This window comes from Dama dama, chromosome 32 (assembly GCF_033118175.1).
Source record: "Dama dama isolate Ldn47 chromosome 32, ASM3311817v1, whole genome shotgun sequence".
In the NCBI taxonomy this organism is placed as follows: Eukaryota; Metazoa; Chordata; class Mammalia; order Artiodactyla; family Cervidae; genus Dama; species Dama dama.
The window spans coordinates 4,675,515-4,743,317 of record NC_083712.1 but is presented as its reverse complement, the minus strand read 5'-3'; positions in this window follow the sequence as shown (position 1 = coordinate 4,743,317).

The window sequence follows — 67,803 nt, the reverse complement described above, 5'->3', positions numbered from 1 at the left end:
CAGCGGGGATGAGCCTGGGGAGGCGCCCGGGCATGTCTGGACCCAGTCCCCGCAGCCTGCCCCTTGGTGGGGCAGTACCCCCGGAGGCCAGGAAGGTCTGGGCAAGGCTGGCCAGGGGCAGGGGCCCTGCTGGGTCCTGCCCCTGGCCTGTGGGACCTCTGAGCACAACCGGCCCTCTCCCGCTGGAAGACCTCCCCAGCTACCTCCAAGGCCGGTTTGCCAACACTCCCGTCCACTGTTCCCGCCAGGCACGCACAATGCTCCCAAGCCCGAGAGAAAAGCGCTTCGGGGTGGTGCTCTCACCGGGCCCTTGCCCCTGAGCCTGGGGGCAATGCAGGGGGAACACACTCCCAGGCCAAGGCAGAACGACATGCACACGTCTGTTCCTGCCCCCTGCACCGGCAGAGAGCTCGGGGGAGCCAGAGTCTGCCAGGCAGCTGCTGGGCTGGCCGCCTGTGTGGGAAGGGGCAGCGCCGACCTAGGGGCAAGTTGGGCCTCTTGCTCTCCCTGCTGCCCTGAGGTTCTGGGCCAAAGACGTCTTGGGCATCCAGCCCCTTGCTGGTCCCTTCCCTCTGACGAGGCCCTCTGAGCTCCAGCACCTTGCAGTGTGGAGAAAGCCCCTGCCAGCAACCTCCTCTCCAAGGAGGCCTCAACCGAGGCCTAGGCCCAGGGGAAAGGCACCAGCGGGGTTGAGCCTGGGGAGGCGCCCGGGCATGTCTGGACCCAGTCCCCGCAGCCTGCCCCTTGGTGGGGCAGTACCCCCGGAGGCCAGGAAGGTCTGGGCAAGGCTGGCCAGGGGCAAGGGACCTGCTGGGTCCTGTCCCTGGCCTGTGGGGCCTCTGAGCACATCCGGCCATCTCCCGCTGGAAGACCTCCCCGGCTGCCTCCAAAGGCCGGTTTGCCAACACTCCCGCTCACTGTTCCCACCAGGCGCGCACAATGCTCCCAAGCCAGGGAGAAAAGCGCTTCGGGGTGGTGCTGTCTCCGGGCCCTTTCCCCTGAGCCTATGGGCAAGGCAGGGGTTCCACACTCCCAGGCCAACTCAGAACCACATGCACACGTCTGTTCCTGCCCCCTGCACCGGCAGAGAGCTCGGGGGAGCCAGAGTCTGTCAGGCAGCTGCTGGGCTGGCCGCTTGTGTGGGAAGGGGCAGAGCCGACCTAGGGGCAAGTTGGGCCTCTTGCTCTCCCTGCTGCCCTGAGGTTGCTGGGCCAAAGAGGTCTTGGGCATCCAGCTCCTTGCTGGTCCCTTCCCTCTGACGAGGCCCTCTGAGCTCCAGCACCTTGCAGTGTGGAGACAGCCCCTGCCAGCAACCTCCTCTCCAAGGAGGCCTCAACCGAGGCCTAGGCCCAGGGGAAAGGCACCAGCGGGGATGAGACTGGGGAGGCGCCCGGGCATGTCTGGACCCAGACCCCGCAGCCTGCCCCTTGGTGGGGCAGTACCCCCGGAGGCCAGGAAGGGCTGGGCAAGCCTGGCCAGGGGCAGGGGCCCTGCTGGGTCCTGCCCCTGGCCTGTGGGGCCTCTGAGCACAACCGGCCCTCTCCCACTGGAAGACCTCCCCAGCTGCCTCCAAAGGCCGGTTTGCAAACACTCCCTCCCACTGTTCACGCCAGGAACGAACAATGCTCACAAGCCCGGGAGAAGAGCGCTTCGGGGTGGTGCTCTCTCCGGGCCCTTGCCCCTGAGCCTGGGTGACAGGCAGGGGGAACACACTCCCAGGCCAAGGCAGAACCATATGCACACGTCTGTTCCTGCCCCCTGCACCGGCAGAGAGCTCGGGGGAGCCAGAGTCTGTCAGGCAGCTGCTGGGCTGGCGGCCTGTGTGGGTTAGGGCAGAGCCGACCTAGGGGCAAGTTGGGCCTCTTGCTCTCCCTGCTGCCCTGAGGCTGCTGGGCCAAAGAGGTCTTGGGCATCCAGCCCCTTGCTGGTCCCTTCCCTCTGACGAGGCCCTCTGAGCTCCAGCACCTTGCAGTGTGGAGACAGCCCCTGCCAGCAACCTCCTCTCCAAGGAGGCCTCAACCGAGCCCTAGGTCCAGGGGAAAGGCACCAGCGGGGATGAGCCTGGGAAGGCGCCCGGGCATGTCTGGACCCAGTCCCCGCAGCCTGCCCCTTGGTGGGGCAGTACCCCCGGAGGCCAGGAAGGTCTGGGCAAGGCTGGCCAGGGGCAGGGGCCCTGCTGGGTCCTGCCCCTGGCCTGTGGGGCCTCTGAGCACAACCGGCCCTCTCCCGCTGGAAGACCTCCCCGGCTGCCTCCAAAGGCCGATTTGCCAACACTCCCGCCCGCTGTTCCTGCCAGGCGCGCACAATGCTCCCAAGCCCGGGAGAAAAGCGCTTCGGGCTGGTGCTCTCTCCGGGCCCTTGCCCCTGAGCCTGGGGGACAGGCAGGGGGAACACACTCCCAGGCCAAGGCAGAACCACATGCACACGTCTGTTCCTGCCCCCTGCACCGGCAGAGAGCTCGGGGGAGCCAGAGTCTGTCAGGCAGCTGCTGGGCTGGCCGCCTGTGTGGGAAGGGGCAGAGCCGACCTAGGGGCAAGTTGGGCCTCTTGTTCTCCATGCTGCCCTGAGGCTGCTGGGCCAAAGAGGTCTTGCGCATCCAGCGCCTTGCTGGTCCCTTCCCTCTGACGAGGCCCTCTGAGCTCCAGCACCTTGCAGTGTGGAGACAGCCCCTGCCAGCAACCTTCTCTCCAAGGAGGCCTCAACCGAGGCCTAGGCCCAGGGGAAAGGCACCAGCGGGGATGAGCCTGGGGAGGCGCCCGGGCATGTCTGGACCCAGTCCCCGCAGCCTGCCCCTTGGTGGGGCAGTATCCCCGGAAGCCAGGAATGTCTGGGCAAGGCTGGCCAGGGGCAGGGGCCCTGCTGGGTCCTGCCCCTGGCCTGTGGGGCCTCTGAGCACAACCGGCCCTCTCCCGCTGGAAGACCTCCCCGGCTGCCTCCAAAGGCCGATTTGCCAACACTCCCGCCCGCTGTTCCTGCCAGGCGCGCACAATGCTCCCAAGCCCGGGAGAAAAGCGCTTCGGGCTGGTGCTCTCTCCGGGCCCTTGCCCCTGAGCCTGGGGGACAGGCAGGGGGAACACACTCCCAGGCCAAGGCAGAACCACATGCACACGTCTGTTCCTGCCCCCTGCACCGGCAGAGAGCTCGGGGGAGCCAGAGTCTGTCAGGCAGCTGCTGGGCTGGCCCCCTGTGTGGGAAGGGGCAGAGCCGACCGAGGGGCAAGTTGGGCCTCTTGCTCTCCCTGCTGCCCTGAGGCTGCTGGGCCAAAGAGGTCTTGGGCATCCAGCCCCTTGCTGGTACCTTCCCTCTGACGAGGCCCTCTGAGCTCCAGCACCTTGCAGTGTGGAGACAGCCCCTGCCAGCAACCTCCTCTCCAAGGAGGCCTAAACCGAGGCCTAGGCCCAGGGGAAAGGCACCAGCAGGAATGAGCCAGTGGAGGCGCCCGGGCATGTCTGGACCCAGTCCCCGCAGCCTGCCCCTTGGTGGGGCAGTACCCCCGGAGGCCAGGAAGGTCTGGGCAAGGCTGGCCAGGGGCAGGGGCCCTGCTGGGTCCTGCCCCTGGCCTGTGGGGCCTCTGAGCACAACCGGCCCTTTCCCACGTGAAGACCTCCCCGGCTGCCTCCAAAGGCCCGTTTGCCAACACTCCCGCCCGCTGTTCCCGCCAGGCACGCACAATGCTCCCAAGCCCGGGAGAGAAGCGCTTCGGGATGGTGCTCTCTCCGGGCCCTTGCCCCTGAGCCTTAGGGCAATGCAGGGAGAACACACTCCTAGGCCAAGGCAGAACCACATGCACACGTCTGTTCCTGCCCCCTGAATCGGCAGAGAGCTCGGGGGAGCCAGAGTCTGTCAGGAAGCTGCTGGGCTGCCGGCCTGTGTGGGAAGGGGCAGAGCCGACCTAGGGGCAAGTTGGGCCTCTTGCTCTCCCTGCTGCCCTGAGGCTGCTGGGCCAAAGAGGTCTTGGGCATCCAGCCCCTTGCTGGTCCCTTCCCTCTGACGAGGCCCTCTGAGTTCCAGCACCTCGCAGTGTGGAGACATCCCCTGCCAGCAACCTCCTCTCCAAGGAGGCCTCATCCGAGCCCTAGGCCCAGGGGAAGGGCACCAGCGGGGATGAGCCTGGGAAGGCGCCCGGGCATGTCTGGACCCAGTCCCCGCAGCCTGCCCCTTGGTGGGGCAGTACCCCCGGAGGCCAGGAAGGTCTGGGCAAAGCTGGCCAGGGGCAGGGGCCCTGCTGGGTCCTGCCCCTGGCCTGTGGGGCCTCTGAGCACAACCGGCCCTCTCCCGCTGGAAGACCTCCCCGGCTGCCTCCAAAGGCCGATTTGCCAACACTCCCGCCCGCTGTTCCCGCCAGGCACGCACAATGCTCCCAAGCCCGGGAGAAAAGCGCTTCGGGCTGGTGCTCTCTCCGGGCCCTTGCCCCTGTGCCTGGGGGACAGGCAGGGGGAACACACTCCCAGGCCAAGGCAGAACCACATGCACACGTCTGTTCCTGCCCCCTGCACCGGCAGAGAGCTCGGGGGAGCCAGAGTCTGTCAGGCAGCTGCTGGGCTGGCCGCCTGTGTGGGAAGGGGCAGAGCCGACCTAGGGGCAAGTTGGGCCTCTTGTTCTCCCTGCTGCCCTGAGGCTGCTGGGCCAAAGAGGTCTTGCGCATCCAGCGTCTTTCTGGTCCCTTCCCTCTGACGAGGCCCTCTGAGCTCCAGCACCTTGCAGTGTGGAGACAGCCCCTGCCAGCAACCTTCTCTCCAAGGAGGCCTCAACCGAGGCCTAGGCCCAGGGGAAAGGCACCAGCGGGGATGAGCCTGGGGAGGCGCCCGGGCATGTCTGGACCCAGTCCCCGCAGCCTGCCCCTTGGTGGGGCAGTACCCCCGGAGGCCAGGAAGGTCTGGGCAAGGCTGGCCAGGGGCAGGGGCCCTGATGGCTTCTGCCCCTGGCCTCTGGGGCCTCTGAGCACAAGCTACCCTCTCCCACTGGAAACCTCCCCGGCTGCCTCCAAAGGCCGGTTTGCCAACACTCCCGCCCGCTATTCCCGCCAGGCACACACAATGCTCCCAAGCCGGGGAGAAAAGCGCTTCGGGGTGGTGCTCTCTCCGGTCCCTTGCCCCTGAACCTGGGGGCCAGGCAGGGGATCCACACTTCCAGGCCAAGGCAGAACCACATGCACACGTCTGTTCCTGCCCCCTGCACCGGCAGAGAGCTCAGGGGAGCCAGAGTCTGTCTGGCAGCTGCTGGGCTGGCCCCCTGTGTGGGAAGGGGCAGAGCCGACCTAGGGGCAAGTTGGGCCTCTTGCTCTCCCTGCTGCCCTGAGGCTGCAGGGTCAAAGAGGTCTTGGGCATCCAGCCCCTTACTGGTCCCTTCCCTCTGACGAGGCCCTCTGAGCTCCAGCACCTTGCAGTGTGGAGACAGCCCCTGCCAGCAACCTCCTCTCCAAGGAGGCCTCAACCGAGGCCTAGGCCCAGGGGAAAGGCACCAGCGGGGATGAGACTGGGGAGGCGCCCGAGCATGTCTGGACCCAGTCCCCGCAGCCTGCCCCTTGGTGGGGCAGTACCCCCGGAGGCCAGGAAGGTCTGGGCAAGGCTGGCCAGGGGCAGGGGCCCTGCTGGGTCCTGCCCCTGGCCTGTGGGGCCTCTGAGCACAACCGGCCCACTCCCAGTGGAAGACCTCCCCGGCTGACTCCAAAGGCCGGTTTGCAAGCGCTCCCGCCCACTGTTCCCAGCAGGCGTGCACAATGCTCCCAAGCACGGGAGAAAAGCACTTCGGGGTGGTGCTCTCTCCGGGCCCTTGCCCCTGAGCCTGGGGGCAATGCAGGGGGAACACACTCCCTGGCCAAGGCAGAACCACATGCACACGTCTGTTCCTACCCCCTGCACCGGCAGAGAGCTCAGGGGAGCCAGAGTCTGTCAGGCAGCTGCTGGGCTGGCCGCCTGTGTGGGAAGGGGCAGAGCCGACCTAGGGGCAAGTTGGGCCTCTTGCTCTCCCTGCTGCCCTGAGGCTGCTGGGCCAAAGAGGTCTTGGGCATCCAGCCCCTTGCTGGTCCCTTCCCTCTGACGAGGCCCTCTGAGCTCCAGCACCTTGCAGTGTGGAGACAGACCCTGCCAGCAACCTCCTCTCCAAGGAGGCCTCAACCGAGGCCTAGGCCCAGGGGAAAGGCACCAGCGGGGATGAGACTGGGGAGGCGCCCGGGCATGTCTGGACCCAGTCCCCGCAGCCTGCCCCTTGGTGGGGCTGTAACCCCGGAGGCAGGAAGGTCTGTGCAAGGCTGGCCAGGGGCAGGGGCCCTTCTGGGTCTGCCCCTGGCCTGTGGGGCCTCTGAGCACAACCGGCCCTCTCCCACTGGAGGACCTTCCCGGCTGCCTCCAAAGGCCGGTTTGCAAGCACTCCCGCCCACTGTTCCCACCAAGCACGCAAAATGCTCCCAAGCCCGGGAGAAAAGCGCTTCGGGGTGGTGCTCTCTCCGGGCCCTTGCCCCTGAGCCTGGGGGCCAGGCAGGGGGAACACACTCCCAGGCCAAGGCAGAACGACATGCACACGTCTGTTCCTACCCCCTACACCGGCAGAGAGCTCGGGGGAGCCAGAGACTGCTAGGCTGCTGCTGGGCTGGCTGCCTGTGTGGGACGGGGCAGAGCCGACCTAGGGGCAAGTTGGGCCTCTTGCTCTCCCTGCTGCCCTGAGGCTGCTGGGCCAAAGAGGTCTTGGGCATCCAGCCCTTTGCTGGTCCCTTCCCTCTGACGAGGCCCTCTGAGCTCCAGCACCTTGCAGTGTGGAGACAGCCCCTGCCAGCAACGTCCTCTCCAAGGAGGCCTCAACCGAGGCCTAGGCCCAGGGGAAAGGCACCAGCGGGGATGAGCCTGGGGAGGCGCCCGGGCATGTCTGGACCCAGTCCCCGCAGCCTGCCCCTTGGTGGGGCAGTACCCCCGGAGGCCAGGAAGGTCTGGGAAAGGCTGGCCAGGGGCAGGGGACCTGCTGGGTCCTGCCCCTGGCCTGTGGGGCCTCTGAGCACATCCGGCCCTCTCCCGCTGGAAGACCTCCCCGGCTGCCTCCAAAGGCCGGTTTGCCAACACTCACGCCCACTGTTCCCACCAGGCGCGCACAATGCTCCCAAGCCCGGGAGAAAAGCGCTTCGGGGTGGTGCTCTCACCGGGCCCTTGCCCCTGAGCCTGGGGGCAATGCAGGGGGAACACACTCCCAGGCCAAGGCAGAACCACATGCACACGTCTGTTCCTGCCCCCTGCACCGGCAGAGAGCTCAGGGGAGCCAGAGTCTGTCAGGCAGCTGCTGGGCTGGCCGCCTGTGTGGGAAGGGGCAGAGCCGACCTAGGGGCAAGTTGGGCCTCTTGCTCTCCCTGCTGCCCTGATGCTGCTGGGCCAAAGAGGTCTTGGGCATCCAGCCCCTTGCTGGTCCCTTCCCTCTGACGAGGCCCTCTGAGCTCCAGCACCTTGCAGTGTGGAGACAGCTCCTGCCAGCAACCTCCTCTCCAAGGAGGCCTCAACCGAGGCCTAGGCCCAGGGGAAAGGCACCAGTGGGGATGAGACTGGGGAGGCGCCCGGGCATGTCTGGACCCAGTCCCCGCAGCCTGCCCCTTGGTGGGGCTGTAACCCCGGAGGCAGGAAGGTCTGGGCAAGGCTGGCCAGGGGCAGGGGCCCTTCTGGGTCCTGCCCCTGGCCTGTGGGGCCTCTGAGCACAACCGGCCCTCTCCCACTGGAAGACCTCCCCGGCTGCCTCCAAAGGCCGCTTTGCAAGCACTCCCGCCCACTGTTCCCACCAAGCACGCAAAATGCTCCCAAGCGCGGGAGAAAAGCGCTTCGGGGTGGTGCTCTCTCCGGGCCCTTGCCCCTGAGCCTGGGGGCCAGGCAGGGGGAACACACTCCCAGGCCAAGGCAGAACGACATGCACACGTCTGTTCCTGCCCCCTACACCGGCAGAGATCTCGGGGGAGCCAGAGACTGCCAGGCTGCTGCTGGGCTGGCTGCCTGTGTGGGACGGGGCAGAGCCGACCTAGGGGCAAGTTGGGCCTCTTGCTCTCCCTGCTGCCCTGAGGCTGCTGGGCCAAAGAGGTCTTGGGCATCCAGCCCTTTGCTGGTCCCTTCCCTCTGACGAGGCCCTCTGAGCTCCAGCACCTTGCAGTGTGGAGACAGCCCCTGCCAGCAACCTCCTCTCCAAGGAGGCCTCAACCGAGGCCTAGGCCCAGGGGAAAGGCACCAGCGGGGATGAGCCTGGGGAGGCGCCCGGGCATGTCTGGACCCAGTCCCCGCAGCCTGCCCCTTGCTGGGGCAGTACCCCCGGAGGCCAGGAAGGTCTGGGAAAGGCTGGCCAGGGGCAGGGGACCTGCTGGGTCCTGCCCCTGGCCTGTGGGGCCTCTGAGCACATCCGGCCCTCTCCCGCTGGAAGACCTCCCCGGCTGCCTCCAAAGGCCGGTTTGCCAACACTCACGCCCACTGTTCCCAGCAGGCGCGCACAATGCTCCCAAGCCCGGGAGAAAAGCGCTTCGGGGTGGTGCTCTCACCGGGCCCTTGCCCCTGAGCCTGGGGGCAATGCAGGGGGAACACACTCCCAGGCCAAGGCAGAACCACATGCACACGTCTGTTCCTGCCCCCTGCACCGGCAGAGAGCTCAGGGGAGCCAGAGTCTGTCTGGCAGCTGCTGGGCTGGCCGCCTGTGTGGGAAGGGGCAGAGCCGACCTAGGGGCAAGTTGGGCCTCTTGCTCTCCCTGCTGCCCTGAGGCTGCTGGGCCAAAGAGGTCTTGGGCATCCAGCCCCTTGCTGGTCCCTTCCCTCTGACGAGGCCCTCTGAGCTCCAGCACCTTGCAGTGTGGAGAGAGCCCCTGCCAACAACCTCCTCTCCAAGGAGGCCTCAACCGAGGCCTAGGCCCAGGGGAAAGGCACCAGCGGGGATGAGCCTGGGGAGTCGCCCGGGCATGTCTGGACCCATTCCCCGCAGCCTGCCCCTTGGTGGGGCAGTACCCCCGGAGGCCAGGAAGGTCTGGGCAAGGCTGGCCAGGGGCAGGCTCCCTGCTGGGTCCTGTCCCTGGCCTCTGGGGCCTCTGAGCACAACCGGCCCTCTCCCACTGGAAGACCTCCCCGGCTGCCTCCAAAGGCCGGTTTGCAACACTCCCGCCCGCTGTTCCCGCCAGGCACGCACAATGCTCCCAAGCCCGGGAGAAAAGCACTTCGGGGTGTTGCTCTCTCCGGGCCCTTTCCCCTGAGCCTGGGGGCCAGGCAGTGGGTCCACACTCCCAGACCAAGGCAGAACCACATGCACACGTCTGTTCCAGACCCCTGCACCGGCAGAGAGCTCGGGGGAGCCAGAGTCTGTCAGGCAGCTGCTGGGCTGGCCGCCTGTGTGGGAAGGGGCAGAGCCGACCTAGGGGCAAGTTGGGCCTCTTGCTCTCCCTGCTGCCCTGTGGCTGCTGGGCCAAAGAGGTCTTGGGCATCCAGCCCCTTGCTGGTCCCTTCCCGCTGACGAGGCCCTCTGAGCTCCAGCACCTTGCAGTGTGGAGACAGCCCCTGCCAGCAACCTCCTCTCCAAGGAGGCCTCAACCGAGGCCTAGGCCCAGGGGAAAGGCACCAGCGGGGATGAGCCAGGGGAGGTGGCCGAGCATGACTGGACCCTGTCCCCGCAGCCTGCCCATTGGTGGGGCAGTACCCCCGGAGGCCAGGAAGGTCTGGGCAAGGCTGGCCAGGGGCACGGGCCCTGCTGCGTCCTGCCCCTGGCCTGTGGGTCCTCTGAGCACAACCGGCCCTCTCCCACTGGAAGACCTCCCCGGCTGCCTCCAAAGGCCAGTTTGCAAGCGCTCCCTCCCACTGTTCCCACCAGGCGCGCACAATGCTCCCAAGCCCGGGAGAAAAGCGCTTCGGGGTGGTGCTCTCTCCGGGCACTTGCCCCTGAGCCTGGGGGCAAGGCATGGTGTCCACACTCCCGGGCCAAGGCAGAACCACATGCACACGTCTGATCTGCCCCCTGCACCGGCAGAGAGCTCGGCAGAGCCAGAGTCTGTCAGGCAGCTGCTGGGCTGGCCGCCTGTGTGGGAAGGGGCAGAGCCGACCTAGGGGCAAGTTGGGCCTCTTGCTCTCCCTGCTGCCCTGAGGCTGCTGGGCCAAAGAGGTCTTGGGCATCCAGCCCCTTGCTGGTCCCTTCCCTCTGACGAGGCCCTCTGAGCTCCAGCACCTTGCAGTGTGGAGACAGCCCCTGCCAGCAACCTCCTCTCCAAGGAGGCCTCAAGCGAGGCCTAGGCCCAGGGGAAAGGCACCAGCGGGGATGAGCCTGGGGAGGCGCCCTGGTATGTCTGGACCCTGTCCCCGCAGCCTGCCCCTTGGTGGGGCAGTACCCCCGGAGGCCAGGAAGATCTGGGCAAGGCTGGCCAAGGACAGGGGCCCTGCTGGGTTCTGCCCCTGGCCTGTGGGGCCTCTGAGCACAACCGGCCCTCTCCCACTGGAAGACCTCCCCAGGCTGCCTCCAAAGGCCGGTTTGCAAACACTCCCGCCCGCTGTTCACGCCAGGCATGCACAATGCTCCCAAGCCCGGGAGAAAAGCGCTTCGTGGTGGTGCTCTCTCCGGGCCCTTGCCCCTGAGCCTGGGGGCCAGGCAGGGGGAACACACTCCCAGGCCAAGGCAGAACGACATGCACACGTCTGTTCCTATCCCCTGCACCGGCAGAGAGCTCGGGGGAGCCAGAGGCTGTCAGGCAGCTGCTGGGCTGGCCGCCTGTGTGGGAAGGGGCAGAGCCGACCTAGGGGCAAGTTGGGCCTCTTGCTCTCCCTGCTGCCCTGAGGCTGCTGGGCCAAAGAGGTCTTGGGCATCCAGCCCCTTACTGGTCCCTTCCCTCTGTCGAGTCCCTCTGAGCTCCAGCACCTTGCAGTGTGGAGACAGCCCCTGCCAGCAACCTCCTCTCCAAGGAGGTCTCAACCGAGGCCTAGGCCCAGGAGAAAAGCACCAGAAGGAATGAGCCAGGGGAGGCGCCCGGGCATGTCTGGACCCAGTCCGCACAGCCTGCCCCTTGGTAGGGCAGTACCCCCGGAGGCCAGGAAGGTCTGGGCAAGGCTGGCCAGGGGCAGGGGCCCTGCTGGGTCCTGCCCCTGGCCTGTGGGGCCTCTGAGCAAAACCGGCCCTCTCCCACTGGAAGACGTCCCCGGCTGCCTCCAAAGGCCGGTTTGCAAGCACTCCCGCCCACTGTTCCCGCCAGGCGCGCACAATGCTCCCAAGCCCGGGAGAAAAGCGCTTCGGGGTGGTGCTCTCTTCGGGCTCTTGCCCCTGAGCCTGGGGGCCAGGCAGGGGTCCACACTTCCAGGCCAAGGCAGAACCACATGCACACGTCTGTTCCTGTCCCCTGCACCGGCAGAGAGCTTGGGGGAGCCAGAGTCTGTCAGGCAGCTGCTGGGTTGGCCGCCTGTGTGGGAAGGGGCAGAGCCGCCCTAGGGGCAAGTTGGGCCTCTTGCTCTCCCTGCTGCCCTGAGGCTGCTGGGCCAAAGACGTATTGGGCATCCAGCCCCTTACTGGTCCCTTCCCTCTGACGAGGCCCTCTGAGCTCCAGCACCTTGCAGTGTGGAGACAGCCCCTGCCAGCAACCTCCTCTCCAAGGAGGCCTCAACCGAGGCCTAGGCCCAGGGGAAAGGCACCAGCGGGGATGAGCCAGGGGAGGCGCCCGAGCATGTCTGGACCCAGTCCCCGCAGCCTGCCCCTTGGTGGGGCAGTACACCCGGAGGCCAGGAAGGTCTGGACAAGGCTGGCCAGGGGCAGGGGCCCTGCTGGGTCCTGCCCCTGGCCTGTGGGGCCTCTGAGCACAACCGGCCCTCTCCCACTGGAAGACATCCCCGGCTGCCTCCAAAGGCCGGTTTGCAAGCACTCCCGCCCACTGTTCCCGCCAGGCGCGCACAATGCTCCCAAGCCCGGGAGAAAAGCGCTTCGGGGTGGTGCTCTCTTCGGGCCCTTGCCCCTGAGCCTGGGGGCCAGGCAGGGGTCCACACTTCCAGGCCAAGGCAGAATCACATGCACACGTCTGTTCCTGTCCCCTGCACCGGCAGAGAGCTTGGGGGAGCCAGAGTCTGTCAGGCAGCTGCTGGGCTGGCCGCCTGTGTGGGAAGGGGCAGAGCCGACCTAGGGTCAAGTTGGGCCTCTTGCTCTCCCTGCTGCACTGAGGCTGCTGGGCCAAAGACGTCTTGGGCATCCAGCCCCTTGCTGGTCCCTTCCCTCTGACGAGGCCCTCTCAGCTCCAGCACCTTGCAGTGTGGAGACAGCCCCTGCCAGCAACCTCCTCTCCACGGAGGCCTCAACCGAGGCCTAGGCCCAGGGGAAAGGCACCAGCGGGGATGAGCCAGTGGAGGCGCCCGGGCATGTCTGGACCCAGTCCGCGCAGCCTGCCCCTTGGTGGGGCAGTACCCCCGGAGGCCAGGAAGGTCTGGGCAAGGCTGGCCAGGGGCAGGGGCCCTGCTGGGTCCTGCCCCTGGCCTGTGGGGCCTCAGAGCACAACCGGCCCTCTCCCACTGTAAGACCTCCCCGGCTGCCTCCAAAGGCCGGTTTGCCAACACTCGCGCCCGCTGTTCCCGCCAGGCACGCAAAATGCTCCCAAGCCCGGGAGAAAAGCGCTTCGGGAGTTGCTCTCTCCGGGCCCTTGCCCCTGAGCCTGGGGGCCAGGCAGTGGGTCCACACTCCAAGACCAAGGCAGAACCACATGCACACGTCTGTTCCTGCCCCCTGCACTGGCAGAGAGCTCGGGGGAGCCAGAATCTGTCAGGCAGCTGCTGGGCTGGCCGCCTGTGTGGGAAGGGGCAGAGCCGACCTAGGGGCAAGTTGGGCCTCTTCCTCTCCCTGCTGCCCTGAGGCTGCTGGGCCAAAGAGGTCTTGGGCATCCAGCCCCTTGCTGGTCCCTTCCCGCTGACGAGGCCCTCTGAGCTATAGCACCTTGCAGTGTGGAGACAGCCCCTGCCAGCAACCTCCTCTCCAAGGAGGCCTTAACCGAGGCCTAGGCCCAGGGGAAAGGCACCAACGGGGATGAGACTGGGGAGGCACCCGGGCCTCTCTGGACCCAGTCCCCGCAGCCTGCCCCTTGGTGGGGCAGACCCCCGGAGGCCAGGAAGATCTGGGCAAGGCTGGCCAGGGACAGGGGCCCTGCTGGGTCCTGCCCCTGGCCTGTGGGGCCTCTGAGCACAACCGGCCCCCTCCCACTGGAAGACCTCCCCAGGCTGCCTCCAAAGGCCGGTTTGCAAACACTCCCGCCCGCTGTTCACCCCAGGCATGCACAATGCTCCCAAGACCGGGAGAAAAGCACTTCAGGTGGTGCTCTCTCCGGGCCCTTGCCCCTGAGCCTGGGGGCCAGGCAGTGGGTCCACACTCCCAGGCCAAGGCAGAACCACATGCACACGTCCGTTCCTGACCCCTGCACCGGCAGAGAGCTCGGGGGAGCCAAAGTCTGTCAGGCAGCTACTGGGCTGGCCGCCTTTGTGGGAAGGGGCAGAGCCGACCTAGGGGCAAGTTGGGCCTCTTGCTCTCCCTGCTGCACTGAGGCTGCTGGGCCAAAGACGTCTTGGGCATCCAGCCCCTTGCTGTTCCCTTCCCGCTGACGAGGCCCTCTGAGCTCCAGCACCTTGCAGTGTGGAGACAGCCCCTGCCAGCAACCTCCTCTCCAAGGAGGCCTCAACCGAGGCATAGGCCCAGGGGAAAGGCACCAGCGGGGATGAGCCTGGGGAGGCGCCCGGCCATGTCTGGACCCAGTCCCCGCAGCCTGCCCCTTGGTGGGGCTGTACCCCCGGAGGCCAGGAAGGTCTGGGCAAGGCTGCCAGGGGCAGGGACACTGCTGGGTCCTGCCCCTGGCCTGTGGGGCCTCTGAGCACAACCGGCACTCTTCCACTGGAAGACCTCCCCGTCTGCCTGCAAAGGCCGATTTGCAAGCACTCCAGCCCGCTGTTCCCGCCAGGCCCGCACAATGCTCCCAAGCCTGGGAGAAAAGCGCTTCGGGCTGGTGCTCTCTCCGGGCCCTTGCCCCTGAGCCTGGGGGCCAGGCAGGGGGAACACACTCCCAGGCCAAGGCAGAACCACATGCACACGTCCGTTCCTGACCCCTGCACCGGCAGAGAGCTCGGGGGAGACAAGGTCTGTCAGGCAGCTGCTGGGCAGACCGCCTGTGTGGGAAGGGGCAGAGCCGACCTAGGGGCAAGTTGGGCCTCTTGCTCTCCCTGCTGCCCTGAGGCTACTGGGCCAAAGAGGTCTTGGGCATCCAGCCCCTTGCTGGTCCCTTCCCTCTGACGAGGCCCTCTGAGCTCCAGCACCTTGCAGTGTGGAGACAGCCCCTGCCAGCAACCTCCTCTCCAAGGAGGCCTCAACCGAGGCCTAGGCCCAGGGGAAAGGCACCAGCGGGGATGAGACTGGGGAGGCGCCCGGGCATGTCTGGACCCAGTCCCCGCAGCCTGCCCCTTGGTGGGGCTGTAACCCCGGAGGCAGGAAGGTCTGGGCAAGGCTGGCCAGGGGCTGGGGCCCTGCTGGATCCTGCCCCTGGCCTGTGGGGCCTCTGAGCACAACCGGCCCTCTCCCACTGGAAGACCTCCCCGGCTGCCTCCAAAGGCCGGTTTGCAAGCACTCCCGCCCACTGTTCCCACCAAGCACGCAAAATGCTCCCAAGCCCGGGAGAAAAGCGCTTCGGGGTGGTGCTCTCTCCGGGCCCTTGCCCCTGAGCCTGGGGGCCAGGCAGGGGGAACACACTCCCAGGCCAAGGCAGAACGACATGCACACGTCTGTTCCTGCCCCCTACACCAGCAGAGCGCTCGGGGGAGCCAGAGACTGCCAGGCTGCTGTTGGCTGGCTGCCTGTGTGGGACGGGGCAGAGCCGACCTAGGGGCAAGTTGGGCCTCTTGCTCTCCCTGCTGCCCTGAGGCTGCTGGGTCAAAGAGGTCTTGGGCATCCAGCCCTTTGCTGGTCCCTTCCCTCTGACGAGGCCCTCTGATCTCCAGCACCTTGCAGTGTGGAGACAGCCCCGGCCAGCAACCTCCTCTCCAAGGAGGCCTAAACCGAGGCCTAGGCCCAGGGGAAAGGCACCAGCGGGGATGAGCCTGGGGAGGCGCCCGGGCGTGTCTGTACCCACCCTTGGTGGGGCAGTACCCCCGGAGGCCAGGAAGGTCTGGGAAAGGCTGGCCAGGGGCAGGGGACCTGCTGGGTCCTGACCCTGGCCTGTGGGGCCTCTGAGCACATCCGGCCCTCTCCCGCTGGAAGACCTCCCCGGCTGCCTCCAAAGGCCGGTTTGCCAACACTCACGCCCACTGTTCCCACCAGGTGCGCACAATGCTCCCAAGTCCGGGAGAAAAGCGCTTCGGGGTGGTGCTCTCACCGGGCCCTTGCCCCTGAGCCTGGGGGCAATGCAGGGGGAACACACTCCCAGGCCAAGGCAGAATCACATGCACACGTCTGTTCCTGCCCCCTGCAACGGCAGAGAGCTAGGGGAGCCAGAGTCTGTCAGGCAGCTGCTGGGCTGGCCGCCTGTGTGGGAAGGGGCAGAGCCGACCTAGGGGCAAGTTGGGCCTCTTGCTCTCCCTGCTGCCCTGAGGCTGCTGGGCCAAAGAGGTCTTGGGCATCCATCACCTTGCTGGTCCCTTCCCTCTGACGAGGCCCTCTGAGCTCCAGCACCTTGCAGTGTGGAGACAGCCCCTACCAGCAACCTCCTCTCCAAGAGGCCTCAACAGAGGCCTAGGCCCAGGGGAAAGGCACCAGCGGGGATGAGCCTGGGGAGGCGCCCGGGCATGTCTGGACCCAGCCCCGCAGCCTGCCCCTTGGTGGGGCAGTACCCCCGGAGGCCAGGAAGGTCTGGGCAAGGCTGGCCAGGGGCAGGCGCCCTGCTGGGTCCTGCCCCTGGCCTCTGGGGCCTCTGAGCACAACCGGCCCTCTCCCACTGGAAGACCTCCCCGGCTGCCTCCAAAGGCCGGTTTGCAACACTCCCGCCCGCTGTTCCCGCCAGGCACGCACAATGCTCCCAAGCCCGGGAGAAAAGCACTTCGGGGTGTTGCTCTCTCCGGGCCCTTGCCCCTGAGCCTGGGGGCCAGGCAGTGGGTCAACACTCCCAGACCAAGGCAGAACCACATGCACACGTCTGTTCCTGACCCCTGCACCGGCAGAGAGCTCGGCGGAGCCAGAGTCTGTCAGGCAGCTGCTTGGCTGGCCGCCTGTGTGGGAAGGGGCAGAGCCGACCTAGGGGCAAGTTGGGCCTCTTGCTCTCCCTGCTGCCCTGAGGCTGCTGGGCCAAAGAGGTCTTGGGCATCCAGCCCCTTGCTGGTCCCTTCCCTCTGACGAGGCCCTCTGAGCTCCAGCACCTTGCAGTGTGGAGACAGCCCCTGCTAGCAACCTCCTCTCCAAGGAGGCCTCAACCGAGGCCTAGGCCCAGGGGAAAGGCACCAGCGGGGATGAGCCTGGGGAGGCGCACGGGCATGTCTGGACCCAGTCCCCCCAGCCTGCCCCTTGGTGGGGCAGTACCCCCGGAGGCCAGGAAGGACCGGGAAAGGCTGGCCAGGGGCAGGGGACCTGCTGGGTCCTGCCCCTGGCCTGTGGGGCCTCTCAGCACATCCGGCCCTCTCCCACTGGAAGACCTCCCTGGCTGCCTCCAAAGTCCTGTTTGCAAACACTCCCGCCCGCTGTTCACGCCAGGCTCGCACAATGCTCCCAAGCCCGGGAGAAAAGCGCTTCGGGGTGGTGCTCTCTCCGGGCCCTTGCCCCTGAGCCTGGGGGCAAGGCAGGGGGAACACACTCCCAGGCCACGGCAGAACCACATGCACACGTCTGTTCCTGTCCCCTGCACTGCCAGAGAGCTTGGGGGAGCCAGAGTCTGTCAGGCAGCTGCTGGGTTGGCCGCCTGTGTGGGAAGGGGCAGAGCCGCACTAGGGGCAAGTTGGGCCTCTTGCTCTCCCTGCTGCCCTGAGGCTGCTGGGCCAAAGACGTCTTGGGCATCCAGCCCCTTACTGGTCCCTTCCCTCTGACGAGGCCCTGTGAGCTCCAGCACCTTGCAGTGTGGAGACAGCCCCTGCCAGCAACCTCCTCTCCAAGGAGGCCTAAACCGAGGCCTAGGCCCAGGGGAAAGGCACCAGCGGGGATGAGCCTGGGGAGGCGCCCGGGCATGTCTGGACCCAGTCCCCGCAGCCTGCCCCTTGGTGGGGCAGTACCCCCGGAGGCCAGGAAGGACTGGGAAAGGCTGGCCAGGGGCAGGGGACCTGCTGGGTCCTGCCCCTGGCCTGTGGGGCCTCTCAGCACATCCGGCCCTCTCCCGCTGGAAGACCTCCCCGGCTGCCTCCAAAGGCCGGTTTGCCAACACTCCCGCCCACTGTTCCCACCAGGCGCGCACAATGCTCCCAAGCCCGGGAGAAAAGCGCTTCGGGGTGGTGCTCCCACCGGGCCCTTGCCCCTGAGCCTGGGGGCAATGCAGGGGTTCCACACTCCCAGGCCAAGGCAGAACCACATGCCCACGTCTATTCCTGTCCCCTGCACCGGCAGAGAGCTTGGGGGAGCCAGAGTCTGTCAGGCAGCTGCTGGGCTGGCCGCCTGTGTGGGAAGGGGCAGAGCCGCCCTAGGGGCAAGTTGGGCCTCTTGCTTTCCCTGCTGGCCTGAGGCTGCTGGGCCAAAGACGTCTTGGGCATCCAGCCCCTTACTGGTCCCTTCCCTCTGACGAGGACCTCTGAGCTCCAGCACCTTGCAGTGTGGAGACAGCCCCTGCCAGCAACCTCTCCAAGGAGGCCTCAACCGAGGCCTACACCCAGGGGAAAGGCACCAGCGGGGATGAGCAAGGGGAGGCGCCCGAGCATGTCTGGACCCAGTCCCCGCAGCCTGCCTCTTGGTGGGGCAGTACCCCCGGAGGCCAGGAAGGTCTGGGCAAGGCTGGCCAGGGGCAGGCGCCCTGCTGGGTCCTGCCCCTGGCCTCTGGGGCCTCTGAGCACAACCGGCCCTCTCCCACTGGAAGACCTCCCCAGCTGCCTCCAAAGGCCGGTTTGCAAGCGCTCCCGCCCACTGTTCCCAGCAGGCGCGCACAATGCTCCCAAGCCCGGGAGAAAAGCACTTCGGGGTGGTTCTCTCACCGGGCCCTTGCCCCTGAGGCTGGGGGCAATGCAGGGGGAACACTCCCAGGCCAAGGCAGAACCACATGCACACGTCTGTTCCTGACCCCTGCACCGGCAGAGAGCTCGGGGGAGACAAGGTCTGTCAGGCAGCTGCTGGGCTGGCCGCCTGTGTGGGAAGGGGCAGAGCCGACCTAGGGGCAAGTTGGGCCTCTTGCTCTCCCTGCTGCCCTGAGGCTACTGGGCCAAAGAGGTCTTGGGCATCCAGCCCCTTGCTGGTCCCTTCCCTCTGACGAGGCCCTCTGAGCTCCAGCACCTTGCAGTGTGGAGACAGCCCCTGCCAGCAACCTCCTCTCCAAGGAGGCCTCAACCGAGGCCTAGGCCCAGGGGAAAGGCACCAGCGGGGATGAGACTGGGGAGGCGCCCGGGCATGTCTGGACCCAGTCCCCGCAGCCTGCCCCTTGGTGGGGCTGTAACCCCGGAGGCAGGAAGGTCTGGGCAAGGCTGGCCAGGGGCTGGGGCCCTGCTGGATCCTGCCCCTGGCCTGTGGGGCCTCTGAGCACAACAGGCCCTCTCCCACTGGAAGACCTCCCCGGCTGCCTCCAAAGGCCGGTTTGCAAGCACTTCCGCCCACTGTTCCCACCAAGCACGCAAAATGCTCCCAAGCCCGGGAGAAAAGCGCTTCGGGGTGGTGCTCTCTCCGGGCCCTTGCCCCTGAGCCTGGGGGCCAGGCAGGGGGAACACACTCCCAGGCCAAGGCAGAACGACATGCACACGTCTGTTCCTGCCCCCTACACCAGCAGAGCGCTCGGGGGAGCCAGAGACTGCCAGGCTGCTGTTGGCTGGCTGCCTGTGTGGGACGGGGCAGAGCCGACCTAGGGGCAAGTTGGGCCTCTTGCTCTCCCTGCTGCCCTGAGGCTGCTGGGTCAAAGAGGTCTTGGGCATCCAGCCCTTTGCTGGTCCCTTCCCTCTGACGAGGCCCTCTGATCTCCAGCACCTTGCAGTGTGGAGACAGCCCCGGCCAGCAACCTCCTCTCCAAGGAGGCCTAAACCGAGGCCTAGGCCCAGGGGAAAGGCACCAGCGGGGATGAGCCTGGGGAGGCGCCCGGGCGTGTCTGTACCCACCCTTGGTGGGGCAGTACGCCCGGAGGCCAGGAAGGTCTGGGAAAGGCTGGCCAGGGGCAGGGGACCTGCTGGGTCCTGACCCTGGCCTGTGGGGCCTCTGAGCACATCCGGCCCTCTCCCGCTGGAAGACCTCCCCGGCTGCCTCCAAAGGCCGGTTTGCCAACACTCACGCCCACTGTTCCCACCAGGTGCGCACAATGCTCCCAAGTCCGGGAGAAAAGCGCTTCGGGGTGGTGCTCTCACCGGGCCCTTGCCCCTGAGCCTGGGGGCAATGCAGGGGGAACACACTCCCAGGCCAAGGCAGAATCACATGCACACGTCTGTTCCTGCCCCCTGCAACGGCAGAGAGCTAGGGGAGCCAGAGTCTGTCAGGCAGCTGCTGGGCTGGCCGCCTGTGTGGGAAGGGGCAGAGCCGACCTAGGGGCAAGTTGGGCCTCTTGCTCTCCCTGCTGCCCTGAGGCTGCTGGGCCAAAGAGGTCTTGGGCATCCATCACCTTGCTGGTCCCTTCCCTCTGACGAGGCCCTCTGAGCTCCAGCACCTTGCAGTGTGGAGACAGCCCCTGCCAGCAACCTCCTCTCCAAGAGGCCTCAACAGAGGCCTAGGCCCAGGGGAAAGGCACCAGCGGGGATGAGCCTGGGGAGGCGCCCGGGCATGTCTGGACCCAGCCCCGCAGCCTGCCCCTTGGTGGGGCAGTACCCCCGGAGGCCAGGAAGGTCTGGGCAAGGCTGGCCAGGGGCAGGCGCCCTGCTGGGTCCTGCCCCTGGCCTCTGGGGCCTCTGAGCACAACCGGCCCTCTCCCACTGGAAGACCTCCCCGGCTGCCTCCAAAGGCCGGTTTGCAACACTCCCGCCCGCTGTTCCCGCCAGGCACGCACAATGCTCCCAAGCCCGGGAGAAAAGCACTTCGGGGTGTTGCTCTCTCCGGGCCCTTGCCCCTGAGCCTGGGGGCCAGGCAGTGGGTCAACACTCCCAGACCAAGGCAGAACCACATGCACACGTCTGTTCCTGCCCCCTGCACCGGCAGAGAGCTCAGGGGAGCCAGAGTCTGTCAGGCAGCTGCTGGGCTGACTGCCTGTGTGGGAAGGGGCAGAGCCGACCTAGGGGCAAGTTGGGCCTCTTGCTCTCCCTGCTGCCCTGAGGCTGCTGGGCCAAAGAGGTCTTGGGCATCCAGCCCTTTGCTGGTCCCTTCCCTCTGACGAGGCTCTCTGAGCTCCAGCACCTTGCAGTGTGGAGACAGCCCCTGCCAGCAACCTCCTCTCCAAGGAGGCCTAAACCGAGGCCTAGGCCCAGGGGAAAGGCACCAGCGGGGATGAGCCTGGGGAGGCGCCCGGGCATGTCTGGACCCAGTCCCCGCAGCCTGCCCCTTGGTGGGGCAGTACCCCCGGAGGCCAGGAAGGTCTGGGAAAGGCTGGCCAGGGGCAGGGGACCTGCTGGGTCCTGCCCCTGGCCTGTGGGGCCTCTGAGCACATCCGGCCCTCTCCCGCTGGAAGACCTCCCCGGCTGCCTCCAAAGGCTGGTTTGCCTACACTCACGCCCACTGTTCCCACCAGGTGCGCACAATGCTCCCAAGCCCGGGAGAAAAGCGCTTCAGGGTGGTGCTCTCACCGGGCCCTTGCCCCTGAGCCTGGGGGCAATGCAGGGGGAACACACTCCCAGGCCAAGGCAGAACCACATGCACACGTCTGTTCCTGCCCCCTGCACCGGCAGAGAGCTCAGGGGAGCCAGAGTCTGTCAGGCAGCTGCTGGGCTGGCCGCCTGTGTGGGAAGGGGCAGAGCCGACCTAGGGGCAAGTTGGGCCTCTTGCTCTCCCTGCTGCCCTGAGGCTGCTGGGCCAAAGAGCTCTTGGGCCTCCAGCCCCTTGCTTGTCCCTTCCCGCTGACGAGGCCCTCTGAGCTCCAGCACCGTGCAGTGTGGAGACAGCCCCTGCCAGCAACCTCCTCTCCAAGGAGGCCTCAACCGAGGCCTAGGCCCAGGGGAAAGGCACCAGCGGGGATGATCCTGGGAAGGCGCCCGGCCATGTCTGGACCCAGTCCCCGCAGCCTGCCCCTTGGTGGGGCTGTATCCCCGGAGGCCAGGAAGGTCTGGGCAAGGCTGCCAGGCGCAGGGACCCTGCTGGGTCCTGCCCCTGGCCTGTGGGGCCTCTGAGCACAACCGGCACTCTCCCGCTGGAAGACCTCCCCGGCTGCCTCCTAAGGCCGCTTTGCAAGCACTCCCACCCGCTGTTCACGCCAGGCTCGCACAATGCTCCCAAGCCCGGGAGAAAAGCGCTTTGGAGTGATGCTCTATCCGGGCCCTTGCCCCTGAGCCTGGGGGACAGGCAGGGGGAACACACTCCCAGGACAAGGCAGAACGACATGCACACGTCTGTTCCTGCCCCCTACACTGGCAGAGAGCTCGGGGGAGACAGAGACTGCCAGGCTGCTGCTGGGCTGGCTGCCTGTGTGGGACGGGGCAGAGCCGACCTAGGGGCAAGTTGGGCCTCTTTCTCTCCCTGCTGCCCTGAGGCTGCTGGGTCAAAGAGGTCTTGGGCATCCAGCCCTTTGCTGGTCCCTTCCCTCTGACGAGGCCCTCTGATCTCCAGCACCTTGCAGTGTGGAGACAGCCCCTGCCAGCAACCTCCTCTCCAAAGAGGCCTAAACCGAGGCCTACGCCCAGGGGAAAGGCACCAGCGGGGATGATCCTGGGGAGGCGCACGGACATGTCTGGACCCAGTACCCGCAGCCTGCCCCTTGGTGGGGCAGTACCCCCGGAGGCCAGGAAGGTCAGGGTAAGGCTGGCCAGGGGCAGGGGCCCTGCTGGGTCCTGACCCTGGCCTGTAGGGCCTCTGAGCACAACCGGCCCTCTCCCACTGGAAGACCTCCCCGGCTGCCTCCAAAGTCCTGTTTGCAAACACTCCCGCCCGCTGTTCACGCCAGGCTCGCACAATGCTCCCAAGCCCGGGAGAAAAGCGCTTTGGAGTGATGCTCTCTGCGGGCCCTTGCCCCTGAGCCTGGGGGCAAGGCAGGGGGAACACACTCCCAGGCCAAGCCAGAACCACATGCCCACGTCTGTTCCTGTCCCCTTCACAGGCAGAGAGCTTGGGGGAGCCAGAGTCTGTCAGGCAGCTGCTGGGTTGGCCGCCTGTGTGGGAAGGGGCAGAGCCGCCCTAGGGGCAAGTTGGGCCTCTTGCTCTCCCTGCTGCCCTGAGGCTGCTGGGCCAAAGACGTCTTGGGCATCCAGCCCCTTACTGGTCCCTTCCCTCTGACGAGGCCCTCTGAGCTACAGCACCTTGCAGTGTGGAGTCAGCCCCTGCCAGCAACCTCCTCTCCAAGGAGGCCTCAACCGAGGCATAGGCCCAGGGGAAAGGCACCAGCGGGGATGAGCCAGGGGAGGCGCCCGAGCATGTCTGGACCCAGTCCCCGCAGCCTGCCCCTTGGTGGGGCAGTACCCCCGGAGGCCAGGAAGGTCTGGGCAAGGCTGGCCAGGGGCAGGGGCCCTGCTGGGTCCAGCCCCTGGCCTGTGGGGCCTCTGAGCACAACCGGCCCTCTCCCACTGGAAGACCACCCCGGCTGCCTCCAAAGGCCGGTTTGCAAGCGCTCCCGCCCACTGTTCCCAGCAGGCGCGCACAATGCTCCCAAGCCCGGGAGAAAAGCACTTCGGGGTGGTGCTCTCACCGGGCCCTTGCCCCTGAGCCTGGGGGCAATGCAGGGGGAACACACTCCCAGGCCAAGGCAGAACCACATGCACACGTCTGTTCCTGTCCCCTGCACCGGCAGAGAGCTCAGGGGAGCCAGAGTCTGTCAGGCAGCTGCTGGGCTGGCCGCCTGTGTGGGAAGGGGCAGAGCCGACCTAGGGGCAAGTTGGGCCTCGTGCTCTCCCTGCTGCCCTGAGGCTGCTGGGCCAAAGAGGTCTTAGACATCCAGCCCCTTGCTGGTCCCTTCCCTCTGACGAGGCCCTCTGAGCTCCAGCACCTTGCAGTGTGGAGACAGCCCCTGCCAGCAACCTCCTCTCCAAGGAGGCCTCAACTGAGGCCTAGGCCCAAGGGAAAGGCACCAGCGGGGATGAGCCTGGGGAGGCGCCCGGCCATGTCTGGACCCTGTCCCCGCAGCCTGCCCCTTGGTGGGGCTGTAACCCCGGAGGCAGGAAGGTCTGGGCAAGGCTGGCCAGGGGCTGGGGCCCTGCTGGGTCCTGCCCCTGGCCTGTGGGGCCTCTGAGCACAACCGGCCCTCTCCCACTGGAAGACCTCCCCGGCTGCCTCCAAAGGCCGGTTTGCAAGCACTCCCACCCACTGTTCCCACCAAGCACGCAAAATGCTCCCAAGCCCGGGAGAAAAGCGCTACGGGGTGGTGCTCTCTCCGGGCCCTTGCCCCTGAGCCTGGGGGCCAGGCAGGGGGAACACACTTCCAGGCCAAGGCAGAACGACATGCACACCTCTGTTCCTGCCCCCTACACCGGGAGAGAGCTCAGGGGAGCCAGAGACTGCCAGGCTGCTGCTGGGCTGGCTGCCTGTGTGGGACGGGGCAGAGCCGACCTAGGGGCAAGTTGGGCCTCTTGCTCTCCCTGCTGCCCTGAGGCTGCTGGGTCAAAGAGGTCTTGGGCATCCAGCCCTTTGCTGGTCCCTTCCCTCTGACGAGGCCCTCTGAGCTCCAGCACCTTGCAGTGTGGAGACAGCCCCTGCCAGCAACCTCCTCTCCAAGGAGGCCTAAACCGAGGCCTAGGCCCAGGGTTAAGGCACCAGCGGGGATGAGCCTGGGAAGGTGCCCGGGCGTGTCTGGACCCAGTCCCCGCAGCCTGCCCCTTGGTGGGGCAGTACCCCCGGAGGCCAGGAAGGTCTGGGAAAGGCTGGCCAGGGGCAGGGGACCTGCTGGGTCCTGCCCCTGGCCTGTGGGTCCACTGAGCACATCCGGCCCTCTCCCGCTGGAAGACCTCCCCGGCTGCCTCCAAAGGCCGGTTTGCCAACACTCACGCCCACTGTCCCCACCAGGCGCGCACAATGCTCCCAAGTCCGGGAGAAAAGCGCTTCGGGGTGGTGCTCTCACCGGGCCCTTGCCCCTGAGCCTGGGGGCAATGCAGGGGGAACACACTCCCAGGCCAAGGCAGAACCACATGCACACGTCTGTACCTGCCCCCTGCACCGGCAGAGAGGTAGGGGAGCCAGAGTCTGTCAGGCAGCTGCTGGGCTGGCCGCCTGTGTGGGAAGGGGCAGAGCCGACCTAGGGGCAAGTTGGGCCTCTTGCTCTCCCTGCTGCCCTGAGGCTGCTGGGCCAAAGAGGTCTTGGGCATCCAGCCCCTTGCTGGTCCCTTCCCTCTGACGAGGCCCTCTGAGCTCCAGCACCTTGCAGTGTGGAGACAGCCCCTGCCAGCAACCTCCTCTCCAAGAGGCCTCAACGGAGGCCTAGGCCCAGGGAAAAGGCACCAGTGGGGATGAGGCTGGGGAGGCGCCCGGGCATGTCTGGAGCCAGTCCCCGCAGCCTGCCCCTTGGTGGGGCAGTACCCCCGTAGGCCAGGAAGGTCTGGGCAAGGCTGGCCAGGGGCAGGCGCCCTGCTGGGTCCTGCCCCTGGCCTGTGGGGCCTCTGAGCACAACCGGCCCTCTCCCACTGGAAGACCTCCCTGGCTGCCTCCAAAGGCCGGTTTGCAACACTCCCGCCCGCTGTTCCCGCCAGGCACGCACAATGCTCCCAAGCCCGGGAGAAAAGCACTTCAGGATGTTGCTCTCTCCGGGCCCTTGCCCCTGAGCCTGGGGGCCAGGCAGTGGGTCCACACTCCCAGACCAAGGCAGAACCACATGCACACGTCTGTTCCTGACCCCTGCACCGGCAGAGAGCTCGGGGGAGCCAGAGTCTGTCAGGCAGCTGCTGGGCTGGCCGCCTGTGTGGGAAGGGGCAGAGCCGAATTAGGGGCAAGTTGGGCCTCTTGCTCTCCCTGCTGCCCTGAGGCTGCTGGGCCAAAGAGGTCTTGGGCATCCAGCCCCTTGCTGGTCCCTTCCCTCTGACGAGGCCCTGTGAGCTCCAGCACCTTGCAGTGTGGAGACAGCCCCTGCCAGCAACCTCCTCTCCAAGGAGGCCTCAACCGAGGCCTAGGCCCAGGGGAAAGGCACCAGTGGGGATGAGCCTGGGGAGGCGCCCGGCCATGTCTGGACCCAGTACCCGCAGCCTGCCCCTTGGTGGGGCTGTACCCCCGGAGGCCAGGAAGGTCTGGGCAAGGCTGCCAGGGGCAGGGACACTGCTGGGTCCTGCCCCTGGCCTGTGGGGCCTCTGAGCACAACCGGCACTCTCCCGCTGGAAGACCTCCCCGTCTGCCTCCAAAGGCCGGTTTGCAAGCACTCCAGCCCGCTGTTCCCGCCAGGCCCGCACAATGCTCCCAAGCCCGGGAGAAAAGCGCTTCGGGCTGGTGCTCTCTCCGGGCCCTTGCCCCTGAGCCTGGGGGCCAGGCAGGGGGAACACACTCCCAGGCCAAGGCAGAACGACATGCACACGTCTGTTCCTGCCCCCTACACCGGCAGAGAGCTCGGGGGAGCCAGAGACTGCCAGGTTGCTGCTGGGCTGGCTGCCTGTGTGGGACGGGGCAGAGCCGACCTAGGGGCAAGTTGGGCCTCTTGCTCTCCCTGCTGCCCTGAGGCTGCTGGGTCAAAGAGGTCTTGGGCATCCAGCCCTTTGCTGGTCCCTTCCCTCTGACGAGGCCCTCTGAGCTCCAGCACCTTGCAGTGTGGAGACAGCCCCTGCCAGCAACCTCCTCTCCAAAGAGGCCTCAACCGAGGCCTACACCCAGGGGAAAGGCACCAGCGGGGATGAACCTGGGGAGGCGCACGGACATGTCTGGACCCAGTCCCCGCAGCCTGCCCCTTGGTGGGGCAGTACCCCCGGAGGCCAGGAAGGTCTGGGCAAGGCTGGCCAGGGGCAGGGGCCCTGCTGGGTCCTGCCCCTGGCCTGTGGGGCCTCTGAGCAAAACCGGCCCTCTCCCACTGGAAGACCTCCCCGGCTGCCTCCAAAGGCCGGTTTGCCAACACTCACGCCCACTGTTCCCAGCAGGCGCGCACAATGCTCCCAAGCCCGGGAGAAAAGCGCTTCGGGGTGGTGCTCTCACCGGGCCCTTGCCCCTGAGCCTGGGGGCAATGCAGGGGGAACACACTCCCAGGCCAAGGCAGAACCACATGCACACGTCTGTTCCTGCCCCGTGCACCGGCAGAGAGCTCAGGGGAGCCAGAGTCTGTCAGGCAGCTGCTGGGCTGGCCGCCTGTGTGGGAAGGGGCAGAGCCGACCCAGGGGCAAGTTGGGCCTCTTGCTCTCCCTGCTGCCCTGAGGCTGCTGGGCCAAAGAGGTCTTGGGCATCCAGCCCCTTGCTGGTCCCTTCCCTCTGACGCGGCCCTCTGAGCTCCAGCACCTTGCAGTGTGGAGACAGCCCCTGCCAGCAACCTCCTCTCCAAAGAGGCCTCAACCGAGGCCTACACCCAGGGGAAAGGCACCAGCGGGGATGATCCTGGGGAGGCGCACGGACATGTCTGGACCCAGTCCCCGCAGCCTGCCCCTTGGTGGGGCAGTACCCCCGGAGGCCAGGAAGGTCTGGGCAAGGCTGGCCAGGGGCAGGGGCCCTGCTGGGTCCGGACCCTGGCCTGTGGGGCCTCTGAGCACAACTGGCCCTCTCCCACTGGAAGACCTCCCCGGCTGCCTCCAAATGCCCGTTTGCAAGCGCTCCCGCCCACTGTTCCCAGCAGGCGCGCACAATGCTCCCAAGCCAGGGAGAAAAGCACTTCGGGGTGTTGCTCTCTCCGGGCCCTTGCCCCTGAGCCTGGGGGCCAGGCAGGGGGAACACACTCCCAGGCCAAGGCAGAACCACATGCACATGTCTGTTCCTGCCCCCTGCACCGGCAGAGAGCTCAGGGGAGCCAGAGTCTGTCAGGCAGCTGCTGGGCTGGCCGCCTGTGTGGGAAGGGGCAGAGCCGACCTAGGGGCAAGTTGGGCCTCTTGCTCTCCCTGCTGCCCTGAGGCTGCTGGGCCAAAGAGGTCTTGGGCATCCAGCGCCTTGCTGGTCCCTTCCCTCTGACAAGGCCCTCTGAGCTCCAGCACCTTGCAGTGTGGAGACAGCCCCTCCAGCACCTCCTCTCCAAGGAGGCCTTAACCGAGGCCTAGGCCCAGGGGAAAGGCACCAGCGGGGATGAGATTGGGGAGGCACCCGCGCCTGTCTCGACCCAGTCCCCGCAGCCTGCCCCTTGGTGGGGCAGTACCCCCGGAGGCCAGGAAGGTCTGAGCAAGGCTGGCCAGGGGCAGGGGCCCTGCTGGGTCCTGCCCCTGTCCTGTGGGGCCTCTGAGCACAACCGGCCCTCTCCCACTGGAAGACCTCCCCGACTGCCTCCAAAGGCCTGTTTGCAAGCACTCCCGCCGCTGTTCACGCCAGGCACGCACAATGCTCCCAAGCCCGGGAGAAAACCGCTTCGGGGTGGTGCTCTCTCCGGGCCCTTGCCCCGGAGCCTGGGGGCCAGGCAGGGGTTCCACACTCCCAGGCCAAGTCAGAACAACATGCACACGTCTGTTGCTGCCCCCTGCACCGGCAGAGAGCTCGGGGGAGCCAGAGTCTGCCAGGCAGCTGCTGGGCTGTCTGCCTGTGTGGGAAGGGGCAGAGCCGATCTAGGGGCAAGTTGGGCCTCTTGCTCTCCCTGCTGCCCTGAGGCTGCTGGGCCAAAGAGGTCTTGGGCATCCAGCCCTTTGCTGGTCCCTTCCCTCTGACGAGGCCCTCTGAGTTCCAGCACCTCGCAGTGTGGAGACAGCCCCTGCCAGCAACCTCCTCTCCAAGGAGGCCTCAACCGAGGCCTAGGCCCAGGGGAAAGGCACCAGCGGGGATGAGCCTGGGGAGGCGCCCGGGCATGTCTGGACCCAGTCCCCGCAGCCTGCCCCTTGGTGGGGCAGTACCCCCGGAGGCCAGGATGGTCTTGGCAAGGCTGGCCAGGGGCACGGGCCCTGCTGGGTCCTACCCTTGGCTTGTGGGGCCTCTGAGCACAACCCGCCCTCTCCCACTGGAAGACCTCCCCGGCTGCCTCCAAAGGCTGGTTTGCAAGCACTCCCGCCCACTCTTCCCACCAGGCGCGCACAATGCTCCCAAGCCCGGGAGAAAAGCGCTTCGGGGTGGTGCTCTCTCCGGGCCCTTGCCCCTGAGCCTGGGGGCCAGGCAGGGGAACACACTCCCAGGCCAAGGCAGAACGACATGCACACTTCTGTTCCTGCCCCCTACACCGGCAGAGAGCTCGGGGGAGCCAGAGACTGCCAGGCTGCTGCTGGGCTGGCTGCCTGTGTGGGACGGGGCAGAGCCGACCTAGGGGCAAGTTGGGCCTCTTGCTCTCCCTGCTGCCCTGAGGCTGCTGGGTCAAAGAGGTCTTGGGCATCCAGCCATTTGCTGGTCCCTTCCCTCTGACGAGGCCCTCTGAGCTCCAGCACCTTGCAGTGTGGAGACAGCCCCTGCCAGCAACCTCCTCTCCAAAGAGGACTCAACCGAGGCCTAGGCCCAGGGGAAAGGCACCAGCGGGGATGAACCTGGGGAGGCGCACGGACATGTCTGGACCCAGTCCCCGCAGCCTGCCCCTTGGTGGGGCAGTACCCCCGGAGGCCAGGAAGGTCTGGGTAAGGCTGGCCAGGGGCAGGGGCCCTGCTGGGTCCTGCCCCTGGCCTGTGGGGCCTCTGAGCACAACCGGCCCTTTCCCACTGGAAGGCCTCCCCGGCTGCTCCAAAGGCCAGTTTGCAAGCACTCCTGCCTGCTGTTCCCGCCAGCCGCGCACAATGCTCCCAAGCACTTGAGAAAAGCGCTTCGGTGTGGTGCTCTCTCCGTGCACTTTCAAGACCTCCCCAGCTGCCTCCAAAGGCCGGTTTGTAAGTACTCATTCCCGCTGCTTCCGCCAGCCACGCACAATGCTCCCAAGCCCGGGAGAAAAGCATTTTGGGGTGGTGCTCTCTCCGGGCCCTTGGAAGACCTCCCGGGATGCCTCCAAAGGCCGGTTTGTAAGCACTCATGTCCGCTGTTCCCGACAGCCGCACACAATGCTCCCAAGCCCGGGAGAAAAGCATTTTGGGGTGGTGATCAGTCCGGGCCCTTGGAAGACCTCCCCGGCTGCCTCCAAAGGACAGTTTGCAAGCACTCATGCCCGCTGTTCCCGCCAGGCGCGCACAATGCTCCCAAGACCGTGAGAAAAGCGCTTCGGGGTGGTGTTCTCTCCGGGACCATGGAGGACGTCCCCGGCTGCCCCCAAAGGCCGGTTTGCAAGCACTCCCACTCGCTGTTCCCGCCAGCCACACACAATGTTCCAAAACCCCGGAGAAAAGCGCTTCGGGGTGGTGCTCTCTCCGGGCCCTTGGAAGACTTCTCTGGCTGCCTCCAAAGGCCGGTTTGCAAGAATTCCCTCCCGCTGTTCCACCAGCCGCACACAATGCTCCCAAGCCCGGGAGAAAAGCGCTTCGGGGTGGTGCTCTCACCGGGCCCTCGCCCCTGAGCCTGGGGCCAATGCAGGGGGAACACACTCCCAGGCCAAGGCAGAACCACATGCACACGTCTGTTCCTGCCCCCTGCACCGGCAGAGAGCTCAGGGGAGCCAGAGTCTGTCAGGCAGCTGCTGGGCTGGCCGCCTGTGTGGGAAGGGGCAGAGCCGACCTAGGGGCAAGTTGGGCCTCTTGCTCTCCCTGCTGCTCTGAGGCTGCTGGGCCAAAGAGGTCTTGGGCATCCAGCCCCTTGCTGGTCCCTTCCCTCTGACGAGGCCCTCTGAGCTCCAGCACCTTGCAGTGTGGAGACAGCCCCTGCCAGCAACCTCCTCTCCAAGGAGGCCTCAACCGAGGCCTAGGCCCAGGGGAAAGGCACCAGCGGGGATGAGACGGGGGGGCGCCCGGGCATGTCTGGACCCAGTCCCCGCAGCCTGCCCCTTGGTGGGGCTGTAACCCCGGAGGCAGGAAGGTCTGGGCAAGGCTGGCCAGGGGCTGGGGCCCTGCTGGGCCCTGCCCCTGGCCTGTGGGGCCTCTGAGCACAACCGGCCCTCTCCCACTGGAAGACCTCCCCGACTGCCTCCAAAGGCCGGTTTGCAAGCACTCCCGCCCACTGTTCCCACCAGGCGTGCACAATGCTCCCAAGCCCGGGAGAAAAGCGCTTCGGGGTGGTGCTCTCACCGGGCCCTTGCCCCTGAGCCTGGGGGCAATGCAGGGGGAACACACACCCAGGCCAAGGCAGAACTACATGCACACGTCTGTTCCTGCCCCCTGCACCGGCAGAGAGCTAGGGGAGCCAGAGTCTGTCAGGCAGCTGCTGGGCTGGCCGCCTGTGTGGGAAGGGGCAGAGCCGACCTAGGGGCAAGTTGGGCCTCTTGCTCTCCCTGCTGCCCTGAGGCTGCTGGGCCAAAGAGGTCTTGGGCATCCAGCCCCTTGCTGGTCCCTTCCCGCTGATGAGGCCCTCTGAGCTCCAGCACCTTGCAGTGTGGAAACAGCCCCTGCCAGCAACCTCCTCTCCAAGGAGGCCTCAACCGAGGCCTAGGCCCAGGGGAAAGGCACCAGCGGGGATGAGCCTGGGGAGGCGCCCGGCCATGTCTGGACCCAGTCCCCGCAGCCTGCCCCTTGGTGGGGCTGTACCCCCGTAGGCCAGGAAGGTCTGGGCAAGGCTGCCAGGGGCAGGGACACTGCTGGGTCCTGCCCCTGGCCTGTGGGGCCTCTGAGCACAACCGGCACTCTCCCGCTGGAAGACCTCCCCGTCTGCCTCCAAAGGCCGGTTTGAAAGCACTCCAGCCCGCTGTTCCCACCAGGCCCGCACAATGCTCCCAAGCCCGGGAGAAAAGCGCTTCGGGCTGGTGCTCTCTCCGGGCCCTTGCCCCTGAGCCTGGGGGCAAGGCAGGGTGTCCACACTCCCAGGCCAAGGCAGAACCACATGCACACGTCTGATCTGCCCCCTGCACCGACAGAGAGCTCGGCAGAGCCAGAGTCTGTCAGGCAGCTGCTGGGCTGGCCGCCTGTGTGGGAAGGGGCAGAGCCGACCTAGGGGCAAGTTGGGCCTCTTGCTCTCCCTGCTGCCCTGAGGCTGCTGGGCCAAAGAGGTCTTGGGCATCCAGCCCCTTGCTGGTCCCTTCCCTCTGACGAGGCCCTCTGAGCTCCAGCACCTTGCAGTGTGGAGACAGCCCCTGCCAGCAACCTCCTCTGCAACGAGGCTTCAACCGAGGCCTAGGCCCAGGGGAAAGGCACCAGCGGGGATGAGCCTGGGGAGGTGCCTGGGCATGTCTGGACCCAGTCCCCGCAGCCTGCCCCTTGGTGGGGCTGTACCCCCGGAGGCAGGAAGTTCTGGGCAAGGCTGGCCAGTGGCAGGCGCCCTGCTGGGTCCTGACCCTGGCCTGTGGGGCCTCTGAGCACAACCGGCACTCTCCCGCTGGAAGACCTCCCCGTCTGCCTCCAAAGGACGGTTTGCAAGCACTCCCAGGCGCTGTTCCCGCCAGGCACGCACAATGCTCCCAAGCCCGGGAGAAAAGCACTTCGGGCTGGTGCTCTCTCCGGGCCCTTGCCCCTGAGCCTGGGGGCCACACAGGGGGAACACACTCCCAGGCCAAGGCAGAACGACATGCACACGTCTGTTCCTGCCCCCTGCAACGGCAGAGAGCTCGGGGGAGCCAGAGACTGCCAGGCTGCTGCTGGGCTGGCTGCCTGTGTGGGACCGGGCAGAGCCGACCTAGGGGCAAGTTGGGCCTCTTTCTCTCCCTGCTGCCCTGAGGCTGCTGGGCCAAAGAGGTCTTCGGCATCCAGCCCTTTGCTGGTCCCTTCCCTCTGACGAGGCCCTCTGAGCTCCAGCACCTTGCAGTGTGGAGACAGCGCTTGCCAGCAACCTCCTCTCCAAAGAGGCCTAAACCGAGGCCTACGCCCAGGGGAAAGGCACCAGCGGGGATGATCTTGGGGTGGCGCACGGACATGTCTGGACCCAGTCGCCGCAGCCTGCCACTTGGTATGGCAGTACCCCCGGAGGCCAGGAAGTTCTGGGCAAGGCTGGCCAGGGGCAGGGGCCCTGCTGGGTCCTGACCCTGGCCTGTGGGGCCTCTGAGCACAACCGGCCCTCTCCCACTGGAAGACCTCCCCGGCAGCCTCCAAAGTCCTGTTTGCAAACACTCATGCCCGCTGTTCCCACCAGGTGCACACAATGCTCTCAAGTCCGGGAGAAAAGCGCTTCGGGGTGGTGCTCTCACCGGGCCCTTGCCCCTGAGCCTGGGGGCAATGCAGGGGGAACACACTCCCAGGCCAAGGCAGAATCACATGCACACGTCTGTTCCTGCCCCCTGCAACGGCAGAGAGCTAGGGGAGCCAGAGTCTGTCAGGCAGCTGCTGGGCTGGCCGCCTGTGTGGGAAGGGGCAGAGCCGACCTAGGGGCAAGTTGGGCCTCTTGCTCTCCCTGCTGCCCTGAGGCTGCTGGGCCAAAGAGGTCTTGGGCATCCATCACCTTGCTGGTCCCTTCCCTCTGACGAGGCCCTCTGAGCTCCAGCACCTTGCAGTGTGGAGACAGCCCCTGCCAGCAACCTCCTCTCCAAGAGGCCTCAACAGAGGCCTAGGCCCAGGGGAAAGGCACCAGCGGGGATGAGCCTGGGGAGGCGCCCGGGCATGTCTGGACCCAGCCCCGCAGCCTGCCCCTTGGTGGAGCAGTACCCCCGGAGGCCAGGAAGGTCTGGGCAAGGCTGGCCAGGGGCAGGCGCCCTGCTGGGTCCTGCCCCAGGCCTCTGGGGCCTCTGAGCACAACCGGCCCTCTCCCACTGGAAGACCTCCCCGGCTGCCTCCAAAGGTCGGTTTGCAACACTCCCGCCCGCTGTTCCGGCCAGGCACGCACAATGCTCCCAAGCCCGGGAGAAAAGCACTTCGGGGTGTTGCTCTCTCCGGGCCCTTGCCCCTGAGCCTGGGGGCCAGGCAGTGGGTCAACACTCCCAGACCAAGGCAGAACCACATGCACACGTCTGTTCCTGACCCGTGCACCGGCAGAGAGCTCGGCGGAGCCAGAGTCTGTCAGGCAGCTGCTGGGCTGGCCGCCTGTGTGGGAAGGGGCAGAGCCGACCTAGGGGCAAGTTGGGCCTCTTGCTCTCCCTGCTGCCCTGAGGCTGCTGGGCCAAAGACGTCTTGGGCATCCAGCCCCTTGCTGGTCCCTTCCCTCTGACGAGGCCCTCTGAGCTCCAGCACCTTGCAGTGTGGAGACAGCCCCTGCCAGCAACCTCCTCTCCAAGGAGGCCTCAACCGAGGCCTAGGCCCAGGGGAAAGGCACCAGCGGGGATGAGCCTGGGGAGGCGCACGGGCATGTCTGGACCCAGTCCCCGCAGCCTGCCCCTTGGTGGGGCAGTACCCCCGGAGGCCAGGAAGGACTGGGAAAGGCTGGCCAGGGGCAGGGGACCTGCTGGGTCCTGCCCCTGGCCTGTGGGGCCTCTCAGCACATCCGGCCCTCTCCCACTGGAAGACCTCCCTGGCTGCCTCCAAAGTCCTGTTTGCAAACACTCCCGCCCGCTGTTCACGCCAGGCTCGCACAATGCTCCCAAGCCCGGGAGAAAAGCGCTTCGGGGTGGTGCTCTCTCCGGGCCCTTGCCCCTGAGCCTGGGGGCAAGGCAGGGGGAACACACTCCCAGGCCACGGCAGAACCACATGCACACGTCTGTTCCTGTCCCCTGCACCGGCAGAGAGCTTGGGGGAGCCAGAGTCTGTCAGGCAGCTGCTGGGTTGGCCGCCTGTGTGGGAAGGGGCAGAGCCGCACTAGGGGCAAGTTGGGCCTCTTGCTCTCCCTGCTGCCCTGAGGCTGCTGGGCCAAAGACGTCTTGGGCATCCAGCCCCTTACTGGTCCCTTCCCTCTGACGAGGCCCTGTGAGCTCCAGCACCTTGCAGTGTGGAGACAGCCCCTGCCAGCAACCTCCTCTCCAAGGAGGCCTAAACCGAGGCCTAGGCCCAGGGGAAAGGCACCAGCGGGGATGAGCCTGGGGAGGCGCCCGGGCATGTCTGGACCCAGTCCCCGCAGCCTGCCCCTTGGTGGGGCAGTACCCCCGGAGGCCAGGAAGGACTGGGAAAGGCTGGCCAGGGGCAGGGGACCTGCTGGGTCCTGCCCCTGGCCTGTGGGGCCTCTCAGCACCTCCGGCCCTCTCCCGCTGGAAGACCTCCCCGGCTGCCTCCAAAGGCCGGTTTGCCAACACTCCCGCCCACTGTTCCCACCAGGCGCGCACAATGCTCCCAAGCCCGGGAGAAAAGCGCTTCGGGGTGGTGCTCCCACCGGGCCCTTGCCCCTGAGCCTGGGGGCAATGCAGGGGTTCCACACTCCCAGGCCAAGGCAGAACCACATGCCCACGTCTGTTCCTGTCCCCTGCACCGGCAGAGAGCTTGGGGGAGCCAGAGTCTGTCAGGCAGCTGCTGGGCTGGCCGCCTGTGTGGGAAGGGGCAGAGCCGACCTAGGGACAAGTTGGGCCTCTTGCTCTCCCTGCTGCCCTGAGGCTGCTGGGCCAAAGAGGTCTTGGGCATCCAGCCCCTTGCTGGTCCCTTCCCTCTGACGAGGCCCTCTGAGCTCCAGCACCTTGCAGTGTGGAGATAGCCCCTGCCAGCAGCCTCCTCTCCAAGGAGGCCTCAACCGAGGCCTAGGCCCAGGGGAAAGGCACCAGCGGGGATGAGACTGGGGAGGCGCCCGGGCATGTCTGGACCCAGTCCCCGCAGCCTGCCCCTTGGTGGGGCTGTAACCCCGGAGGCAGGAAGGTCTGGGCAAGGCTGGTCAGGGGCAGGGGCCCTTCTGGGTCCTGCCCCTGGCCTGTGGGGCCTCTGAGCACAACCGGCCCTCTCCCACTGGAAGACCTCCGCGGCTGCCTCCAAAGGCCGGTTTGCAAGCACTCCCGCCCACTGTTCCCACCAAGCACGCAAAATGCTCCCAAGCCCGGGAGAAAAGCGCTTCGGGGTGGTGCTCACTCCGGGCCCTTGCCCCTGAACCTGGGGGCAATGCAGGGGGAACACACTCCCAGCCCAAGGCAGAACCACATGCACACGTCTGTTCCTGCCCCCTGCACCGGCAGAGAGCTCAGGGGAGCCAGAGTCTGTCAGGCAGCTGCTGGGCTGGCCGCCTGTGTGGGAAGGGGCAGAGCCGACCTAGGGGCAAGTTGGGCCTTTTGCTCTCCCTGCTGCCCTGAGGCTGCTGGGCCAAAGAGGTCTTGGGCATCCAGCCCCTTGCTGGTCCCTTCCCTCTGACGAGGCCCTCTGAGCTCCAGCACCTTGCAGTGTGGAGACAGCCCCTGCCAGCAACCTCCTCTCCAAGGAGGCCTCAACCGAGGCCTAGGCCCAGGGGAAAGGCACCAGCGGGGATGAGCCTGGGGAGGCGCCCGGGCATGTCTGGACCCAGTCCCCGCAGCCTGCCCCTTGGTGGGGCTGTAACCCCGGAGGCAGGAAGGTCTGGGCAAGGCTGGCCAGGGGCAGCGGCCCTGCTGGGTCCTGCCCCTGGCCTGTGGGACCTCTGAGCACAACCGGCCCTCTCCCACTGGAAGACCTCCCCGGCTGGCTTCAAAGGCCGGTTTGCAAGCACTCCCGCCCACTGTTCCCACCAAGCACGCAAAATGCTCCCAAGCCCGGGAGAAAAGCGCTTCGGGGTGGTGCTCTCTCCGGGCCCTTGCCCCTGAGCCTGGGGGCCAGGCAGGTGGAACACACTCCCAGGCCAATGCAGAACGACATGCACACGTCTGTTCCTGCCCCCTACACCGGCAGAGATCTCGGGGGAACCAGAGACTGCCAGGCTGCTGCTGGGCTGGCTGCCTGTGTGGGACGGGGCAGAGCCGACCTAGGGGCAAGTTGGGCCTCTTGCTCTCCCTGCTGCCCTGAGGCTGCTGGGCCAAAGAGGTCTTCGGCATCCAGCCCTTTGCTGGTCCCTTCCCTCTGACGAGGCCCTCTGAGCTCCAGCACCTTGCAGTGTGGAGACAGCCCCTGCCAGCAACCTCCTCTCCAAGGAGGCCTAAACCGAGGCCTAGGCCCAGGGGAAAGGCACCAGCGGGGATGAGCCTGGGGAGGTGCCCGGGCGTGTCTGGACCCAGTCCCCGCAGCCTGCCCCTTGGTGGGGCAGTACCCCCGGAGGCCAGGAAGGTCTGGGAAAGGCTGGCCAGGGGCAGGGGACCTGCTGGGTCCTGCCCCTGGCCTGTGGGGCCTCTGAGCACATCCGGCCCTCTCCCGCTGGAAGACCTCCCCGGCTGCCTCCAAAGGCTGGTTTGCCAACACTCACGCCCACTGTTCCCACCAGGTGCGCACAATGCTCCCAAGCCCGGGAGAAAAGCGCTTCAGGGTGGTGCTCTCACCGGGCCCTTGCCCCTGAGCCTGGGGGCAATGCAGGGGGAACACACTCCCAGGCCAAGGCAGAACGACATGCACACGTCTGTTCCTGCCCCCTACACCGGCAGAGAGCTCGGGGGAGCCAGAGACTGCCAGGCTGCTGCTGGGCTGGCTGCCTGTGTGGGAAGGGGCAGAGCCGACCTAGGGGCAAGTTGGGCCTCTTGCTCTCCCTGCTGCCCTGAGGCTGCTGGGTCAAAGAAGTCTTGGGCATCCAGCCCTTTGCTGGTCCCTTCCCTCTGACGAGGCCCTCTGAGCTCCAGCACCTTGCAGTGTGGAGACAGCCCCTGCCAGCAACCTCCTCTCCAAGGAGGCCTCAACCGAGGCCTAGGCTCAGGGGAAAGGCACCAGCGGGGTGAGCCTGGGGAGGCGCCCGGGCATGTCTGGACCCAGTCCCCGCAGCCTGCCCCTTGGTGGGGCTGTAACCCCGGAGGCAGGAAGATCTGGGCAAGGCTGGCCAGGGGCTGGGGCCCTGCTGGGTCCTGCCCCTGGCCTGTGGGGCGTCTGAGCACAACCGGCCCTCTCCCACTGGAAAACCTCCCCGGCTGCCTCCAAAGGCCGGTTTGCAAGCGCTCCCTCCCACTGTTCCCAGCAGGCGTGCACAATGCTCCCAAGCCCGGGAGAAAAGCGCTTCAGGGTGGTGCTCTCTCCGGGCCCTTGCCCCTGAGCCTGGGGGCAAGGCAGGGTGTCCACACTCCCAGGCCAAGGCAGAACCACATGCACACGTCTGATCTGCCCCCAGCACCGGCAGAGAGCTCGGCAGAGCCAGGGTCTGTCAGGCAGCTGCTGGGCTGGCCGCCTGTGTGGGAAGGGGCAGAGCCGACCTAGGGGCAAGTTGGGCCTCTTGTTCTCCCTGCTGCCCTGAGGCTGCTGGGCCAAAGAGGTCTTGGGCATCCAGCCCCTTGCTGGTCCCTTCCCTCTGACGAGGCCCTCTGAGCTCCAGCACCTTGCAGTGTGGAGACAGCCCCTGCCAGCAACCTCCTCTCCAAGGAGGCCTCAACCGAGGCCTAGGCCCAGGGGAAAGGCACCAGCGGGGATGAGCCTGGGGAGGCGCCCGGGCATGTCTGGACCCAGTCCCCGCAGCCTGCCCCTTGGTGGGGCAGTACCCCCGGAGGCCAGAAAGGACTGGGAAAGGCTGGCCAGGGGCAAGGGACCTGCTGGGTCCTGCCCCTGGCCTGTGGGGCCTCTGAGCACATCCGGCCCTCTCCCGCTGGAAGACCTCCCAGGCTGCCTCCAAAGGCCGGTTTGCCAACACTCCCGCCCACTGTTCACACCAGGCGCGCACAATGCTCCCAAGCCTGGGAGAAAAGCGCTTCGGGGTGGTGCTCCCACCGGGCCCTTGCCCCTGAGCCTGGGGGCAATGCAGGGGGAACACACTCCCAGGCCATGGAAGAACCACATGCACACGTCCGTTCCTGCCCCCTGCACCGGCAGAGAGCTCAGGGGAGCCAGAGTCTGTCAGGCAGCTGCTGGGCTGGCCGCCTGTGTGGGAAGGGGCAGAGCCGACCTAGGGGCAAGTTGGGCCTCTTGCTCTCCCTGCTGCCCTGAGGCTGCTGGGCCAAAGAGGTCTTGGGCATCCAGCCCCTTGCTGGTCCCTTCCCTCTGACGAGGCCCTCTGAGCTCCAGCACCTTGCAGTGTGGAGACAGCCCCTGCCAGCAACCTCCTCTGCAACGAGGCCTCAACCGAGGCCTAGGCCCAGGGGAAAGGCACCAGCGGGGATGAGCCTGGGGAGGCGCCCGGGCATGTCTGGACCCAGTCCCCGCAGCCTGCCCCTTGGTGGGGCAGTACCCCCGGAGGCCAGGAAGGTCTGGGCAAGGCTGGCCAGGGGCAGGGGCCCTGCTGGGACCTGCCCCTGGCCTGTGGGGCCTCTGAGCATGACCGGCCCTCTCCCGCTGGAGACCTCCCCGACTGCCTCCAAAGGCCGGTTTGCCAACACTCGCGCCCGCTGTTCCCGCCAGGCACGCACAATGCTCCCAAGCCCGGGAAAAAAGCGCTTCGGGGTGGTGCTCTCTCCGGGCCCTTGCCCCTGAGCCTGGGGGCAATGCAGGGGGAACACACTCCCAGGCCAAGGCAGAACCACATACACACGTCTGTTCCTGCCCCCTGCACCGGCAGAGAGCTCGGGGGAGCCAGAGTCTGCCAGGCAGCTGCTGGGCTGGCGGCCTGTGTGGGAAGGGGCAGAGCCGACCTAGGGGCAAGTTGGGCCTCTTGCTCTCCCTGCTGCCCTGAGGCTGCTGGGCCAAAGAGGTCTTGGGCATCCAGCCCCTTGCTGGTCCCTTCCCTCTGATGAGGCCCTCTGAGCTCCAGCACCTTGCAGTGTGGAGACAGCCCCTGCCAGCAACCTCCTCTCCAAGGAGGCCTCAACCGAGGCCTAGGCCTAGGGGAAAGGCACCAGCGGGGATGAGGCTGGGGAGGCGCCCGGCCATGTCTGGACCCAGACCCCCCAACCTGCCCCTTGGTGGTGCAGTACCCCCGGAGGCCAGGAAGGTCTGGGCAAGGCTGCCAGGGGCAGGGACACTGCTGGGTCCTGCCCCTGGCCTGTGGGGCGTCTGAGCACAACCGGCCCTCTCCCGCTGGAAGACCTCCCCGTCTGCCTCCAAAGGACGGTTTGCAAGAACTCCCACCCGCTGTTTCCGCCAGGCACGCACAATGCTCCCAAGCCGGGGAGAAAAGCGCTTCGGGCTGGTGCTCTCTCCGGGCCCTTGCCCCTGAGCCTGGGGGCCAGGCAGGGGGAACACACTCCCAGGCCAAGGCAGAACCACATGTACACGTCTGTTCCTGCCCCCTACACCGGCAGAGAGCTCGGGGGAGCCAGAGACTGCCAGGCTGCTGCTGGGCTGGCTGCCTGTGTGGGACGGGGCAGAGCCGACCTAGGGGCAAGTTGGGCCTCTTGCTCTCCCTGCTGCCCTGAGGCTGCTGGGTCAAAGAGGTCTTGGGCATCCAGCCCCTTGCTGGTCCCTTCCCGCTGACGAGGCCCTCTGAGCTCCAGCACCTTGCAGTGTGGAGACAGCCCCTGCCAGCAACCTCCTCTCCAAGGAGGCCTAAACCGAGGCCTAGGCCCAGGGGAAAGGCACCAGCGGGGATGAGCCTGGGGAGGCGCCCGGGCATGTCTGGACCCAGTCCCCGCAGCCTGCCCCTTGGTGGGGCAGTACCCCCGGAGGCCAGGAAGGACTGGGAAAGGCTGGCCAGGGGCAAGGGACCTGCTGGGTCCTGCCCCTGGCCTGTGGGGCCTCTGAGCACATCCGGCCCTCTCCCGCTGGAAGACCTCCCCGGCTGCCTCCAACGGCCGGTTTGCCAACACTCCCGCCCACTGTTCCCAGCAGGCGCGCACAATGCTCCCAAGCCCGGGAGAAAAGCGCTTCGGGGTGCTGCTCCCACCGGGCCCTTGCCCCTGAGCCTGGGGGCAATGCAGGGGGAACACACTCCCAGGCCATGGAAGAACCACATGCACACGTCCGTTCCTGCCCCCTGCACCGGCAGAGAGCTCAGGGGAGCCAGAGTCTGTCAGGCAGCTGCTGGGCTGGCCGCCCGTGTGGGAAGGGGCAGAGCCGACCTAGGGGCAAGTTGGGCCTCTTGCTCTCCCTGCTGCCCTGAGGCTGCTGGGCCAAAGAGGTCTTGGGCATCCAGCCCCTTGCTGGTCCCTTCCCTCTGACGAGGCCCTCTGAGCTCCAGCACCTTGCAGTGTGGAGACAGCCCCTGCCAGCAACCTCCTCTGCAACGAGGCCTCAACCGAGGCCTAGGCCCAGGGGAAAGTCACCAGCGGGGATGAGCCTGGGGAGGCGCCCGGGCATGTCTGGACCCATTCCCCGCAGCCTGCCCCTTGGTGGGGCAGTACCCCCGGAGGCCAGGAAGGTCTGGGCAAGGCTGGCCAGGGGCAGGGGCCCTGCTGGGACCTACCCCTGGCCTGTGGGGCCTCTGAGCATGACCGGCCCTCTCCCGCTGGAGACCTCCCCGACTGCCTCCAAAGGCCGGTTTGCCAACACTCGCGCCCGCTGTTCCCGCCAGGCACGCACAATGCTCCCAAGCCCGGGAAAAAAGCGCTTCGGGGTGGTGCTCTCTCCGGGCCCTTGCCCCTGAGCCTGGGGGCAATGCAGGGGGAACACACTCCCAGGCCAAGGCAGAACCACATGCACACGTCTGTTCCTGCCCCCTGCACCGGCAGAGAGCTCGGGGGAGCCAGAGTCTGCCAGGCAGCTGCTGGGCTGGCGGCCTGTGTGGGAAGGGGCAGAGCCGACCTAGGGGCAAGTTGGGCCTCTTGCTCTCCCTGCTGCCCTGAGGCTGCTGGGCCAAAGAGGTCTTGGGCATCCAGCCCCTTGCTGGTCCCTTCCCTCTGATGAGGCCCTCTGAGCTCCAGCACCTTGCAGTGTGGAGACAGCCCCTGCCAGCAACCTCCTCTCCAAGGAGGCCTCAACCGAGGCCTAGGCCTAGGGGAAAGGCACCAGCGGGGATGAGCCTGGGGAGGCGCCCGGCCATGTCTGGACCCAGTCCGCCCAACCTGCCCCTTGGTGGTGCAGTACCCCCGGAGGCCAGGAAGTTCTGGGCAAGGCTGCCAGGGGCAGGGACACTGCTGGGTCCTGCCCCTGGCCTGTGGCGCGTCTGAGCACAACCGGCCCTCTCCCGCTGGAAGACCTCCCCGTCTGCCTCCAAAGGACGGTTTGCAAGCACTCCCACCCGCTGTTCCCGCCAGTCACGCACAATGCTCCCAAGCCGGGGAGAAAAGCGCTTCGGGCTGGTGCTCTTTCCGGGCCCTTGCCCCTGAGCCTGGGGGCCAGGCAGGGGGAACACACTCCCAGGCCAAGGCAGAACCACATGCACACGTCTGTTCCTGCCCCCTACACCGGCAGAGAGCTCGGGGGAGCCAGAGACTGCCAGGCTGCTGCTGGGCTGGCTGCCTGTGTGGGACGGGGCAGAGCCGACCTAGGGGCAAGTTGGGCCTCTTGCTCTCCCTGCTGCCCTGAGGCTGCTGGGTCAACGAGGTCTTGGGCATCCAGCCCTTTGCTGGTCCCTTCCCTCTGACGAGGCCCTCTGAGCTCCAGCACCTTGCAGTGTGGAGACAGCCCCTGCCAGCAACCTCCTCTCCAAAGAGGCCTCAACCGAGGCCTACACCCAGGGGAAAGGCACCAGCGGGGATGATCCTGGGGAGGCGCACGGACATGTCTGGACCCAGTCCCCGCAGCCTGCCCCTTGGTGGGGCAGTACCCCCGGAGGCCAGGAAGGTCTGGGCAAGGCTGGCCAGGGGCAGGGGCCCTGCTGGGTCCTGCCCCTGGCCTGTGGGGCCTCTGAGCACAACCGGCCCTCTCACATTGGAAGACCTCCCCGGCTGCCTCCAAAAGCCGGTCTGCAATCACTCCCGCCCACTGTTCCCAGCAGGCGCGCACAATGCTCCCAAGCCCGGGAGAAAAGCGCTTCGGGGTGGTGCTCTCACCGGGCCCTTGCCCCTGAGCCTGGGGGCAATGCAGTGGGAACACACTCCCAGGCCAAGGCAGAACCACATGCACACGTCTGTTCCTGCCCCCTGCACCGGCAGAGAGCTCAGGGGAGCCAGAGTCTGTCAGGCAGCTGCTGGGCTGGCCGCCTGTGTGGGAAGGGGCAGAGCCGACCTAGGGGCAAGTTGGGCCTCTTGCTCTCCCTGCTGCCCTGAGGCTGCTGGGCCAAAGAGGTCTTGGGCATCCAGCCCTTTGCTGGTCGTTCCCTCTGACGAGGCCCTCTGAGCTCCAGCACCTTGCAGTGTGGAGACAGCCCCTGCCAGCAACCTCCTCTCCAAGGAGGCCTAAACCAAGGCCTAGGCCCAGGGGAAAGGCACCAGCGGGGATGAGCCTGGGGAGGCGCCCTGGCATGTCTGGACCCAGTCCCCGCAGCCTGCCCCTTGGTGGGGCAGTACCCCCGGAGCTTAGGAAGGTCTGGGCAAGCCTGGCCAGGGGCAGGGGCCCTGCTGGGTCCTGCCCCTGGCATGTGGGGCCTCTGAGCACAACCGGCCCTCTCACACTGGAAGACATCCCCGGCTGCCTCCAAAGGCCGGTCTGCAATCACTCCCGCCCACTGTTCCCAGCAGGCGCGCACAATGCTCCCAAGCCCGGGAGAAAAGCGCTTCGGGGTGGTGCTCTCTCCGGGCCCTTGCCCCTGAGCCTGGGGGCAATGCAGGGGGAACACACTCCCATGCCAAGGCAGAACGACATGCACACGTCTGTTCCTGCCCCCTACACCGGCAGAGAGCTCGGGGGAGCCAGAGACTGCCAGGCTGCTGCTGGGCTGGCTGCCTGTGTGGGACGGGGCAGAGCCGACCTAGGGGCAAGTTGGGCCTCTTGCTCTCCCTGCTGCCCTGAGGCTGCTGGGCCAAAGAGGTCTTGGGCATCCAGCCCTTTGCTGGTCCCTTCCCTCTGACGAGGCCCTCTGCGCTCCAGCACCTTGCAGTGTGGAGACATCCCCTGCCAGCAACCTCCTCTCCAAAGAGGCCTAAACCGAGGCCTACGCCCAGGGGAAAGGCACCAGCGGGGATGATCCTGGGGAGGCGCACGGACATGTCTGGACCCAGTCCCCGCAGCCTGCCCCTTGGTGGGGCAGTACCCCCGGAGGCCAGGAAGGTCTGGTCAAGGCTGGCCAGGGGCAGGGGCCCTGCTGGGTCCTGACCCTGGCCTGTGGGGCCTCTGAGCACAACCGGCCCTCTCCCACTGGAAGACCTCCCCGGCTGCCTCCAAATGCCGGTTTGCAAGCGCTCCCGCCCACTGTTCCCAGCAGGCGCGCACAATGCTCCCAAGCCAGGGAGAAAAGCACTTCGGGGTGTTGCTCTCTCCGGGCCCTTGCCCCTGAGCCTGGGGGCAATGCAGGGGGAACACACTCCCAGGCCAAGGCAGAACCACATGCACACGTCTGTTCCTGCCCCCTGCACCGGCAGAGAGCTCAGGGGAGCCAGATTCTGTCAGGCAGCTGCTGGGCTGGCCGCCTGTGTGGGAAGGGGCAGAGCCGACCTAGGGGCAAGTTGGGCCTCTTGCTCTCCCTGCTGCCCTGAGGCTGCTGGGCCAAAGAGGTCTTGGGCATCCAGCGCCTTGCTGGTCCCTTCCCTCTGACAAGGCCCTCTGAGCTCTAGCACCTTGCAGTGTGGAGACAGCCCCTCCAGCACCTCCTCTCCAAGGAGGCCTTAACCGAGGCCTAGGCCCAGGGGAAAGGCACCAGCGGGGATGAGATTGGGGAGGCACCCGCGCCTGTCTCGACCCAGTCCCCGCAGCCTGCCCCTTGGTGGGGCTGTACCCCCGGAGGCCAGGAAGGTCTGAGCAAGGCTGGCCAGGGGCAGGGGCCCTGCTGGGTCCTGCCCCTGTCCTGTGGGGCCTCTGAGCACAACCGGCCCTCTCCCACTGGAAGACCTCCCCGACTGCCTCCAAAGGCCGGTTTGCAAGCACTCCCGCCGCTGTTCACGCCAGGCACGCACAATGCTCCCAAGCCCGGGAGAAAACCGCTTCGGGGTGGTGCTCTCTCCGGGCCCTTGCCCCGGAGCCTGGGGGCCAGGCAGGGGTTCCACACTCCCAGGCCAAGTCAGAACAACATGCACACGTCTGTTGCTGCCCCCTGCACCGGCAGAGAGCTCGGGGGAGCCAGAGTCTGCCAGGCAGCTACTGGGCTGTCTGCCTGTGTGGGAAGGGGCAGAGCCGACCTAGGGGCAAGTTGGGCCTCTTGCTCTCCCTGCTGCCCTGAGGCTGCTGGGCCAAAGAGGTCTTGGGCATCCAGCCCTTTGCTGGTCCCTTCCCTCTGACGAGGCCCTCTGAGTTCCAGCACCTCGCAGTGTGGAGACAGCCCCTGCCAGCAACCTCCTCTCCAAGGAGGCCTCAACCGAGGCCTAGGCCCAGGGGAAAGGCACCAGCGGGGATGAGCCTGGGGAGGCGCCCGGGCATGTCTGGACCCAGTCCCCGCAGCCTGCCCCTTGGTGGGGCAGTACCCCCGGAGGCCAGGATGGTCTTGGCAAGGCAGGCCAGGGGCACGGGCCCTGCTGGGTCCTACCCTTGGCTTGTGGGGCCTCTGAGCACAACCCGCCCTCTCCCACTGGAAGACCTCCCCGGCTGCCTCCAAAGGCTGGTTTGCAAGCACTCCCGCCCACTCTTCCCACCAGGCGCGCACAATGCTCCCAAGCCCGGGAGAAAAGCGCTTCGGGGTGGTGCTCTCTCCGGGCCCTTGCCCCTGAGCCTGGGGGCCAGGCAGGGGAACACACTCCCAGGCCAAGGCAGAACGACATGCACACTTCTGTTCCTGCCCCCTACACCGGCAGAGAGCTCGGGGGAGCCAGAGACTGCCAGGCTGCTGCTGGGCTGGCTGCCTGTGTGGGACGGGGCAGAGCCGACCTAGGGGCAAGTTGGGCCTCTTGATCTCCCTGCTGCCCTGAGGCTGCTGGGTCAAAGAGGTCTTGGGCATCCAGCCCTTTGCTGGTCCCTTCCCTCTGACGAGGCCCTCTGAGCTCCAGCACCTTGCAGTGTGGAGACAGCCCCTGCCAGCAACCTCCTCTCCAAAGAGGACTCAACCGAGGCCTAGGCCCAGGGGAAAGGCACCAGCGGGGATGAACCTGGGGAGGCGCACGGACATGTCTGGACCCAGTCCCCGCAGCCTGCCCCTTGGTGGGGCAGTACCCCCGGAGGCCAGGAAGGTCTGGGCAAGGCTGGCCAGGGGCAGGGGCCCTGCTGGGTCCTGCCCCTGGCCTGTGGGGCCTCTGAGCACAACCGGCCCTTTCCCACTGGAAGGCCTCCCCGGCTGCTCCAAAGGCCAGTTTGCAAGCACTCCTGCCTGCTGTTCCCGCCAGCCGCGCACAATGCTCCCAAGCACTTGAGAAAAGCGCTTCGGTGTGGTGCTCTCTCCGGGCACTTTCAAGACCTCCCCAGCTGCCTCCAAAGGCCGGTTTGTAAGTACTCATTCCCGCTGCTTCCGCCAGCCACGCACAATGCTCCCAAGCCCGGGAGAAAAGCATTTTGGGGTGGTGCTCTCTCCGGGCCCTTGGAAGACCTCCCGGGATGCCTCCAAAGGCCGGTTTGTAAGCACTCATGTCCGCTGTTCCCGACAGCCGCACACAATGCTCCCAAGCCCGGGAGAAAAGCATTTTGGGGTGGTGATCAGTCCGGGCCCTTGGAAGACCTCCCCGGCTGCCTCCAAAGGACAGTTTGCAAGCACTCATGCCCGCTGTTCCCGCCAGGCGCGCACAATGCTCCCAAGACCGTGAGAAAAGCGCTTCGGGGTGGTGTTCTCTCCGGGACCATGGAGGACGTCCCCGGCTGCCCCCAAAGGCCGGTTTGCAAGCACTCCCACTCGCTGTTCCCGCCAGCCACACACAATGTTCCAAAACCCCGGAGAAAAGCGCTTCGGGGTGGTGCTCTCTCCGGGCCCTTGGAAGACTTCTCTGGCTGCCTCCAAAGGCCGGTTTGCAAGAATTCCCTCCCACTGTTCCACCAGCCGCACACAATGCTCTAAAACCCGAGAGAAAAGCGCTTCGAGGTGGTGTTCTCTCCGGGCCCTTGGAAGACCTCCCCGGCTGCCTCCAAAGGCCGGTTTGCAAGCACTCCTGCCTGCTGTTCCCGCCAGCCACGCACAATGCTCCCAATCCCGGGAGAAAAGTGCTTCGGGATGGTGCTCTCTCCGGGCCCTTGGAAGACCTCCCCGGGTACCTCCAAAGGCGGATTTGCAAGTACTCATTCCCGCTGTTCCCGCCACACGCGCACAATGCACCCAGGCCCGGGAGAAAAGCGCTTCGGGGTGGTGCTCTCTCCGGGCCTTTGGAAGACCTACCCGGCTGCCTCCAAAGGCAGGTTTGCAAGGACTCCTTCCTGCTATTCCCGCCAGCCACGCACAATGCTCCCAATCTCGGGAGAAAAGTGCTTCGGGATGGTGCTCTCTCCGGACCCTTGGAAGACCTCCTGGGCTGCCTCCAAAGGCCGGTTTGCAAGAACTCATTCCCGCTGTTCCCGCCAGCTGCGCACAATGCTCCCAAGCCAGGGAGAAAAGCATTTTGGGGTGGTGCTCACTCCGGGCCCTTGAAAGACCTCCCTGGCTGCCTCCAAAGGCCGGTTTGCAAGCACTCAGGCCCGCTGTTCCCGCCAGCCGCGTACAATGCTCCCTAGCCCGGTAGAAAAGCATTTTGGGGTGGTGCTCACTCCGGGCCATTGAAAGACCTCCCCGGCTGCCTCCAAAGGCCGGTTTGCAAGAACTCATGCCCGCTGTTCCCGCCAGCCGCGCACAATGCTCCCAAGCCCGGGAGAAAAGCGCTTAGGGGTGGTGCTCTCTCCGGGCCCTTGCCCCTGAGCCTGGGGGCCAGGCAGTGGGTCCACACTCCCAGACCAAGGCAGAACCATATGCACACGTCTGTTCCTGACCCCTGCACCGGCAGAGAGCTCTGGGGAGCCAGAGTCTGTCAGGCAGCTGCTGGGCTGGCCGCCTGTGTGGGAAGGAGCAGAGCCGACCTAGGGGCAAGTTGGGCCTCTTGCTCTCCCTGCTGCCCTGAGGCTGCTGGGTCAAAGAGGTCTTGGGCATCCAGCCCTTTGCTGGTCCCTTCCCTCTGACGAGGCCCTCTGAGCTCTAGCACCTTGCAGTGTGGAGACAGCCCCTGCCAGCAACCTCCTCTCCAAAGAGGCCTAAACCGAGGCCTACGCCCAGGGGAAAGGCACCAGCGGGGATGATCCTGGGGTGGCGCACGGATATGTCTGAACCCAGTCCCCGCAGCCTGCCCCTTGGTGGGGCAGTACCCCAGGAGGCCAGGAAGGTCTGGGCAAGGCTAGCCAGGGGCAGGGGCCCTGCTGGGTCCTGCCCCTGGCCTGTGGGGCCTCTGAGCACAACCGGCCCTCTCCCACTGGAAGACCTCCCCGGCTGCCTCCAAAGTCCTGTTTGCAAACACTCCCGCCTGCTGTTCACGCCAGGCTCGCACAATGCTCCCAAGCCCGGGAGAAAAGCGCTTTGGAGTGATGCTCTCTGCGGGCCCTTGCCCCTGAGCCTGGGGGCAAGGCAGGGGGAACACACTCCCAGGCCAAGGCAAAACCACATGCCCACGTCTGTTCCTGTCCCCTGCACCGGCAGAGAGCTTGGGGGAGCCAGAGTCTGTCAGGCAGCTGCTGGGTTGGCCGCCTGTGTGGGAAGGGGCAGAGCCGCCCTAGGGGCAAGTTGGGCCTCTTGCTCTCCCTGCTGCCCTGAGGCTGCTGGGCCAAAGACGTCTTGGGCATCCAGCCCCTTACTGGTCCCTTCCCTCTGACGAGGCCCTCTGAGCTCCAGCACCTTGCAGTGTGGAGACAGCCCCTGCCAGCAAACTCCTCTCCAAGGAGGCCTCAACCGAGGCCTAGGCCCAGGGGAAAGGCACCAGCGGGGATGAGCCAGGGGAGGCGCCCGAGCATGTCTGGACCCAGTCCCCGCAGCCTGCCCCTTGGTGGGGCAGTACCCCCGGAGGCCAGGAAGGTCTGGGCAAGGCTGGCCAGGGGCAGGGGCCCTGCTGGGTCCTGCCCCTGGCCTGTGGGGCCTCTGAGCACAACCGGCCCTCTCCCACTGGAAGACCACCCCGGCTGCCTCCAAAGGCCGGTTTGCAAGCGCTCCCGCCCACTGTTCCCAGCAGGCGCGCACAATGCTCCCAAGCCCGGGAGAAAAGCGCTTCGGGGTGGTGCTCTCACCGGGCCCTCGCCCCTGAGCCTGGGGCCAATGCAGGGGGAACACACTCCCAGGCCAAGGCAGAACCACATGCACACGTCTGTTCCTGCCCCCTGCACCGGCAGAGAGCTCAGGGGAGCCAGAGTCTGTCAGGCAGCTGCTGGGCTGGCCGCCTGTGTGGGAAGGGGCAGAGCCGACATAGGGGCAAGTTGGGCCTCTTGCTCTCCCTGCTGCTCTGAGGCTGCTGGGCCAAAGAGGTCTTGGGCATCCAGCCCCTTGCTGGTCCCTTCCCTCTGACGAGGCCCTCTGAGCTCCAGCACCTTGCAGTGTGGAGACAGCCCCTGCCAGCAACCTCCTCTCCAAGGAGGCCTCAACCGAGGCCTAGGCCCAGGGGAAAGGCACCAGCGGGGATGTGACGGGGGGGCGCCCGGGCATGTCTGGACCCAGTCCCCGCAGCCTGCCCCTTGGTGGGGCTGTAACCCCGGAGGCAGGAAGGTCTGGGCAAGGCTGGCCAGGGGCTGGGGCCCTGCTGGGCCCTGCCCCTGGCCTGTGGGGCCTCTGAGCACAACCGGCCCTCTCCCACTGGAAGACCTCCCCGGCTGCCTCCAAAGGCCGATTTGCAAGCACTCCCGCCCACTGTTCCCACCAGGCGCGCACAATGCTCCCAAGCCCGGGAGAAAAGCGCTTCGGGGTGGTGCTCTCACCGGGCCCTTGCCCCTGAGCCTGGGGGCAATGCAGGGGGAACACACACCCAGGCCAAGGCAGAACTACATGCACACGTCTGTTCCTGCCCCCTGCACCGGCAGAGAGCTAGGGGAGCCAGAGTCTGTCAGGCAGCTGCTGGGCTGGCCGCCTGTGTGGGAAGGGGCAGAGCCGACCTAGGGGCAAGTTGGGCCTCTTGCTCTTCCTGCTGCCCTGAGGCTGCTGGGCCAAAGAGGTCTTGGGCATCCAGCCCCTTGCTGGTCCCTTCCCGCTGATGAGGCCCTCTGAGCTCCAGCACCTTGCAGGGTGGAAACAGCCTTTGCCAGCAACCTCCTCTCCAAGGAGGCCTCAACCGAGGCCTAGGCCCAGGGGAAAGGCACCAGCGGGGATGAGCCTGGGGAGGCGCCCGGCCATGTCTGGACCCAGTCCCCGCAGCCTGCCCCTTGGTGGGGCTGTACCCCCGTAGGCCAGGAAGGTCTGGGCAAGGCTGCCAGGGGCAGGGACACTGCTGGGTCCTGCCCCTGGCCTGTGGGGCCTCTGAGCACAACCGGCACTCTCCCGCTGGAAGACCTCCCCGTCTGCCTCCAAAGGACGGTTTGCAAGCACTCCCAGGCGCTGTTCCCGCCAGGCACGCACAATGCTCCCAAGCCCGGGAGAAAAGCACTTCGGGCTGGTGCTCTCTCCGGGCCCTTGCCCCTGAGCCTGGGGGCCACGCAGGGGGAACACACTCCCAGGCCAAGGCAGAACGACATGCACACGTCTGTTCCTGCCCCCTGCACCGGCAGAGAGCTCGGGGGAGCCAGAGACTGCCAGGCTGCTGCTGGGCTGGCTGCCTGTGTGGGACCGGGCAGAGCCGACCTAGGGGCAAGTTGGGCCTCTTTCTCTCCCTGCTGCCCTGAGGCTGCTGGGCCAAAGAGGTCTTCGGCATCCAGCCCTTTGCTGGTCCCTTCCCTCTGACGAGGCCCTCTGAGCTCCAGCACCTTGCAGTGTGGAGACAGCCCCTGCCAGCAACCTCCTCTCCAAAGAGGCCTAAACCGAGGCCTACGCCCAGGGGAAAGGCACCAGCGGGGATGATCTTGGGGTGGCGCACGGACATGTCTGGACCCAGTCGCCGCAGCCTGCCACTTGGTATGGCAGTACCCCCGGAGGCCAGGAAGTTCTGGGCAAGGCTGGCCAGGGGCAGGGGCCCTGCTGGGTCCTGACCCTGGCCTGTGGGGCCTCTGAGCACAACCGGCCCTCTCCCACTGGAAGACCTCCCCGGCTGCCTCCAAAGTCCTGTTTGCAAACACTCACGCCCGCTGTTCACGCCAGGCTCGCACAATGCTCCCAAGCCCGGGAGAAAAGCGCTTTGGAGTGATGCTCTCACCGGGCCCTTGCCCCTGAGCCTGGGGGCAAGGCAGGGGGAACACACTCCCAGGCCAAGGCAGAACCACATGCCCACGTCTGTTCCTGTCCCCTGCACCGGCAGAGAGCTTGGGGGAGCCAGAGTCTGTCAGGCAGCTGCTGGGTTGGCCGCCTGTGTGGGAAGGGGCAGAGCCGCCCTAGGGGCAAGTTGGGCCTCTTGCTCTCCCTGCTGCCCTGAGGCTGCTGGGCCAAAGACGTCTTGGGCATCCAGCCCCTTACTGGTCCCTTCCTTCTGACGAGGCCCTCTGAGCTCCAGCACCTTGCAGTGTGGAGACAGCCCCTGCCAGCAACCTCCTCTCCAAGGAGGCCTAAACCGAGGCCTAGGCCCAGGGGAAATGCACCAGCGGGGATGAGCCAGGGGAGGCGCCCGTGCATGTCTGGACCCAGTCCCCGCAGCCTGCCCCTTGGTGGGGCAGTACCCCCGGAGGCAGGAAGGTCTGGGCAAGGCTGGCCAGGGGCAGGGGCCCTGCTGGGTCCTGCCCCTGGCCTGTGGGGCCTCTGAGCACAACCGGCCCTCTCCCACTGGAAGACCTCCCCGGCTGCCTCCAAAGGCCGGTTTGCAATCGCTCCCGCCCACTGTTCCCAGCAGGCGCGCACAATGCTCCCAAGCCCGCGAGAAAAGCGCTTCGGGGTGGTGATCTCACCGGGCCCTTGCCCCTGAGCCTGGGGGCAATGCAAGGGGAACACACCCCCAGGCCAAGGCAGAACCACATGCACACGTCTGTTCCTGACCCCTGCAACGGCAGAGAGCTCAGGGGAGCCAGAGTCTGTCAGGCAGCTGCTGGGCTGGCCGCCTGTGTGGGAAGGGGCAGAGCCGACCTAGGGGCAAGTTGGGCCTCTTGCTCTCCCTGCTGCCCTGAGGCTGCTGGGCCAAAGAGGTCTTGGGCATCCAGCCCCTTGCTGGTCCCTTCCCTCTGACGAGGCCCTCTGAGCTCCAGCACCTTGCAGTGTGGAGACAGCCCCTGCCAGCAACCTCCTCTCCAAGGAGGACTCAACCGAGGCCTAGGCCTAGGGGAAAGGCACCAGCGGGGATGAGCCTGGGGAGGCGCCCGGCCATGTCTGGACCCAGTCCCCCCAACCTGCCCCTTGGTGGGGCAGTACCCCCGGAGGCCAGGAAGGTCTGGGCAAGGCTGCCAGGGGCAGGGACACTGCTGGGTCCTGCCCTGGCGTGTGGTGCCTCTGAGCACAACCGGCACTCTCCCGCTGGAAGACCTCCCCGTCTGCCTCCAAAGGACGTTTGCAAGCACTCCCGCCCGCTGTTCCCGCCAGGCACGCACAATGCTCCCAAGCCCGGGAGAAAAGCATTTTTGGGTGGTGCTCACTCCGGGCCCTTGGAAGACCTCCCCGGCTGCCTCCAAGGCCAGTTTGCAAGCACTTCTGCCTGCTGTTCCCGCCACCCGCGCACAATGCTCCCAAGCCCAGGAGAAAAGCGTTTCGGGGTGATGTTCTCTCTGGGCCCAAGAAAGACCTCCCGGGCTGCCCCCAAAGGCCGGTTTGCAAGCACTCCCACTCGCTGTTCCCGCCATCCGTGCAAATGCTCCAAGCCCAGGAGAAAAGCGCTTCGGGGTGGTGCTCTCTCCCGGCCCTTGGAAGACCTCCCCGGCTGCCTCCAAAGGCCGGTTTGCAAGCACTCCCACCCGCTGTTCCCGCCAGGCACGCACAATGCTCCCAAGCCCGGGAGAAAAGCGCTTCGGGGTGGTGCTCTCTCCGGGCCCTTTCCCCTGAGCCTCGGGGCCAGGCAGGGGGTCCACACTCCCAGGCCATGGCAGAACCACATGCACACGTCTGTTTCTGCCCCCTACACCGGCAGAGAGCTCGGGGGAGCCAGAGACGGCCAGGCTGCTGCTGGGCTGGCTGCCTGTGTGGGAAGGGGCACAGCCGACCTAGGGGCGAGTTGGGCCTCTTGCTCTCCCTGCTGCCCTGAGGCTGCTGGGCCAAAGAGGTCTTGGGCATCCAGCCCCTTGCTGGTCCCTTCCCTCTGACGAGGCCCTCTGAGTTCCAGCACATTGCAGTGTGGAGACAGCCCCTGCCAGCAACCTCCTCTCCAAGGAGGCCTAAACCGAGGCCTAGGCCCAGGGGAAAGGCACCAGCGGGGATGAGCCGGGGGAGGCGCCCGGGTATGTCTGGACCCATTCCCCGCAGCCTGCCCCTTGGTGGGGCAGTACCCCCGGAGGCCAGGAAGATCTGGGCAAGGCTGGCCAGGGGCAGGGGCCCTGCTGGGTCCTGCCCCTGGCCTGTGGGGCCTCTGAGCACAACCGGCCCTCTCCCACTGGAAGACCTCCCCAGGCTGCCTCCAAAGGCCGGTTTGCAAACACTCCCGCCCGCTGTTCACGTCAGGCATGCACAGTGCTCCCAAGCCCGGGAGAAAAGCGCTTCGGGGTGGTGCTCTCTCCGGGCCCTTGCCCCTGTGCCTGTGGGGAAGGCATGGGGAACACACTCCCAGACCAAGGCAGAACGACATGCACACGTCTGTTCCTATCCCCTGCACCGGCAGAGAGCTCGGGGGAGCCAGAGGCTGTCAGGCAGCTGCTGGGCTGGCCGCCTGTGTGGGAAGGGGCAGAGCCGACCTAGGGGCGAGTTGGGCCTCTTGATCTCCCTGCTGCCCTGAGGCTGCTGGGCCAAAGAGGTCTTGGGCATCCAGCCTCTTACTGGTCCCTTCCCTCTGTCGAGGCCCTCTGAGCTCCAGCACCTTGCAGTGTGGAGACAGCCCCTGCCAGCAATCTCCTCTCCAAGGAGGTCTCAACCGAGGCCTAGGCCCAGGGGAAAGGCACCAGAAGGGATGAGCCAGGGGAGGCGCCCGGGCATGTCTGGACACAGTCCGCGCAGCCTGCCCCTTGGTGGGGCTGTAACCCCGGAGGCCAGGAAGGTCTGGGCAAGGCTGGCCAGGGGCAGGGGCCCTGCTGTGTCCTGCCCCTGGCCTGTGGGGCCTCTGAGCACAACCGGCCCTCTCCCACTGGAAGACGTCCCCGGCTGCCTCCAAAGGCAGGTTTGCAAGCACTCCCGCCCACTGTTCCCGCCGGGCGTGCACAATGCTCCCAAGCCCGAGAGAAAAGCGCTTCGGGGTGGTGCTCTATCCGGGCCCTTGCCCCTGAGCCTGGGGGCCAGGCAGGGGTCCACACTCCCAGGCCAAGGCAGAACCACATGCACACGTCTGTTCCTGCCCTCTGCACCAGCAGAGAGCTCAGGGGAGCCAGAGTCTGTCAGGCAGCTGCTGGGCTGGCGGCCTGTGTGGGAAGGGGCAGAGCCGACCTAGGGGCAAGGTGGGCCTCTTGCTCTCCCTGCTGCCCTGAGGCTGCTGGGCCAAAGACGTCTTGGGCATCCAGCCCCTTGCTGGTCCCTTCCCTCTGACTAGGCCCTCTGAGCTCCAGCACCTTGCAGTGTGGAGACAGCCCCTGCCAGCAACCTCCTCTCCAAGGAGGCCTCAACCGAGGCCTAGGCCCAGGGGAAAGGCACCAGCGGGGATGAGCCAGGGGAGGCGCCCGGGCATGTCTGGACCCAGTCCCCGCAGCCTGCCCCTTGGTGGGGCAGTACCCCCAGAGGCCAAGAAGATGTGGGCAAGGCTGGCCAGGGGCAGGGGCCCTGCTGGGTCCTGCCCCTGGCCTGTGGGGCCTCTGAGCACAACCGGCCCTCTCTCGCTGGAAGACCTCCCCGGCTGCCTCCAAAGGCAGGTTTGCAAGCCCTCATGCCCGCTGTTCCCACCAGCCGCGCACAATGCTCCCAAGCCCGGGAGAAAAGCATTTTTGGGTGGTGCTCACTCCGGGCCCTTGGAAGACCTCCCCGGCTGCCTCCAAGGCCAGTTTGCAAGCACTTCTGCCTGCTGTTCCCGCTACCCGCGCACAATGCTCCCAAGCCCGGGAAAAAAGCGTTTTGGGGTGATGTTCTCTCTGGGCCCAAGAAAGACCTCCCGGGCTGCCCCCAAAGGCCGGTTTGCAAGCACTCCCACTCGCTGTTCCCGCCATCCGTGCAAATGCTCCAAGCCCAGGAGAAAAGCGCTTCGGGGTGGTGCTCTCTCCCGGCCCTTGGAAGACCTCCCCGGCTGCCTCCAAAGGCCGGTTTGCAAGCACTCCCACCCGCTGTTCCCGCCAGGCACGCACAATGCTCCCAAGCCCGGGAGAAAAGCGCTTCGGGGTGGTACTCTCTCCGGGCCCTTTCCCCTGAGCCTCGGGGCCAGGCAGGGGGTCCACACTCCCAGGCCAAGGCAGAACGACATGCACACGTCTGTTCCTGCCCCCTACACCGGCAGAGAGCTCGGGGGAGCCAGAGACGGCCAGGCTGCTGCTGGGCTGGCTGCCTGTGTGGGAAGGGGCAGAGCCGACCTAGGGGCAAGTTGGGCCTCTTGCTCTCCCTGCTGCCCTGAGACTGCTGGGCCAAAGAGGTCTTGGGCATCCAGCCCCTTGCTGGTCCCTTCCCTCTGACGAGGCCCTCTGAGTTCCAGCACATTGCAGTGTGGAGACAGCCCCTGCCAGCACCCTCCTCTCCAAGGAGGCCTAAACCGAGGCCTAGGCCCAGGGGAAAGGCACCAGCGGGGATGAGCCTGGGGAGGCGCCCGGGTATGTCTGGACCCATTCCCCGCAGCCTGCCCCTTGGTGGGGCAGTACCCCCGGAGGCCAGGAAGATCTGGGCAAGGCTGGCCAGGGACAGGGGCCCTGCTGGGTCCTGCCCCTGGCCTGTGGGGCCTCTGAGCACAACCGGCCCTCTCCCACTGGAAGACGTCCCCGGCTGCCTCCAAAGGCAGGTTTGCAAGCACTCCCGCCCACTGTTCCCGCCGGGCGTGCACAATGCTCCCAAGCCCGAGAGAAAAGCGCTTCGGGGTGGTGCTCTATCCGGCCCTTGCCCCTGAGCCTGGGGGCCAGGCAGGGGTCCACACTCCCAGGCCAAGGCAGAACCACATGCACACGTCTGTTCCTGCCCTCTGCACCAGCAGAGAGCTCAGGGGAGCCAGAGTCTGTCAGGCAGCTGCTGGGCTGGCGGCCTGTGTGGGAAGGGGCAGAGCCGACCTAGGGGCAAGTTGGGCCTCTTGCTCTCCCTGCTGCCCTGAGGCTGCTGGGCCAAAGACGTCTTGGGCATCCAGCCCCTTGCTGGTCCCTTCCCTCTGACTAGGCCCTCTGAGCTCCAGCACCTTGCAGTGTGGAGACAGCCCCTGCCAGCAACCTCCTCTCCAAGGAGGCCTCAACCGAGGCCTAGGCCCAGGGGAAAGGCACCAGCGGGGATGAGTCAGGGGAGGCGCCTGGGCATGTCTGGACCCAGTCCCCGCAGCCTTCCCCTTGGTGGGGCAGTACCCCCAGAGGCCAGGAAGATCTGGGCAAGGCTGGCCAGGGGCAGGGGCCCTGCTGGGTCCTGCCCCTGGCCTGTGGGGCCTCTGAGCACAACCGGCCCTCTCTCGCTGGAAGACATCCCCGGCTGCCTCCAAAGGCCGGTTTGCAAGCCCTCATGCCCGCTGTTCCCACCAGCCGCGCACAATGCTCCCAAGCCCGGGAGAAAAGCATTTTTGGGTGGTGCTCACTCCGGGACCTTGGAAGACCTCCCCGGCTGCCTCCAAGGCCAGTTTGCAAGCACTTCTGCCTGCTGTTCCCGCCACCCGCGCACAATGCTCCCAAGCCCGGGAGAAAAGCGTTTCGGGGTGATGTTCTCTCTGGGCCCAAGAAAGACCTCCCGGGCTGCCCCCAAAGGCCGGTTTGCAAGCACTCCCACTCGCTGTTCCCGCCATCCGTGCAAATGCTCCAAGCCCAGGAGAAAAGCGCTTCGGGGTGGTGCTCTCTCCCGGCCCTTGGAAGACCTCCCCGGCTGCCTCCAAAGGCCGGTTTGCAAGCACTCAATCCCGATGTTCCCGCCAGCCGCGCACAATGCTCCCAAGCCCGGGAGAAAAGCGCTTCGGGGTGGTGCTCTCTCCCGGCCCTTTGAAGACCTCCCCGGCTGCCTCCAAAGGCCGGTTTGCAAGCACTCAATCCCGCTGTTCCCGCCAGCCGCGCACAATGCTCCCAAGCCCGGGAGAAAAGCGCTTCGGGTTGGTGCTCTCTCCCGGCCCTTGGAAGACCTCCCCGGCTGCCTCCAAAGGCTGGTTTTCAAGAACTCCCTCCTGCTGACCCGCCAGCCGCACACAATGCTCCCAAGCCCGGGAGAAAACCATTTTGGGGTGGTGCTCTCTCCGGGCCCTTGGAAGACCTCCCCGGCTGCCTACAAAGGCCGGTTTGCAAGCACTCATGTCCGCTGTTCCCGACAGCTGCGCACAATGCTCCCAATTCCGGGAGAAAAGTGCTTCGGGATGGTGCTCTCTCCGGGCCCTTGGAATACCTCCCCGGCTGCCTCCAAAGGCCGGTTTGCAAGCACTCCCGCCCGCTGTTCCCGCCAGCATCGCACAATGCTCCCAAGCTCTGGAGAAAAGCATTTTGGGGTGGTGCTCACACCGGGCCCTGGAAGACTTCCCCGGCTGCCTCGAAAGGCCGGTTTGCCAACACTCCCGCCCACTGTTCCCGCCAGGCAGGCACAGTGCTTCCAAGCCTGGGAGAAAAGCGCTTCAGTGTGGTGCTCTCTCCGGGCCCTTGCCCCTGAGCCTGGGGGCCAGGCAGGGGATCCAAACTCCCAGGCCAAGGCAGAACCACATGCACACGTCTGTTCCTGCCCCCTCCATCGGCAGAGAGCTGGGGGAAGCCAGAGTCTGTCAGGCAGCTGCTGGGCTGGCGGCCTGTGTGGGAAGGGGCAGAGCCGACCTAGGGGCAAGTTAGGCCTCTTGCTCTCCCTGCTGCCCTGAGGCTGCTGGGCCAAAGAGGTCTTGGGCATCCAGCCCCTTGCTGGTCCCTTCCCTCTGACGAGGCCCTCTGAGCTCCAGCACCTTGCAGTGTGGAGACAGCCCCTGCCAGCAACCTCCTCTCCAAGGAGGCCTCAACCGAGGCCTAGGCCCAGGGGAAAGGCACCAGCGGGGATGAGCCTGTGGAGGCGCCCGGGCATGTCTGGACCCAGTCCCCGCAGCCTGCCCCTTGGTGGGGCAGTACCCCCGGAGGCCAGGATGGTCTGGGCAAGGCTGGCCAGGGGCACGGGCCCTGCTGGGTCCTACCCTTGGCTTGTGGGGCCTCTGAGCACAACCCGCCGTCTCCCACTGGAAGACCTCCCCGGCTGCCTCCAAAGGCTGGTTTGCAAGCACTCCCGCCCACTGTTCCCACCAGGCGCGCACAATGCTCCCAAGCCCGGGAGAAAAGCGCTTCGGGGTGGTGCTCTCACCGGGCCCTTGCCCCTGAGCCTGGGGGCCAGGCAGGGGGAACACACTCCCAGGCCAATGCAGAACCACATGCACACGTCTGTTCCTGCCCCCTGCACCGGCAGAGAGCTCAGGGGAGCCAGAGTCTGTCAGGCAGCTGCTGGGTTGGCCGCCTGTGTGGGAAGGGGCAGAGCCGACCTAGGGGCAAGTTGGGCCTCTTGCTCTCCCTGCTGCCCTGAGGCTGCTGGGCCAAAGAGGTCTTGGGCATCCAGCCCCTTGCTGGTCCCTTCCCTCTGACGAGGCCCTCTGAGCTCCAGCACCTTGCAGTGTGGAGACAGCCCCTGCCAGCAACCTCCTCTCCAAAGAGGCCTCACCCGAGGCCTAGGCCCAGGGGAAAGGCACCAGCGGGGATGAGCCTGGGGAGGCGCCCGGACATGTCTGGACCCAGGACCCGCAGCCTGCCCCTTGGTGGGTCAGTACCCCCGGAGGCCAGGAAGATCTGGGCAAGGCTGGCCAGGGGCAGGGGCCCTGCTGGGTCCTGCCCCTGGCCTGTGGGGCCTCTGAGCACAACCGGCCCTCTCTCGCTGGAAGACCTCCCAGGCTGCCTCCAATGGCCGGGTTGCAAGCCCTCATGCCCGCTGTTCCCACCAGCCGCGCACAATGCTCCCAAGCCCGGGAGAAAAGCATTTTTGGGTGGTGCTCACTCCGGGCCCTTGGAAGACCTCCCCGGCTGCCTCCAAGGCCGGTTTGCAAGCACTTCTGCCTGCTGTTCCCGCCACCCGCGCACAATGCTCCCAAGCCCGGGAGAAAAGCGTTTCGGGGTGGTGTTCTCTCTGGGCCCAAGAAAGACCTCCCGGGCTGCCCCCAAAGGCCGGTTTGCAAGCACTCCCACTCGCTGTTCCCGCCATCCGTGCAAATGCTCCAAGCCCAGGAGAAAAGCGATTTGGGGTGGTGCTCTCTCCCGGCCCTTGGAAGACCTCCCCGGCTGCCTCCAAAGGCCGGTTTGCAAGCACTCAATCCCGATGTTCCCGCCAGCCGGGCACAATGCTCCCAAGCCCGGGAGAAAAGCGCTTCGGGGTGGTGCTCTCTCCCGGCGCTTTGAAGACCTCCCCGGCTGCCTCCAAAGGCCGGTTTGCAAGCACTCAATCCCGCTGTTCCCGCCAGCCGCGCACAATGCTCCCAAGCCCGGGAGAAAAGCGCTTCGGGTTGGTGCTCTCTCCCGGCCCTTGGAAGACCTCCCCGGCTGCCTCCAAAGGCTGGTTTTCAAGAACTCCCTCCTGCCGACCCGCCAGCCGCACACAATGCTCCCAAGCCCGGGAGAAAACCATTTTGGGGTGGTGCTCTCTCCGGGCCCTTGGAAGACCTCCCCGGCTGCCTACAAAGGCCGGTTTGCAAGCACTCATGTCCGCTGTTCCCAACAGCTGCGCACAATGCTCCCAATTCCGGGAGAAAAGTGCTTCGGGATGGTGCTCTCTCCGGGCCCTTGGAATACCTCCCCGGCTGCCTCCAAAGGCCGGTTTGCAAGCACTCCCGCCCGCTGTTCCCGCCAGCATCGCACAATGCTCCCAAGACCAGGAGAAAAGCGCTTCGGGGTGGTGTTCTCTCCGTGCCCATGGAGGACCTCCCTGGCTGACCCCAAAGGCCGGTTTGGAAGCACTCCCACTCGCTGTTCCCGCCAGCCACGCAAAATCCTCCAAAACCCCGGAGAAAAGCGCTTCGGGGTGCTGTTCTCTCCGTGCCCATGAAAGACCTCCCGGGGTGCCCCCAAAGGCCGGTTTGCAAGCACTCCCACTCGCTGTTCCCGCCATCCGTGCAAATGCTCCAAGCCCAGGAGAAAAGCGCTTCGGGGTGGTGCTCTCTCCCGGCCCTTGGAAGACCTCCCCGGCTGCCTCGAAAGGCCGGTTTGCCAACACTCCCGCCCACTGTTCCCGCCAGGCAGGCACAGTGCTTCCAAGCCCGGGAGAAAAGCGCTTCAGTGTGGTGCTCTCTCCGGGCCCTTGCCCCTGAGCCTGGGGGCCAGGCAGGGGATCCAAACTCCCAGGCCGATGCAGAACCACATGCACACGTCTGTTCCTGCCCCCTCCATCGGCAGAGAGCTGGGGGAAGCCAGAGTCTGTCAGGCAGCTGCTGGGCTGGCGGCCTGTGTGGGAAGGGGCAGAGCCGACCTAGGGGCAAGTTAGGCCTCTTGCTCTCCCTGCTGCCCTGAGGCTGCTGGGCCAAAGAGGTCTTGGGCATCCAGCCCCTTGCTGGTCCCTTCCCTCTGACGAGGCCCTCTGAGCTCCAGCACCTTGCAGTGTGGAGACAGCCCCTGCCAGCAACCTCCTCTCCAAGGAGGCCTCAACCGAGGCCTAGGCCCAGGGGAAAGGCACCAGCGGGGATGAGCCTGTGGAGGCGCCCGGGCATGTCTGGACCCAGTCCCCGCAGCCTGCCCCTTGGTGGGGCAGTACCCCCGGAGGCCAGGATGGTCTGGGCAAGGCTGGCCAGGGGCACGGGCCCTGCTGGGTCCTACCCTTGGCTTGTGGGGCCTCTGAGCACAACCCGCCCTCTCCCACTGGAAGACCTCCCCGGCTGCCTCCAAAGGCTGGTTTGCAAGCACTCCCGCCCACTGTTCCCACCAGGCGCGCACAATGCTCCCAAGCCCGGGAGAAAAGCGCTTCGGGGTGGTGCTCTCTCCGGGCCCTTGCCCCTGAGCCTGGGGGCAATGCAGGGGAACACACTCCCAGGCCAAGGCAGAACGACATGCACACTTCTGTTCCTGCCTCCTACACCGGCAGAGAGCTCGGGGGAGCCAGAGACTGCCAGGCTGCTGCTGGGCTGGCTGCCTGTGTGGGACGGGGCAGAGCCGACCTAGGGGCAAGTTGGGCCTCTTGCTCTCCCTGCTGCCCTGAGGCTGCTGGGTCAAAGAGGTCTTGGGCATCCAGCCCCTTGCTGGTCCCTTCCCTCTGACGAGGCCCTCTGAGCTCCAGCACCTTGCAGTGTGGAGACAGCCCCTGCCAGCATCCTCCTCTCCAAAGAGGACTCAACCGAGGCCTAGGCCCAGGGGAAAGGCACCAGCGGGGATGAACCTGGGGAGGCCCACGGACATGTCTGGACCAGTCCCCGCAGCCTGCCCCTTGGTGGGGCAGTACCCCCGGAGGCCAGGAAGGTCTGGGCAAGGCTGGCCAGGGGCAGGGGCCCTGCTGGGTCCTGCCCCTGGCCTGTGGGGCCTCTGAGCACAACCGGACCTCTCCCACTGGAAGACCTCCCCGGCTGCCTCCAAAGTCCTGTTTGCGAACACTCCCGCCTGCTGTTCACGCCAGGCTCGCATAATGCTCCCAAGCCCGGGAGAAAAGCGCTTCGGGGTGGTGCTCTGTCCGGGCCCTTGCCCCTGAGCCTGGGGGCAAGGCAGGGGAAACACACTCCCAGGCCAAGGCAGAACCACATGCCCACGTCTGTTCCTGTCCCCTGCACCGGCAGAGAGCTTGGGGGAGCCAGAGTCTGTCAGGCAGCTGCTGGGTTGGCCGCCTGTGTGGGAAGGTGCAGAGCCGCCCTAGGGGCAAGTTGGGCCTCTTGCTCTCCCTGCTGCCCTGAGGCTGCTGGGCCAAAGACGCCTTGGGCATCCAGCTCCTTACTGGTCCCTTCCCTCTGACGAGGCCCTCTGAGCTCCAGCACCTTGCAGTGTGGAGACAGCCCCTGCCAGCAACCTCCTCTCCAAGGAGGCCTCAACCGAGGCCTAGGCCCAGGGGAAAGGCACCAGCGGGGATGAGCCAGGGGAGGCGCCCGAGCATGTCTGGACCCAGTCCCCGCAGCCTGCCCCTTGGTGGGGCAGTACCCTCGGAGGCCAGGAAGGTCTGGGCAAGGCTGGCCAGTGGCATGGGCCCTGCTGCGCCCTGCCCCTGGCCTGTGGGGCCTCTGAGCACAACCGGCCCTCTCCCACTGGAAGACCTCCCCGGCTGCCTCCAAAGTCCGGTTTGCAAGCGCTCCCGCCCACTGTTCCCCCCAGGCGTGCACAATGCTCCCAAGCCCAGGAGAAATACGCTTCAGGGTGGTGCTCTCTCCGGGCCCTTGCCCCTGAGCCTGGGGGCAAGGCAGGGTGTCCACACTCCCAGGCCAAGGCAGAACCACATGCACACGTCTGATCTGCCCCCTGAACCGGCAGAGAGCTCGGCAGAGCCAGAGTCTGTCAGGCAGCTGCTGGGCTGGCCGCCTGTGTGGGAAGGGGCAGAGCCGACCTAGGGGCAAGTTGGGCCTCTTGCTCTCCCTGCTGCCCTGAGGCTGCTGGGCCAAAGAGGTCTTGGGCATCCAGCCCCTTGCTGGTCCCTTCCCTCTGACGAGGCCCTCTGAGCTCCAGCACCTTGCAGTGTGGAGACAGCCCCTGCCAGCAACCTCCTCTCCAAGGAGGCCTCAACCGAGGCCTAGGCCCAGGGGAAAGGCACCAGCGGGGATGAGCCTGTGGAGGCGCCCGGGCATGTCTGGACCCAGTCCCCGCAGCCTGCCCCTTGGTGGGGCAGTACCCCCGGAGGCCAGGATGGTCTGGGCAAGGCTGGCCAGGGGCACGGGCCCTGCTGGGTCCTACCCTTGGCTTGTGGGGCCTCTGAGCACAACCCGCCCTCTCCCACTGGAAGACCTCCCCGGCTGCCTCCAAAGGCTGGTTTGCAAGCACTCCCGCCCACTGTTCCCACCAGGCGCGCACAATGCTCCCAAGCCCGGGAGAAAAGCGCTTCGGGGTGGTGCTCTCTCCGGGCCCTTGCCCCTGAGCCTGGGGGCAATGCAGGGGAACACACTCCCAGGCCAAGGCAGAACGACATGCACACTTCTGTTCCTGCCTCCTACACCGGCAGAGAGCTCGGGGGAGCCAGAGACTGCCAGGCTGCTGCTGGGCTGGCTGCCTGTGTGGGACGGGGCAGAGCCGACCTAGGGGCAAGTTGGGCCTCTTGCTCTCCCTGCTGCCCTGAGGCTGCTGGGTCAAAGAGGTCTTGGGCATCCAGCCCCTTGCTGGTCCCTTCCCTCTGACGAGGCCCTCTGAGCTCCAGCACCTTGCAGTGTGGAGACAGCCCCTGCCAGCATCCTCCTCTCCAAAGAGGACTCAACCGAGGCCTAGGCCCAGGGGAAAGGCACCAGCGGGGATGAACCTGGGGAGGCCCACGGACATGTCTGGACCAGTCCCCGCAGCCTGCCCCTTGGTGGGGCAGTACCCCCGGAGGCCAGGAAGGTCTGGGCAAGGCTGGCCAGGGGCAGGGGCCCTGCTGGGTCCTGCCCCTGGCCTGTGGGGCCTCTGAGCACAACCGGACCTCTCCCACTGGAAGACCTCCCCGGCTGCCTCCAAAGTCCTGTTTGCGAACACTCCCGCCTGCTGTTCACGCCAGGCTCGCATAATGCTCCCAAGCCCGGGAGAAAAGCGCTTCGGGGTGGTGCTCTGTCCGGGCCCTTGCCCCTGAGCCTGGGGGCAAGGCAGGGGAAACACACTCCCAGGCCAAGGCAGAACCACATGCCCACGTCTGTTCCTGTCCCCTGCACCGGCAGAGAGCTTGGGGGAGCCAGAGTCTGTCAGGCAGCTGCTGGGTTGGCCGCCTGTGTGGGAAGGTGCAGAGCCGCCCTAGGGGCAAGTTGGGCCTCTTGCTCTCCCTGCTGCCCTGAGGCTGCTGGGCCAAAGACGCCTTGGGCATCCAGCTCCTTACTGGTCCCTTCCCTCTGACGAGGCCCTCTGAGCTCCAGCACCTTGCAGTGTGGAGACAGCCCCTGCCAGCAACCTCCTCTCCAAGGAGGCCTCAACCGAGGCCTAGGCCCAGGGGAAAGGCACCAGCGGGGATGAGCCAGGGGAGGCGCCCGAGCATGTCTGGACCCAGTCCCCGCAGCCTGCCCCTTGGTGGGGCAGTACCCTCGGAGGCCAGGAAGGTCTGGGCAAGGCTGGCCAGTGGCATGGGCCCTGCTGCGCCCTGCCCCTGGCCTGTGGGGCCTCTGAGCACAACCGGCCCTCTCCCACTGGAAGACCTCCCCGGCTGCCTCCAAAGTCCGGTTTGCAAGCGCTCCCGCCCACTGTTCCCCCCAGGCGTGCACAATGCTCCCAAGCCCAGGAGAAATACGCTTCAGGGTGGTGCTCTCTCCGGGCCCTTGCCCCTGAGCCTGGGGGCAAGGCAGGGTGTCCACACTCCCAGGCCAAGGCAGAACCACATGCACACGTCTGATCTGCCCCCTGAACCGGCAGAGAGCTCGGCAGAGCCAGAGTCTGTCAGGCAGCTGCTGGGCTGGCCGCCTGTGTGGGAAGGGGCAGAGCCGACCTAGGGGCAAGTTGGGCCTCTTGCTCTCCCTGCTGCCCTGAGGCTGCTGGGCCAAAGAGGTCTTGGGCATCCAGCCCCTTGCTGGTCCCTTCCCTCTGACGAGGCCCTCTGAGCTCCAGCACCTTGCAGTGTGGAGACAGCCCCTGCCAGCAACCTCCTCTCCAAGGAGGCCTCAACCGAGGCCTAGGCCCAGGGGAAAGGCACCAGCGGGGATGAGCCTGGGGAGGCGCCCGGGCATGTCTGGACCCAGTCCCCGCAGCCTGCCCCTTGGTAGGGCAGTACCCCCGGAGGCCAGGAAGGTCTGGGAAAGGCTGGCCAGGGGCAGGGGACCTGCTGGGTCCTGCCCCTGGCCTGTGGGGCATCTGAGCACATCCGGCCCTCTCCCGCTTGAAGACCTCCCCGCCTGCCTCCATAGGCCGGTTTGCCAACACTCACGCCCACTGTTCCCACCAGGCGCGCACAATGCTCCCAAGCCCGGGAGAAAAGCATTTTTGGGTGGTGCTCACTCCGGGACCTTGGAAGACCTCCCCGGCTGCCTCCAAGCCCGGTTTGCAAGCACTTCTGCCTGCTGTTCCCGCCACCCGCGCACAATGCTCCCAAGCCCGGGAGAAAAGCGTTTCGGGGTGGTGTTCTCTCTGGGCCCAAGAAAGACCTCCCGGGCTGCCCCCAAAGGCCGGTTTGCAAGCACTCCCACTCGCTGTTCCCGCCATCCGTGCAAATGGTCCAAGCCCAGGAGAAAAGCGCTTCGGGGTGGTGCTCTCTCCCGGCCCTTGGAAGACCTCCCCGGCTGCCTCCAAAGGCTGGTTTTCAAGAACTCCCTCCCGCTGTCCAGTCAGCCGCACACAATGCTCCCAATCCTGGGAGAAAAGTGCTTCGGAATGGTGCTCTCTCCGGGCCCTTGGGAGACCTCCCCGGCTACCTCCAAAGGCGGGTTTGCAAGTACTCATTCCCGCTGTTCCCGCCAGCTGCGCACAATGCTCCCAAGCCCAGGAGAAAAGCATTTTAGGGTGGTGCTCACTCCGGGCCCTTGAAAGACCTGCCCGGCTGCCTCCAAAGTCTGGTTTGCAAGAACTCATGCCCGCTGTTCCCGCCAGCCGCGCACAATGCTCCCAAGACCGGGAGAAATGCGCTTCGGGGTGGTGTTCTCTCCGTGCCCATGGAGGACCTCCCCGGCTGCCCCCAAAGGCCGGTTAGCAATCACTCCCACTCACTGTTCCGGCCAGCCACGCACATGCTCCAAAACACGGGAGAGAAGCGCTTTGGGGTGGTGCTCTCTCCCGGCCCTTGGAAGACTTCCCCGGCTGCCTCCAAAGGCCGGTTTGCAAGAACTCCCTCCCGCTGTCCCGCCAGCCGCACACAATGCTCCCAATCACGGGAGAAAAGCGCTTCGGGGTGGTGCTCTCTCAGGGCCCTTTGAAGACCTCCCCGGCTGCCTCCAAAGGCCGGTTTGCAAGCACTCCCGCCTGCTGTTCCCGCCAGCCGCGCACAATGCTCCCAAGCCCGGGAGAAAAGCGCTTCGGGGTGGTGCTCTCTCCGGGCACTTTCAAGACCTCCCCGGCTGCCTCCAAAGGCCGGTTTGTAAGTACTCATTCCCGCTGCTTCCGCCAGCCACGCACAATGCTCCCAATCCCGGGAGAAAAGCATTTTGGGGTGGTGCTCTCTCCGGGCCCTTGGAAGACCTCCCGGGCTGCCTCCAAAGGCCGGTTTGTAAGCACTCATGTCCGCTGTTCCCGACAGCCGCACACAATGCTCCCAAGCCCGGGAGAAAAGGATTTTGGGGTGGTGATCAGTCCGGGCCCTTGGAAGACCTCCCCGGCTGCCTCCAAAGGCGGGTTTGCAAGCACTCATGCCCGCTGTTCCCGCCAGCCGCGCACAATGCTCCCAAGACCGTGAGAAAAGCGCTTCGGGGTGGTGTTCTCTCCGGGACCATGGAGGACGTCCCCGGCTGCCCCCAAAGGCCGCTTTGCAAGCACTCCCACTCGCTGTTCCCGCCAGCCACACACAATGTTCCAAAACCCCGGAGAAAAGCGCTTCGGGGTGGTGCTCTCTCCGGGCCCTTGGAAGACTTCTCTGGCTGCCTCTAAAGGCCGGTTTGCAAGAATTCCCTCCCGCTGTTCCACCAGCCGCACACAATGCTCCAAAACCCGAGAGAAAAGCGCTTCGAGGTGGTGTTCTCTCCGGGCCCTTGGAAGACCTCCCGGGCTGCCTCCAAAGGCCGGTTTGCAAGCACTCCTGCCTGCTGTTCCCGCCACAGGCGCACAATGCACCCAAGCCCGGGAGAAAAGCGCTTCGTGGTGGTGCTCTCTCCGGGCCTTTGGAAGACCTCCCCGGCTGCCTCCAAAGGCCGGTTTGCAAGGACTCCTTCCTGCTGTTCCTGCCAGGCACGCACAATGCTCCCAAGTCCGGGAGAAAAGCGCTTCGCGGTGGTGCTCTCACCGGGCCCTTGCCCCTGAGCCTGGGGGCAATGCAGGGGGAACACACTCCCAGGCCAAGGCAGAACCACATGCACACGTCTGTTCCTGCCCCCTGCACTGGCAGAGAGCTAGGGGAGCCAGAGTCTGTCAGGCAGCTGCTGGGCTGGCGGCCTGTGTGGGAAGGGGCAGAGCCGACCTAGGGGCAAGTTAGGCCTCTTGCTCTCCCTGCTGCCCTGAGGCTGCTGGGCCAAAGAGGTCTTGGGCATCCAGCCCCTTGCTGGTCCCTTCCCTCTGACGTGTCCCTCTGAGCTCCAGCACCTTGCAGTGTGGAGACAGCCCCTGCCAGCAACCTCCTCTCCAAGGAGGCCTCACCCGAGTCCTAGGTCCAGGGGAAAGGCACCAGCGGGGATGAGCCTGGGGAGGCGCCCGGGCATGTCTGGACCCAGTCCCCGCAGCGTGCCCCTTGGTGGGGCAGTACCCCCGGAGGCCAGGAAGTTCTGGGCAAGGCTGGCCAGGGGCACGGGCCCTGCTGGGTCCTACCCTTGGCTTGTGGGGCCTCTGAGCACAACCGGCCCTCTCCCACTGGAAGACCTCCCCGGCTGCCTCCAAAGGCTGGTTTGCAAACACTCCCGCCCGCTGTTCCCGCCAGGCACGCACAATGCTTCCAATCCCGGGAAAAAAGCGCTTCGGGGTGGTGCTCTCTCCGGGCCCTTGCCCCTGAGCCTGGGGGCAATGCAGGGGGAACACACTCCCAGGCCAAGGCAGAACCACATGCACACGTCTGTTTCTGCCCCCTGCACCGGCAGAGAGCTCGGGGGAGCCAGAGTCTGCCAGGCAGCTGCTGGGCTGGCGGCCTGTGTGGGAAGGGGCAGAGCCGACCTAGGGGCAAGTTGGGCCTCTTGCTCTCCCTGCTGCCCTGAGGCTGCTGGGCCAAAGAGGTCTTGGGCATCCAGCCCCTTGCTGGTCCCTTCCCTCTGATGAGGCCCTCTGAGCTCCAGCACCTTGCAGTGTGGAGACAGCCCCTGCCAGCAACCTCCTCTCCAAGGAGGCCTCAACCGAGGCCTAGGCCCAGGGGAAAGGCACCAGCGGGGATGAGCCTGGGGAGGCGCCCGGCCATGTCTGGACCCAGTCCCCCCAACCTGCCCCTTGGTGGGGCAGTACCCCCGGAGGCCAGGAAGGTCTGGGCAAGGCTGCCAGGGGCAGGGACACTGCTGGGTCCTGCCCCTGGCCTGTGGGGCGCCTGAGCACAACCGGCAGTCTCCCGCTGGAAGACCTCCCCGTCTGCCTCCAAAGGACGGTTTGCAAGCACTCCCACCCGCTGTTCCCGCCAGGCACGCACAATGCTCCCAAGCCCGGGACAAAAGTGCTTAGGGCTGGTGCTCTCTCCGGGCCCTTGCCCCTGATCCTGGGGGCCAGGCAGGGGGAACACACTCCCAGGCCAAGGCAGAACGACATGCACACGTCTGTTTCTGCCCCCTACACTGGCAGAGAGCTCGGGGGAGCCAGAGACTTCCAGGCTGCTGCTGGGCTGGCTGCCTGTGTGGGACGGGGCAGAGCCGACCTAGCGGTAAGTTGGGCCTCTTGCTCTCCCTGCTGCCCTGAGGCTGCTGGGTCAAAGAGGTCTTGGGCATCCAGCCCTTTGCTGGTCCCTTCATTCTGACGAGGCCCTCTGAGCTCCAGCACCTTGCAGTGTGGAGACAGCCCCTGCCAGCCACCTCCTCTCCAAAGAGGCCTCAACCGAGGCCTACGCCCAGGGGAAAGGCACCAGCGGGGATGATCCTGGGGAGGCGCACGGACATGTCTGGACCCAGTCCCCGCAGCCTGC